The sequence below is a fragment of the Sciurus vulgaris genome (genome assembly GCF_902686455.1).
Source record: "Sciurus vulgaris genome assembly, chromosome: 10".
Classification (NCBI taxonomy): Eukaryota; Metazoa; Chordata; class Mammalia; order Rodentia; family Sciuridae; genus Sciurus; species Sciurus vulgaris.
This window is the reverse complement of record NC_136470.1, coordinates 124942449-125014537: the sequence shown is the minus strand read 5'-3', so window position 1 is coordinate 125014537 and position 72089 is coordinate 124942449. Positions and strand designations below refer to the sequence as shown.

At 37.7% G+C, this 72089-nt stretch overlaps 1 pseudogene across 1 annotated transcript; it reads left to right on the top strand.

Annotated features, from left to right (window-relative positions):
• Positions 1-22248: 22248 nt before the first annotated feature.
• LOC306637688 (poly(rC)-binding protein 2-like) lies at positions 22249-47760 on the top strand (annotated as a pseudogene). The gene is made up of 2 exons: positions 22249-22326; positions 46693-47760. The product of its transcript is annotated as a poly(rC)-binding protein 2-like (transcript).
• The last annotated feature ends 24329 nt before the right edge of the window (positions 47761-72089 follow it).

Sequence of the window (72089 nt, the reverse complement as noted above, 5' to 3'; positions counted from 1 at the left end):
TGTGCAGAAAAAGGAACACTTTTATAGTGTTGTTGGGATTGTAAATTAGTACAATCACTATGAAAGTAAGTATGGAGATTCCTCAAAAGACTAGGCATGGAACCACCATAGACCCAAGTATATCAGTCCTTGCTATTTATTCTAAAGAATTAAAGTAATCTTACTACAGTGATATATACATGCATATCCATGTGTATAGCAGTTTATAGCAGCACAATTCATAACCGCCAAACTGTGGAACCAGCCCAGGTATCTATCAATGGATGGATGGATAAAGAAAATATTATTTATATATGTTTTATTCAGCCATAAAGAAAAATGAAATGTCATTCACAGGGAAATGGATGGAACTGGATACCATTATGTTAAGTGAAATAAGCCAAACTCAGAAGGTCAAGGGGTCATATGTTTTCTCTCATGTGTAGAAGCTAGAGAGGAAAAAGGAAAATAAAGGTGGGGAGAATCTCATGAAAATTAAAGGAAGATCAATAGAGGAAAGGGACCAACGGGTGTGAGTCAGGGAGGAAGGGGCAAGTGTGTGGAGTAATATGGGCTGAATTACATTGCTATATTGTGTCCATGTATGAATATGTGACAACAAATATCATCCTCATGTACAGCTACAATGCACCAATAAAAATGTGGGGAAACAAAGAAACTAAATATCACTAAATATATTAATGAAATACCATTTCACTAATAAATGGTATTGTTTTGCCCCCACCCCAAAAAGAAAAAAATTCCCTTCTTTGATCTCTATATAACTTCAAAAATATTTATAACATAAAAGCATAGATTTCTTTAAAATTTTGAAAATTTTATAAAAAAATGATTAATATTTATTGACTGTCTACACTTGCAGGTGCTTTGCATAGACTATCTCATTGGGTTCTGATAAATCCAGGTGAAGTAGTCTTGTTGCCCTCACTTTACAAGTGAAAAAAATAAAAAGGAAGAAAAAGCACAGAGAAATTTATAAAGCTGCCTCAAATCCTGCAGTTAGAAGCTGAAGTGAAGAAAAGTCGAGTGATGTGCCCAAGATCACGTGGATCTTGAATGTTATCACGTGGACTTGAACCAAGGCCACTTCCAGTTGCACTTCATTGGCCCACTGGAGTCAGGCTGTCCTGCCTGATTTTAGGTGATCCTATGAGAAGGTTGGGCAAATTCCCTTATCTGAAAAGAGGCAATGATAATAACTGCACCTGTATCATCCGGTTGTCTTGAGAAGTAAATGAGTGAATGCATATTAAATACTTTGAATTGTGCCTGGCATGCAGTTAAGCACTTGTTAAATATCAACTGTTAATATTCCCTCTATGTGATGAGCCATCTGACATTTGCAACTATGTGAATTAATTTACCCATTCTTTGAACTTGACCGTGAACCTCCTAAATACCAGAGAATGAACTAGGAGGTGAGGATTATGGAAGTGGGTGATGTAGGTGGCACTGTAAAGTCATAAGTTCTGATTCTAAAGCTTGACTCATGCCAACAGTATTGACTGCACCAGAGAGTATTTAGAATTATTAAGAAGGGCACAGAGTCAACCCTCCAATTTTGTTTATTTTTTTGTTACTAACTTTTAAGGTATTGTCAAGTTTGCGATGACAGTTTTGAGATTTGTTTATTCTGTGCTTTAAGTTAGCAAAATATTTCTCCTAATTCCTTCACTTTTATTAGTTTTCCCTAACAGAATGTGAAAATGAAGCTCGCCTATTACCCAGTTGAGAGACCTAAAAGATTTCCAATCCCGGGGAAGCAATCAGGCCTCCAGCTTTCTTGGTGGAAAACAAATTGTCTTACAACCACGAGAGGGCAGTAGCCACTCATTGATACCATAGGACAAACATCTTGCTTTCCCCAGAAAGGGAGCACTAGAGATGACCTGCTAATACTGGTATTCACTTAACAGACGAGGAAACTGAGTCTCAGGGAGGAGAAATTGTTTTCTCTAGGCCATATAAGGGATGAATGGTAGGTTTGGATCTGAAACCTGACTCGAAGTTTAAGGTCAATAATGTAAAATGCCCCCTTAACTCAGAAAATCAGGCACATTAGGCGTTAGAACGTAAACCACTTATACTAGATAAAAAGAAGAATCATGTCCCTGACAACAAAGAACAGATAAGACTAAATGTCAGATTATTTTTATGTGTGCCCTAAAAGGAAATCCTGGAACTTCCACCACAGGTGAATGTAATGACTTAGAAGACACTGTTGCCAGAGCAACATCAGAAATCCAGGGCATGGTAATGAAAAGGCAGATTCTCAAGGGGAGTTAGGTGGGGAACCCAAAATGACCAAGGTTGAAGGTACCCACACCTGTGTCTCAGGCAGGCATCAATGGACAGCCAACCAAGGTTTGAATTAGTTTGCTTGGGCTTCCATGACAAAATACCACAAATCAATGCTTAAACACAGAAATTCATTTTCTTATAGTTCTGTAGGTTAGAAGTCCAAGATCGAAGTGTCGCCAAGTTTGGTTTCTTCTAAGACCTCCTTGCCTTACAGATTATTATCTTCTTGCTGTGTCCATATATGGTCTTTCCTCTGTGAACATGCATTTTTGTGCCCACCTTATTGGGCTAGGACCCCCTCCCTCATGACCTAATTTTATTTAATTACCTCTTTAAAAAACTTATTTAGAAACATATTCTGAGATTGACTTCAATGTGCTAGTTTTGAGTGGACATTATACAGCTCATAACATCCCCGTAAGAGCTGATTCTCAAGAAGAGAGACAACAGAATCTTTGAGTTGCTGCTCCATAAATATATATGAGAAATGGATTTGAGTATTACAAGGGTTGGACTGTGATAGACATGGACGTGTACTACTCAGATAAATTGTGAGAGGGTGGTCAGCATAAACCTGCTGACTGTGAAATCCTCAATAATTGGCCTCAGCTATAGCAAGCCATATTATCTGAATCATAACTCTATAATATGATTACCCTTATGGGACAGCCCACATCTGGTGAGAGAGCAGAGCAGGGGTATAAAAACCCAATCTGACAGAGACAATTATGACCAACAGAATTTGCTCCAGATCTCCTTGTCAGGTTGCTTCATCAGGTTTTGTCAGGGATGCTTTGCAGTTTTGCTTCTCCCTTTGCCCCATCCTGTTTTCTCCTTTGAATCCCAGAAAACACTGTATACCTCAAGCTCCACGTCAAGGGTCTGCGGCTGAAGAAACCAGCTAGTGCCATTCTGCATCCCATCTTTAGATGTGTTAGCTGTATTTCAATTCTAGGTCTTCCTACCTTTTCAAGAAAAGTGAGTTGAGTGAATGTTGGAATAATTGAAGATTAATGGAAAGTAAAATAAGTATAATGACTTTCTTGCCTTCTTGCTTCTGTCCCTCTTTAAGCCTGGCTCCAGTTATGATTCTGGACTCAGTTTTCCTCAAGCAAGTTCTCAGACTCCAGATCTAAGTAACTAGCTTCTTATGTTATTCATTTTTAACCAAGCTCCACATTTGTAGTTTTTTTCCAGTGACTAGTCTTGTCCCCAGAGAATTGTTCACCCCCCAGTGGTTCCAGGCTGCTCTGTTAAATTACTGAAGTGCAAAAAAGAAAGCAAATGCTTCATTAAGGTCTTTGCTTGCTTTTATCTCATCTCTCTTTACATTAGCACATACTTTTCCATAGTATGATGTTTAATTTAATATAAAAACCTGAAGGTAGTTCTATTTTTCTTTGCATGAACTTTTCCATAATTTCATATTTAGTTTCCTCCATATTCTTCTCCCACCTTCCATTCTTTTAGTGTTCCTCTGCCTCCTCCCTTCCTGCATTTATTGCCTCCTTCACATCAGGAGAACACACTTAGACAAAGAAAGAAAGATATTGTTCCTTCTTTCAGGAAGCTCCTAGTCCTTGGGGGAAGTAGACACAAAATCTCAAAGTGAGTGTCCAGAACAGTTAGTGTGAGCTAACGACTCCTTGAATGTATGTTCTGCACCAGACCTTAAACTATACTAAAGAGCTATAATAACAAAAACAACATAGTACTGGCACCACAGCAGACATGAAGACCAATGGTACAAAATAGAAGACACAGAAACAAACCTGCATAAATACAGTTATCTCATACCAGACAAAGGGGCCATAAATATACAATGGAGAAAAGATAACCTCTTCAACAAATGGTGCTGGGAAAACTGGAAATCCGTATGTAACAAAATAAGATTTAGACCCCTGTCTCTCACCCTGCAAAAAACACAGCTCAAAGTGAATCTAGGACGTAGGCATTAGAGACCCTGTACCTACCAGAAGAAAAAGTAGGCACGAATCTCCATTACATGGCCTTAGGAACCAAATTCCTCAGGAGGACTCCAAAGCACAAGAAGTAAAATCAAGAATCAATAAAGAGGATGGTATCAAACTAAAAAACTTCCTCACAGTGAGGAAGCAAATAAGAACATGAAAACAGAGCCTACAGAATAGAAGAAAAATCTTTGCCACCTGCACCTCAGATAGAGCACTAATGTCCAGGATATATAAAGAACTAAAAAAACTTAAAAGCACACACAAAAAATGCAAACAAAACACAAACAAACACATTAAAAAAAACCATAAATAACCCAGTCAATAAATGGGCAAAGGAACTGAACAGGCACTTCACAGAAGAAGAAATATGATCTGTCAACAAATATATGAGAAAATGTTCAACATCACTAGCATTAGAGAAATGCAAATTAAAACTACACTGATATTTCATCTCACACTGGTCAGAATGGCAATTATCAAAAATACAACTAACAATAAATAGGATGTGGAGAAAAAGGTACACTCATACATTGCTGGTGGGTCTGAAAATTGGTGCCACCCCTCTGCAAAGCAGTATGGAGATTCCTTAGAAAACTTGGCATGGAACCACCATTTGACTCAGCTATCCCACTCCTAGGTTTATACTGAAAGGACTTAAAATCAGCATACTACAGTGATGCAGCCACATCAATGTTCATAGCAGCTCAATTCACAATAAGTAAGCATGGAACCAACCTAGTGTCCTTCAACAGATGAATGGATTAAAAATATGTGATACACACACACACACACACACACACACACATAATAGGATATTAGCAATAAAGAAGAATGAAATGATGGCATTTGCTGGTAAATCGATGGAACTGGAGAATATAAGGCTAAGTGAAATAAACCAATACCCAAAACACAAAGGCCAAATGCTCTCTCTGATGTGTGTATGCTAACACACAATAACTGGGGGGAGCAGGGGGAAGAATAGAAGTACTTTGAATTAGACAAAGGGGAATGAAGGGAAGAGAAAAGTGATGGGAATATAGGAGAGACAGTAGAATTAATTTTGACCTAGCTTTCCTATGTTCATATATGAATACACAACCTGTGTAACCCCATATCACATACAACCAAAGAATGGGAAGTCATACTTCATGTATGTAAAGTATGTCAAAATACATTCTACTGTCACGTATAACTAAAAAGAACAAATGAAAGGTCTTAACAAAAGTATTCTCACCACAAAAATGATTAGTATGTGAGATAATGCACATATTAATTAGCTCGATTTAGTCATTCCACATTGCGTACATATTTCGAGACATGTTGCACACAAATAAACATAAAATTTTTGTCAAAAAATTGTGTCTAGACTTAACACATACAAAATTTTGTTTCTTGTCATTATTACCTGAACAGCAGTATAGTATAGCAATGACTTACACAGCAGTTACACTGTGTTAGGTATTATGAGTAATCTGGTGATGATTTAGTATGTCAGAGGATAGTGTAGGTCATATGCAGATACTATACCATTTTATAAGGGACTTGAGCATTTGAAGGGTTTGATATTTGTGTGTGTTGTGGGGGTGGGGATCTGGAACCAATCTCTCATGGATACTGAGGGTTGACTGAAGTCATGTTTGACTTTGGATTCTCAATTTGTTTTAGGGAGGTTCAACCTCTATATAAGCAATATATAAATATTTGTTTACGATTTCTTTTATATGATGATAATTTCTCATGTATATGAAGAGTACTTGAAAATAATTATTTTAATCTAAAATTTCCACATCAACTTTTATCTCTTTGTGGTTCATTTACCTCATAAACCATTTCATTCCAGATGGCAGAAAAAAAACAACTAAGTTTGGATCATATCATCCCAAAAATATCAATAAGAGATGTGATAATGAAAAAAAGTTTAGTAGTGTGTTGCATGTTTCTACATTTCCTTTGAATTTCTGAGTACATACATGTAAAACCCCACATTTTAAAAGAGTAATAATATTTTTCAGTCAGAGCGCAGCTCTTCACAAGGTGCCATTTTTCAATTCTAAGATTTAATGTCTTGCAGATTATTCTGAGGCTCCCAGTGCCTGCATCCTTTCCTCTCTCTGAGCATTTGTGTGCTCGCAACTTCCAGGCTGTAAGTTGCTAGATACTGCTCTGCCTCTGGGTGATAGTAATGTCAGACTTTTGCCTTGTACCAGATATTTTGCTAATTTTCCCATTTTTTCCCCAGAAGATATAAGAAAGACAACTGTACCAATTGCTAATCTATCCTAACTTTCTTGAAATTGTCAGATACTGTAACACTTGAATGATTTACTTCTTGAGACATTATATTTTAATCACTTTTAAAGCCATATTATTACTTACATATCATTTTCATCAACAGTTTCATTGGCAAAAACTCTTTACTATTTAGAGCTAAGTATAATTTATAGTAGAAATAACACAAGTTCTGTCAATGTATAATGTCTTAGAATTATGTAGCATTTATAATCAAGTTCAATTGGAAAACTCTGAACAAAAATAGAAATCTAGGTAGTAATAAAGAACGAGTTATCCTAATTTAGAAGGGGCCATGAATGATTTAGATTTGTTTTAAGCTTTGCAATCCTCATTTCTCATGAAAATAAGTCAGATTAATATTAGCTTTTAAAAAATAACAAGTCATTTAAAGTCAGGCAGTCCTTCAGAAATTATGGAGCACTGAACTGGTTCTAAGTCCCCTCTCCTCACAGATGAGTTTTAGCCATATTGAATTCTTTGCAAAGAAATGGATGGAGCTCTCAGTCAGCACCTGGACAGAGCCAGGGGCCACTTCTCAGTGTACAATAGAAAGAAGCTACAAAACAACATTCTAAGGTGCTCTTCGCAGCAAGACCATCAGGCCCCGGTTTGCCTGCATTACAGATACACTGAGGTCAAGACAACAGCCCAAAAAGTTGGCTTAGACCATCTCAAGGGTGGCTCAACTGCTACCCACATAGTCAGGGCAAGCCTGAAGGATGTAGAGAAGTCTTCAAAAAGAACACATGCCCACTGGCCCCTTGAAGACCTGGAGTTCCTTGGACAAGCCATTCTCTCCTGTATCTCCATGATGAAGACTGTCTCTTCCAGAAATGCACCAAGACCCTGGTAAATGGCTCTTGAGGTAAATGCTCCTACTTATTAGTTTTACCTAGTCACAAACATAAACCTAAATCCTTGAGAAATGATGCTATTTGCCTACAAAGCCAAAACAAATCAAATACTCATCACATCCTCCGTTAATGCATTTGACATAAATTGCATTTAGCTGAACTAGGGTGCGATCAGATGGCTGTTTGATAGCAGCCATTTGTACACACTGCTCACTTATGCTCTGGGTTTATTACTGATATTATTCTGCACAAAAAATGAATCTTCTCATGTCGAGAAATTAACTTGGTCTTAATGGAGAAAGTCTAGAGGTCACAAAAATGGTACAATTAATTCAGCACTTCCATCTCCCAGTGTCTGTATTGCAACAAATTATGAAGTGCAATTATGTTTATAGAACATCAGAGAATTTGGCAAATTCAGTTAATTCTGTTTGGACAAATCATTTAGAATTGGCTTTGGCTTTAGATTGAATTATTTGTGGTTTCATTTGGTGCTTTGCCATCTTGTATACACATGCGAGGAAGTCTCAGGGGCCAGGATTTTGGTGGGAGTGCCAAGTCCAAGAAGGAAAGCAGAGTGATCACACATACAAGGTCAGTTTCTTGAAATTATCTAAAAACAACTGCCTGAGAGATGACTCTTCTCAAACCCAGTGTATTGCATCTCTGCTTCAGTTTAGAGCACAGATTAACAAGTGTCAGTGCTCTGAGGATCGAGGATGAATAAAATGAAACACTTTTGCCCAAGGGCCACTGTTGTGTGGAGGACCAGGTTCTCCAAGAAGACCTGTCCTGCTCCCTGTATTTGTGGATAAGAATTAGCTTGTCTTCTTTTCTGAAGGGAAAAAGCTGACTTTAGATATCACAAAGCACAATTTATTGGACCAGATAAAATACCATACTTACTTGAAGTGTGTCAAACAATCTACTTTCCTAAGGGCTATGGGTGGGGGGAATGCATGCTGGGAAGTCAGGTGGAATAGATAGGTAGTCCAGTGCAAACTTCTTATTCCTTTTCTTCTCTTTCTTCCATTTTCCCTCCTTTGCAAAAAACTTGTCCTCTTTCTTCCTTCCTTACCCACTCTTCTTTTGTTCTTTTCATCTACTTCCCACCTTTCCTGTACAAATGGTGGGCACAGTTCAAGCAAAGGTGAAGAGGAGGAAAGAAACATCTTTGGATCAGAAGTTCCTCAGGCAATAGATTTAGCTAAAATTAAGAGATGAAGTTGGGAGATAGTTTGGATATGTACACATGGAGATAGCTCTCCACCTTCAGAGACTTCCGCATATCATGTGAACAAGCAAGATGCAGAATGAAGGGATAAGGGTGCAGTTAGTTCCAAAGGACAGTGGAGTCGGATAAATTCTTTTTTTAAAATTTAAAAAAAAATTTTTGATCGGTCTGTTCTTTATTTAATTTTAATTTATTTTTATTGTAAACAAATAGGATACAGTTTTGTTTCTGTTTGTACATGGAGTAACAGTATACCATTTATGTAATCATACATTTACATAGGGTAATGATGTTTGATTCATTCTGTTATTTTTTTCCTTCCTCCCCACCCCTCCCACCCCTCTTTTCCCTCTATACAGTCCCTCCTTCCTCCATTCTTGCCCCCCTCCCACCCCCCCCATTATGTGTCATCATCCACTTATCAGCGAGATCATTCGTCCCTTGGTTTTTTGAGATAGGCTTATCTCACTTAGCATGATATTCCCCAATTTCATGCATTTGCCTGAAAATGCCATAATTTTATCATTATTGCTAATATTCCATTGTACATATATACCACAGTTTCTTTATCCATTCATCAATTGAAGGGTATCTAGGTTGGTTCCACAGTCTGGCTATTGTGAATTGAGCAGCTATGAACATTGATGTGGCTGTATCTCTGTAGTATGCTGATTTTAAGTCGTTTGGGTATAGGCCAAGGAGTGGAATAGCTGGGTCAAATGGTGGTTCCATTCCAAGTTTTCTAAGGAATCTCCACACTGCTTTCCAGAGTGGCTGCACTAATTTGCAACCCCACTAGCAATGTATGAGTGTACCTTTTCCCCCACATCCTCACCAACACCTATTGTTGCTTGTATTCTCGATAATTGCCATTCTAATTGGGGTGAGATGGAATCTTAGTGTAGTTTTGATTTGCACTTCTCTTATTACTAAAGATGTTGAACATTTTTTCATATGTTTGTTGATTGCTTGTAGATCTTCTTCTGTGAAGCTTCTGTTCATATCCTTAGGCCATTTGTTGATTGGGTTATTTGTATTCTTGGTGTAGAGTTTTTGAGTTCTTTATATATTCTGGAAATTAGTGCTCTATCTGAAGTATGAGTGGCAAAGATATTCTCCCACTCTGTAGGTTCTCTCTTTGCATTGCTGACAGTTTCCTTTGCTGAGAGAAAGCTTTTTAGTTTGAATCTATCCCAGTTATTGATTCTTGCTTTTATTTCTTGTGCTATGGGAGTCCTGTTAAGGAAGTCTGATCCTAAGCCAACAAGTTGAAGATTTGGACATACTTTTTCTTCTATAAGATGCAGAGTCTCTGGTCTGATTTCCAGGTCCTGATCCATTTTGAGTTCATTTTTGTGCAGGGTGAGAGATAGGGGTTTAATTTCATTCTGTTGTATATCATTTTCCAGTTTTCCCAGCACCATTTGTTGAAGAGGTTATCTTTTCTCCATGGCATATTTTTGGCCCCTTTGTCTAGTATGAGAAAATTGTATTTATTTGGGTTTGTGTCTGTTTCCTCTATTCTGTACCATTGATCTACCTGTCTATTTTGGTGCCAATACCAGGCTGTTTTTGTTACTATTGCTTTGTAGTATAGTTGAAGTTCTGGTATTGCGATACCCCCTGCTTCATTCTTCCTGCTAAGGATTGCTTTAGCTATTCTGGGTTTCTTACTCTTCCAGATGAATTTCATGGTTGCTTGCTCTATCTATTTTTCTTTTTTTTTTCTTTTTCTTTTTTCTTTTTTTTTTATTGTAAACAAATGGGATACATGTTGTTTCTCTATTTGTACATGGAGTCAAGGCATACCATTTGTGTAATCATAAATTTACATAGGGTAATGTTGTTTGATTCATTCTGTTATTTTTTCCCTTCCCCCCACCCCTCCCAGCCCTCTTTTCCCTCTATACAGTCCTTCCTTCCTCCATTCTTACCACCCTCCTTTACCCTAACCCTAACGCTAACCCCTCCCACCCCTCATTATATGTCCTCATCTGCTTATCAGCGAGATCATTCGTCCTTTAGTTTTTTTGAGATTGGCTTATCTCACTTAGCTTGATATTCTCCAATTTCATCCATTTGCCTGCAAATGCCATAATTTTATCATTCTTCATGGTGGAGTAGTATTCCATTGTATATATATATGCCAGTTTTTTTATCCATTCAGCAATTGAAAGACATCTGGGTTGGTTCCACAATCTGGCTATGGTGAATTGAGCAGCTATGACCATTGATGTGGCTGTATCTCTGTAGTATGTTGATTTTAAGTCCTTTGAGTATAGGCCAAGGAGTGGAATAGCTGGGTCAAATGGTGGGTCCATTCCAAGTTTTTGAGGAATCTCCATACTGCTTTCCAGAGTGGCTGCACTAATTTGCAACCCCACCAGCAATGTATGAGTGTACCTTTTTCCCCACATCCTCTCCAACACCTATTGTTGATTGTGTTCTTGATAATCACCATTCTAATTGGGGTGAGATGGAATCTTAGGGTAGTTTCGATTTGCATTTCTCTTATTACTAGAGATGTTGAACATTTTTTCATATATCTGTTGATTGCTTGTACATCTTCTTCTGTGAAGTGTCTGTTCATTTCCTTAGCCCATTTGTTGATTGGGTTATTTGTATTCTTGGTGTAGAGTTTTTGAGTTCTTTATATATTCTGGAAATTAGCGCTCTATCTGAAGTATGAGTGGCAAAGATATTCTCCCACTCTGTAGGCTCTCTCTTCACATTACTGATAGTTTCCTTTGCTGAGAGAAAGCTTTTTAGTTTGAATCTATCCCAGTTATTGATTCTTGCTTTTATTTCTTGTGCTATGGGAGTCCTGTTAAGGAAATCTGATCCCAAGCCAACAAGTTGAAGGTTTGGACATACTTTTTCTTCTATAAGATGCAGGGTCTCTGGTCTGGTTCCGAGGTCCTTGATCCATTGTAAGTTGATTTTTGTGCAGGGTGAGAGATAGGGGTTTAATTTCATTCTGTTGCATATCGTTTTCCAGTTTTCCCAGCACCATTTGTTGAAGAGGCTATCTTTTCTCCATTGTATATTTTTGGCCCCTTTGTCTAGTATGAGAAAATTGTATTTATTTGGATTTGTGTCCATGTCCTCTATTCTGTACCATTGATCTACCTGTCTATTTTGGTACCAATACCAGGCTGTTTTTGATACTATTGCTTTGTAATAGAGTTGAAGATCTGGTATTGCGATACCCCCTGCTTCGCTCTTTCTACTGAGGATTGCTTTAGCTATTCTGGGTTTTTTATTCTTCCAGATGAATTTCATAATTGCTTGCTCTATTTCTGTAAGGTACATCGTTGGGATTTTAATTGGAATTGCATTGAATCTGTATAGCACTTTTGGTAGTATGCCATTTTGACAGTATTGATTCTGCCTATCCAAGAACATGGGAGATCTTTTCATCTTCTAAGGTCTTCCTCAATTTCTTTCTTCAGGGTTTTGTAGTTTTCATTGTAGAGATCTTTTACCTCTTTGGTTAGATTGATTCCCAATTATTTTATTTTTTTTGAGGCTATCGCAAATGGAGTTGTTTTCCTCATTTCCCTTTCAGCTGTTTCATCACTTGTGTATAAAAATGCTTTAGATTTATGCGTGTTGATTTTATAGCCTGCTATTTTGCTGAATTCATTGATGAGGTCTAGAAGTTTTCCGGAGGAGTTTTTTGGATCCTCTAAATATAGAATCATGTCAGCAGCAAATAGTGACAGCTTAAGTTCCTCTTTTCCTATTTGTATCCCTTTAATTTCTTTAGTCTGCCTAATTGCTCTGCCTAGAGAGGACATCCCTGTCTTTTTCCCATTTTTAAAGGGAATGGTTTCAGTTTTTCTCCATTAAGAATGATGTTGGCCATAGGCTTAGCATAAATAACCCTTACAATGTTCACGTATGTTCCTACTATCCCTATTTTTTCTAGTGTTTTGAGCATGAAGGGGTGTTGCATTTTGTCGAACGCTTTTTCTGCGTCAATTGAAATAACCATATGATTCTTATCCTTAAGTCTATTGACATGATGGATTATGTTTATTGATTTATGGATGTTAAACCATCCTTGCATTCCAGGGATGAACCCCCCTTGATCGTGGTGCATGATTTTCTTAATACGTTTTTGGATATGTTTTGCCAATATTTTGTTAAGGATCTTTGAATCTATATTCATCAAGGATATTGGTCTAAAATTTTCTTTCCTTGATGCGTTTTTTCCTGGTTTGGGTATGAGGGCGATATTAGCTTCATAGAATGAGTTTGGTAGGGTACCCTCCTTTTCTATTTCCTGGAATACTTTGAGAAGTATGGGAATGAGATCTTCTTTGAAGGTCTTGTAGAACTTGGTTGAGAATCCATCTGGTCCTGGGCTTTTCTTGGATGGTAGGTTTTTAATGCCTTCTTCTATTTCATTGCTTGATATTGATCTGTTTAAATTGTCTATGTCCTCCTGGTTCAGTTTTGGAGGAGCATGTGTCTCTAGAAATTTGTCAATGTCTTCGGTAGTTTCTATTTTGTTGGAATACAGATTTTCAAAGTAGCTTCTCATTATGTTCTGTATCTCAGTGGTGTCTGTCATGATATTTCCTTTTTTTTTTTTGTCACGAATTTTAGTAATTTGAGTTTTCTCTCTCCTTTTCTTTGTTAGTGTGGCTAAGGGTTTGTCTATTTTGTTTACTTTCTCAAAGAATCGACTTTTTTTTTGCCAATTTTTTGAATAGTTTCTTTTGTTTCAATTTCATTGATTTCAGCTCTGATTTTAATTATTTCCTGTCTTCTACTACTTTTGCTGTTTTTCTGTCCTTCTTTTCCTAGGGCTTTGAGCTGTAATGTTAGGTCATTTAGTTGTTGACTTTTCATTCTTTTCTGGAATGCGCTCCATGCAATGAATTTTCCTCTTAGTACCACTTTCATAGTGTCCCAGAGATTTTGATATGTTGTATTGTTCTCATTGACCTCTAAGAATTTTTTTATCACCTCCCTGATGTTTTCTGTTATTCATGTTTCATTCAATAGCATATTATTTAGTCTCCAGGTGTTGGAGTAACTTCTGTTTTTCATTTTGTCATTAATTTCTACTCTCAGTCCATTATGATCTGATAGAGCACAAGGCAGTATCTCTATTTTTTTGCATTTCCTAAGGGCTGCTTTGTGGCATAACATATGATCTATTTTTGAGAAGGTTCCGTGTGCTGCTGAGAAGAAAGTGAATCCTCTTGTTGATGGATGGAATATTCTATATATGTCTATTAAGTCAAGGTTATTGATTGTGTTATTGAGTTCTATGGTTTCTTTGTTTGGTTTTTGATTGGAAGATCTATCTAGTGGTGACAGCAGTGCGTTAAAGTTACCTAGAATTATTGTGTTGTGGTCTATGTGATTCCTGAAATCGAGAAGGATTCGTTTGATGTACAGGGATAAATATTACTATCGTTATATCTTCCTGATTTATGGTTCCCTTAAGCAGTATGAAATGTCCTTTATCCCTTATGACTAACTTTGGCTTGAAGTCCACTTTATCTGATATAAGGATGGAAACCCCTGCTTTTTTACTGAGTCCATGTACGTGGTAGGTTTTTTCCCATCCTTTCACCTTTAGTCTGTGGATGTATTTTTCTATGAGATGAGTCTCTTGCAGGCAGCATATTGTTGGGTCTTCCTTTTTAATCCAATCTGCCAGTCTATGTCTTTTGATTGATGAGTTTAGGCCATTAATGTTCAGGGTTATTATTGAGATATGATTTGTATTCCCAGTCATTTGGGCTTATTTTTGGTTTTTAAGTTGGCTTGGTTTCTCCTTTGAGTGGTTTTACTCTAAGGTAGTTCCTCCCTTTGCTGACCTACATTGTTGTTTTTCATTTCCTCCTCATGGAATATTTTGTTGAGAACATTCTGTAGTACAGGCTTTCTATTTGTAAATTCTTTTAACTTTTATTTATCATGGAAGGATTTTATTTCATCTTCAAATCTGAAGGTTAGTTTTGCTGGGTATAGGATTCTTGGTTGGCAACCATGTTCTTTCAGAGCTTGAAATATGTTGGTCCAGGCCCTTCTAGCTTTTAGAGTCTGGGTTGAGAAGTCTGCTGCTATTTGTATTGGTCTCCCCTTATATGTAATCTGATGCTTTTCTCTCGCGGCCTTCAAAATCCTATCTTTATTTTGAATGTTAGGCATTTTCATTATAATGTGCCTTGGTTTGGATCTGTTGTGATTTTGTGCATTTGGTGTTCTGTGAGCCTCTTGTATTTGATTTTCCATTTCATTCTTCAGGTTTGGGAAAGTTTCTGATATTATTTCATTGAATAGGTTGTTCATTCCTTTGGTTTGTATCTCTGTGCCTTCCTCAATCCCAATAATTCTTAAATTTGGTCTTATCATGATGTCCCATAGTTCTTGGAGATTCTGTTCATGATTTCTTACCATCTTCTCTGTTTGGGCAACTTTATTTTCAAGATTAAATATTTTGTCTTCATTGTCTGAGGTTCTGTCTTCCAAGTGGACTAGTCTTTTGGTGATGCTTTCCATTAAGTTTTTTATTTGGTTAATTGTTTCCTTCATTTCAAGCATTTCCATTTGGTTTTTTTTGGGAATCTCTATCTCTTTGTTGAAATGATCTTTTGCTTCCTGCAGTTGCTCTTCCAGCTTATTGGTATTATCATTCATTGCCTGCATTTGCTCTCTTATCTCATCCTTTGCTTTGAGAATCATCTTAATCATGTATAATCTGAAGTCCTTTTCTGACATTTCTTCTAACATACTGTCATTGGATTCTATTACTATAGAATGTAGATTTGTTTAGATCATTTTCTTCCCTTGGGTTTTCATGTTGTTCATGTATCTTCTCCTCTAGCAGTGCAGATCTGGGGTATTGCAGATTTCCGCCTATAGGCTTATAGTGGCCCTACAGGTTTCCAAAACCTTTTCTTTAAGGGAGATTGATATTAGCAGTGCCCAATTCAGACACTATGCAATCCTAGACCAAATAGCCCCTATAAGGACAATAACAAAATTGTCATAATAAACAGAATGAGTTCAAATATTATCTTCATTAAAACAAACAGATTTGCAATAAGGTCTGCAGTTTCTAATGGAAGACAAAGAGGATGCAGAGGGATGTAGAATGTGGCTGTTAATGGGATAAGAAAAGAATATTCAGAAGTTCTAGATAATAGAAAGAATGAGAGTGTAATCAAAAGAAATTGGATGTTAGCATGCAAAAAAGGGAGAAAGAGACTCTGAGGGAACAGGTAAACAAAAGGAAAAGAGAGCAAGAAAAGTAAAGAAATAAAAACAAAATTTTTCAACAAGGAGAAAAAAGAAAGTCTACAGTGTAACAGTCATATAGTAATGAAACCTCCCAGTGTTCAGTAGCCTGATGCATGAGAGGTACCTGACAATGAGCTTCAAGCCTCCAGCAGGTGTCTCAGGATGAGATTTGCCCCACCTAAAGATCGGAGCTACGGCTTCCAGGATTATCCAAGATGGCTGCTCTGGCTTCCAAATGTGTTGGCAAATGGGGAGCTGCAGCTCAGGGTGTGGACGTGGTCAGCTGGAGGTCCTGGAGGCGGGATGCGGTTGGCCAGGTAGGGGTCCTGGAGGTCGGGTGTGTTTGGTGTGGTTGTGGGATCCTGGAGGCCGGGTGCAATCAGTCAGTCGGGGGTCCCAGTGATAGGGCGCAGTCAGTTGGTCTGGGGATCCCGGTGGCAGGGAGCAGTCAGTTGATGTGAGGGTCCCAGAGGCAGGGAGTGATCGGTTGGGCTGAGGGCTCCTGGAGATGAGGCTCAGTCAGTCCGGCCAGGGGTCCTACGGGGCCTGGCTGTTTTCTCAAAATGGTGGCAGCTATGTGTAATCAAACCTGCAGGTACTGTAACAGTGAACTTCCAGGCAACCGGAGTCTGACAAATTCTTGAACAGGAAATTGATGTGGTAAGGATAATCTTAGAAGGACATGCTAATAATGAGTGGTACTAACTGTGTCATAAACTAATTTTTCTTTGTCAAAGTAGAATTGCTCATCTGTCCTGGTTCTAGGTCACAGAATCTTCATGTGTTCTAATCAACCAAAGAGTTTATTAGGGACAGCAGGAATTCACTCAGGAAGACTTGAAAGTGCTTCTCAAATACACATACGGCCATTTCTTGCCTCTATCTGGACGCCTATGTTTTCCTTCAGGGCTCAACTGCAGCAGCTCCTCCTTAGTTCTGGTGTTTTCCTCTGTCACTGTTTGCAGCTGTTTACTGGGATTATCTAGAAGGGTTAAGAGTAGGAGGGAACATGTTACCCCAGTCTTCTCTAAGCCACCCACATGGCCCAATCAAGGCAAGCAGTCTTAACATCAGAAGGAAACAAAACCAAAATAGGCTAAGTAAATTTAAAAAGTAGCCAAGGTGCTGCTCTGCACTATTCCTAACATATCCGGATCTTGTCCAGGAAGGACGTGGCTGCTGATGGACATGATGTCAGGCTGGGTCTAGACAGCTCCTGGGCTCCCCACCTTCAGAGACTTCAGCACGTTATTTGATCAAGATCAAATAGGATACAGAATGGGGGGAGGATGATGGAAAGCTCATTTCTTTATAGTGGTTTTCTTCCTAGGGAAGTTATTCCAGAAGGTGTCCTTTATTTCTCATTGACTGGTTTATATCCAAGGCCCACTTGGTAGAAACAGGGGTTTATGTCTTATAGCTTTCTTTAGTAAATTTCATATAAACCTTGGAACCAACATATTCTTGTGCAAGTGCTTGATGCCCAGTATAAACTTGTTGCTTTTGCTTCCTGTTTACATGCCCACAATCAACAAAACAATCCTGTTCTCTTTCTTTTTTTTTTATTTTTACAGACTGCATTTTGATTCATTGAACACAAATGGGGTACAGCTTTTAATTTCTATGGTTGTACTCGATGTAGATTCACACCATTCTTGTAATCATACATGTACATAGGATAATAATGTCTGTCTCAGTCCACCAGCTCCCCCCCCCCCACCAGCCCCCTCATTTTGTATCATCACTTATCAGAGAAAACATTCAGCCTTTGGTTTTTTGGGATTGACTTATTTCACTTAGCATGATATTCTCCAACTCCATTCATTTACCAGCAAATGCCATCATTTCATCCTTCTTTACGACTGAGTAATAGTCCATTGTGTATATACCACAGTTTCTTTATCCATTCGTCAATTGAAGGGCATTTAGGTTGGTTCCACAATCTAGCTATTGTGAATTGAGCAGCTATGAACATTAATGGACTGCGTCACTGTAGTATGCTGATTTTAAGTCCTTTGGGTATAAATGAAGGAGTGACCTCAGCAAAGGAAACAATCAATAATGTGAAAAGAGAGCCTACAGAGTGGGAAAAATCTTTTCTACTCACGCTTCAGACAGAGCACTCATCTCCAAAATTTATAAAGAACTTATAAAACTTTACATCAAAAATACAAAGAACCCAATCAATAAATGGGCCAAGGAACTGGGCAGATGCTTCACAGAAGAAGACATACAGGTGATCAACAAATATATGAAAAAGTGCTCATCATCTCTAGTAATTACAGAAATGCAAATCAAAACCATCCTAAGATTTCATCTAACTCCAATTAGAATGGCTATTATCAAGAACACAAGCAATAGTAAGTGCTGGCGTGGATGTGGGGAAAAGGCACGCTCATACACTGCTGGTGGAGTTGCAAATTGGTGCAGCCACTCTGGAAAGCAGGATGGAGATTCCTCAGAAAACTTGGAATGGACCTGTTCTCTTTCTTTATCTCAGAAAGTATAACAGTTTCAAGTGATATTTTAATAAACTCATTGTATACTTTGACAAGAAGAAAAACATTTTTGATTTTGACAGCCCAAGGGACTTCATGTGTGATGTGAGAGGCAGGGGGAGGTTTTCAGGTGGCTGGAAGAGCATGGGCAGAGATATGAGTAAAAGCCCAGGACTTCTACAGGAAGCAGGAGGGCACTGTGGATCCCGGGGGTGTTGGCTCGACAGGAGATAAATCTGGAAATGTGGGTTGAAGTTACACTGGGTAGGGTTCTGAACTGGGTGGGCAGTGGCTGGGCCACTGGCTGGCCCACTTGGTGCTGTGGTTTAGATGTTGGTTTGGTGGTGGTGTGTAGATCTGTGTCATCTGTTACCATCCCAGCTCCTACGACAGAATGCTGAGCTCTGATGACTTCTGAGAACTCTTCAGAGAGCACTACAAAGTCACTGTCTTCCACCTCAACTTTCTTCAACCCTGGTTAGCCACCTTTCTGTGTGCCACCAGCCTGCCTGTCTCATGTTCTCCACTGTAAACCATCCGTTTCTTAAGCAAACATCATCAAGGGAATACCTGTGATCTACATCTGAGGAAGTTTACTTAAGGTGAAGAAGGAAGAAGGAATTGGAATAGAGGAGGGCCAGGACTTGGGTCAGGAGGAGGCAAGAGAGAGAAGACATGTCATCCTGCACTGCCAATGGAGGGAACGGGAGGGGGAACACACACACGAGGGGCTTAGAGGCGAGGGTCACAGGACGGAGATAGCAGGCTGGATGTGAAGGTCGAGAGAGCAGGAGCAATCTCTGAGGGTTCTGCTAGTGCCTGGTTGGTGAACGACGGTCCTGTTGGGGAACTCAACAGAGGATATGGTTTGGGAGTAAGATGAGTTATTTCTGGCATTACAGAAAAAATAGAATTGTCTTCAGGTTCTACTTACAAAATTTTTAAAAAATCCTTAGTTCTGAAGACAAAATACTGCAGCTACCAAAGGGTTTTTAAAAAATTTTTTTTTTAAATAAAGTTACTTATTTCATTGCTTGGGAAGAAGAGTTTTGTCTAAACTGTTCTCCAAAGTGAATATTCTTTGACATTGTTATTTTTAAAACTTCTAAATGTACCACCTCCACTGCTGGATTGAGTTTTTTAAAAAATCAGTTTTATACACACACACACACACACACACACACACACATAATTATTGGTTCATACTGAGAGCTGAATGAACAATGGAGGCGATGGAGGCTGTGGAGGTGGGAATTGGTTGAAGGAAGACACACACACTGGGGGTGTGTCTTGGACGAGCATTTCTCATCCCCCACCCCACTCTCTGTCGCTCCCTCTCCGCCCTTCCCCTGCTTCCTGGCTGCCCTGAGCTGAGCAGATCACCTCCGCCACACCCTTCTACCACTCCATTATGTTTCCCCTTCATTTCAGGCCAAAGCAACAGAATCAAGTGACCATAGACTGAAACCTCTGAAACCATAGAGCCAAAAGAAATCTTTTTTCCTTTATGTTGGGTACTTTGGTCATAATGATGAAAAACTGCCTAACACATGTGGATACTGATTTGCAAAATCATGAGCTGCTTCCCTTTCAGGCAGTGTCCTGCTTGTGTTCCATGGCCAGGAAGGACATGTAACTGGTCATCTTGAACCCCTCATAGCCTAAATGTCACTGTCTTGGAGAGAAGAGAACCAAGTGAGATTATGTTACCTTGTCAGCCTGGCTCACACCTGTCTAATTTTGGGGATATTCCTACTTAGTCCCCAGCTCTAAAGTCAGTTTTACGTTATTCTCTGACCAAGGGATTTGGGTGTCTTTTGCTAAAACAATACAATTTGTGGTGCTTAGGTGGATGATTTTCTTGATATGTCTTGCTATTCACTCATTGCCTGCTGAAGCTTGGTCCTCATCCCAGTGAGATTAGCACCCAAGATTTGGGTTCTGCCTTGACTCAGTGAATAATGCTCCTTTCTTTGGACTGACTCTAGTGTTAGTGATTCTTTCTGTATTCAGTGCTCTCTGCCTACAGCAGGATGGATGATCCCTGGCTTCGCTCTTGGGATTAGAAAGCAGGGCTCCCCCTGGACCTAGGTCTCCATAGACGCTTGATTTGGGTCCTCCTTATGACATACTGGCCTAGATTATGGCTAACCGAGGGTGAGCCTCAGTGTCTACTCCATTCTTCAGGCCGTGGAAGGAGACAGTCTGGTACTGAGGAGGAATAAACATGGAATTAATTATCTTGTCTGTAAGTGATAGCACAGAGTTTTAGAACTGGAATAAAGAAGACTTTCTATGAAAGAGGGAATGTTAGGGAAGGGAAAGGCTGACAGGGGAAGGAGGGAAAGAGGGGAGGGAAAGAGAAGGTAGAAGGGAGGGTGGATATGATTGAAACATGATATACACATATAAAAATGTTGCCATTATACCCTTAATTTGTACAATTGATATGTGTTGATTATAGTTTTTCAAAAAAGACAGACTCCCTTGTTACTGGGCACTCACCAGTTCTGTGTTTACCAGCATGGGCCTTCTGTCAGCATTTATAGTCAGTACTCTAGAGTCCAGTGAGGCAAGAGCTCCCAGAGGAGGAGAGGAGACCTTCTGTACAGCGTGACGTGACTAGGGCAGAGGCCCGTGGGAGAAGGTGCACTCACCTGTGCCTGGAGCTGGAAGGTCTGCTGGGGGTCAAAGGTCAGTTGTGAAGGACTGGATAGGAGCTGGATAGGTGAAGAGAGGTCAGGAGGAAGGGATTCCAGGCAGAGGGACAACGTGAGAAAGCAACGGAGCTGTGTGGTTCAGGAAAGGGGGTGGACTGGGGAGTGGGGGGGTCATGAGATGTTTTGCTCTGGACAACTTTAAGAAAACGCCACATTTCAAATCCACAGGCCATGTGTGTAGAGTGGGTGATGCCTCATGTAGTTTCTCCTCCTCACTCTGGACCTCAGGAGTCTGCTGAGCATCTTTCCCCCTGACATCTTAAGTTTTTGAAACACCGTGTGCTGCTCAGAAGGTGAAATGACAAGTCTGACATATCTGCACCGGGTGTTGCCTTTGGCATTTTGGGCAAGCACTGAAATTTCCTCAATGGAAACAAAGCGCTACCTGCTTTCTCATACTTCTCTCTTAAAGGGGAGGGGCCTGTAAACAAATGTCCTGTTTCTTCTTTCACTTATTCAGAGGCAGGAAGCACACTGTACCCCTGCCTGCCATTTCTTATTTTAAAAGACGCCTTTCCTCTTTCCCCACCCTGTGTTGGAGCCCATTAATTAAAATGAGCTCTGGCTAGCTAGTTTAGGCTTCCTTCTTTTCTTCCCCTCTTCTCCAGCTATCCCTCTCTTGGCTTCCGAAAGCAAGGACAGGTCACTTGCTTCTATCATGAGCATTTGGATGAAATGTTCTAATGAATGCATATATGTGTGTACACAAAGGCATGAAAGTCCGTTTCTAATTGGAAGTATTTTGTTTTCCTTGAGTTTTTAATTTTAAATGGCGCTTACGCTCCCCCTCTTAGTGTGGTCTTCCGGTCCCTTTATCTTTCGGTGTCCATGCTTTCATGGTGCAGCATAATAGCCTTTGTTTCAGAAGTGCAGGGCAAGAGGACCTCGAATGACAGAGGTCCGCATTATATCCATAACGGTGGATTGGGACGGCACAGCAGAGGTCAGGGGAAGCTGCGAGCGAGTGTTTTCCATTGGTGAGCCTGAGTCCTAGCAACACCCGCACAATGGGTGCCGTTCTGAGCTCCCAACAGCCTCTGGCAGCAGAAGTGCGGACACACTCTCTGCATCCCACACAATGGGCAATGCACTCCAACCTTGCCCAACACGATGGCGCCCACTTCTTGGTGGCTATTGTTACGGAATGAAAAGAAGTTTGTCCTCTGTGTAGCCATCGAGGTTTATGTGGTAACATTTCTTTCTTTAAAAAAATAAAATTTTGTTTTCCTATCTTTTCTTTATCCCTCTCTCTTTAAATAATAGACGGAAGCAAATTTCAGCTTCCAATGCAGGAAATCCAATGCAGCACTTGAAATGGTTGGTAGGAAAAGAAGTGAGTGGATGGAAGTTACAAATTAGCCACGCTCTCGGTGACTGCCATCTCTTTAGTGATATTACTGAGGGGGAGGGAAATGTAGGTGAGGGGGTCGTCTCGCCCACAAAAAGTGAAGACCAACAAGGGCTTGTGCTTATGGATTAACACTAAGGAGTCCTCAGTAACCTGGGGCAGGACCTGGTGGAAGGAGACGCTCCCCTTCTGGTTGAGAATCTAGGCCTGGAGCTCCTCGCTCTGGCAGGGGGTGTTCCACTACATGAAGAAAATCCGATTCCACAAGCATCAATATTTGTGGCAATTCCAGTGCCACCAGACTTATTTACATGTAATATTTCAAGTCTCAATTGTGTTTTTAAAATTTTTTACTCTCTTGTAAACTGTTTTTTTAGTTTATGTTCACCTGTGCAGCAGTACAAAGCCCCCTGTTTTGTTTTGAGCTAGTTTTTTTTGGGGGGGGTGGGTGGGTAAGTTAAGGTAGTTCTTGGCTCTCTGGGTATAACTGATATATAGTTATGTAACCAGCATCAAGAAAAGCTTTTGCTTTCTTGGCCTCCAGAGCCAAGCTTTGCACCAAGATCTTGGAACAAGGTATTGGTGTTTCTGGATTTTGATGCCAGCATTTTATCTACCATCATCAGAGTTGATTAATGGGTTAGTTCAATAGAAAAATAAGGATCCTGGCTGTTCTCTCCATTGTGCAAACCCTGGCTCACATCCTACCTTCCCTTAGGATACTTCTTTAATTTCTCCAGTCCATGGTGGGCCATCAGCCTCTTGAAGATTATCCTTATAGATAATTAAAAGATGGGACTAGTTTTACCTCAAAGGAAGAAGCATGAAGGAGCAATTTTTTAAAAAGGAGGAGGAGGAGGAGGAGGAGGAGGAGGAATGAATGAAAGTAAAGGCTGTACTGTTGGTTGGGAGGTCCCCATTTTCCTTATTGCCCCAAAATGATTGGTCAAAGCCTCAGACCTCCATTGACAAAACTCTTCTAGATCTAATCTGATTAATTCTGGTCACAGACCAGCCAATAGCTTGGCATAACTGCTTTCTCAAAGGGAGATGACAATTTTTTAAAAATTAAGCTGCTCTAATTCCATTGAATGATATTTTGCATTCTCAAGTTGAAGAGAGCATGGCAAAGCATTCAAGAGTCTATTATTTCCTATTTGCTGGGAAGTGGGGAAGTTATGTGATGGGGCCTTTAATAGAAGCTCCAGGTCTAGAAAGATTGACTTCATAGGTAGCCGTGATTACCTGAGAGATTATAATGGTTTTCTCCTCAATTGCCTTAAAAAACCCATTTATTAAAATAGATAAACACAGCAACAATATACAGTGTGTTGAAGCAGGCTTTCTTCCTGAGGTTAACGTGTGGCTACTGAAGAAGCAATACAATGGTGTATTTGAAGCCCGGCTTCATCTCTCAGCAGCCGTGAGACCGCAGGCAAGTTAGCTGTCTTACCAGGGTCTTATTTTTTGCTACCTGTAAAATGGGAGGAATGAGAGTGTCCTTTTAGGGGGTGATTATGGAATCAAAAGTGGACCTTGAGAGTGCGTGGCACCTCGTAAGCCTTGGCACATGTCAACTTTAGCAAATGCAGGTTCAAAGGGCATCAAAAGCCCACAAAGGAGGTTTCTCAGCATTCCTTATTGCAGTTGATGGTTTTCCTTCCTCAATCACTAGTTAGCTACTTAAAGACAACCTAGTTTGCTCTTGCAGCTTTCCCCTTGTCCCAGAAGTCTGGCTCCACTCTTTTGTTTCCTCTTTATCTCCCACGTGATGATGCAGAGAGACAATTCTAGTCCATCAGTACTTATTCCCATGAGCACTTTCTAAAAAAACAGGGATTTCTCAGTCATTTTACTAACAAGCTGCTTTTTGCATTTCTGATCAATCTAGTATTTTAATGACAAAGCTTATATTTACATGTTAAAAACTTCACTGCAGTCCTTAATCACAGATTTGGCTTAGAAGTTAAAGAAAAGGTCAACCCAAATATCAGACATCACAATGATTTGTGAATGTTTTTATTATGATTCTCACAGCTAATGCAAATAGTCTCTTTTATGGAATCAGTTTGAACATGAGTTCTGTGGTCAAAGATAGAATTCCTGAGGGCTGGGGATATAGCTGGTAGAGTGTTTGCCTCGCAAGCACAAGGCTCTGGGTTCAATCCCCAGTACCGCAAAAAAAAAAAAAAAAAAAAAAAAAAAAAAAAAAGATAGAATTCCTGCCCATCTTCTCTCAAAAGGAATGTGTAATATTAATCTGAAAAAAAAGATAACTGGATATGAATGCCTATTTAAATGATATATAAAAAGCTACACATTAATTTTAATGAAACATCAACACAAAACTTGAATTTTAGCAAAGACTTTATATGAGCAAAAGGGGTGGAGCTGTCAGCAGCAGAAAAGAGGCTGCTTGAATGACAAGCGAAGAGAGAGAACATGCCAAGAAATTGTTCTGGGGTAAAGGCCAAGAGATGTTCCAGTTCTCTCACGCTTCCTGCTGACTTGAGGTTATTGTCACTGAAGTCAGTCACCTGGAAATTCCTGGCTTGTTTCTCTTCCTTACCTATACGATGGAAGGAGAACTAAAAGAATTGGTAGGCATATAAAGGTTGCAGGTGCTTCTAGGAGACCCTGGTGGATTTGAATGGGAAAGCGCTTGGTAGTTACACCTATGACAAAATATTTATAGCTTTGGGCTTCAGTTCCCTCAACTGTAAGCTGAGACTAATAGTAGCAACTATCTTCCAGAATTTTTGAGAGGATGGCTGTAAAGACTAGAGCTCAGGTCTGACATATAGGAAGGGAGTAAATATTCATCCATCATCATCATCATCATCATCATCAGACAGAATGATGGAATGTTCTGTGACCATCTCCATGGCTTAATGCATTTTATATCACTTAGCTTCAATCCATTCTACTTAGACACCCTTGACCCTTCCACATGGTGTTTTCTAATTCCTGGACCCTACCAAGTGAGAATATCCTGCAGCAGATAAATGTTTCTACCTAAAACCTTTCAAAATATTTCCCCCTTTAAAATCAAGGAATTAGGCTCATATTTGAAGCTAACATATTGTCAGATAAATTCCACAAAAAATTTAGGAATTGAGTGTTGGGTCAAGAATGGACCTGAGTGCCACCTCTAGCCATACAAACCATCTTTTATCCAAGAAAGGTTGATTAGTTGATGAGTTATACATCATCTTGGTTTCAACCTCTAGAAGCCATCAAAGGTACCCCGATGTTAAGATATCATGATTTTAATGAATCCTGCTGAAGAGTATTTAAAAAAAAAAAGCTGTGCTTTCAGACCTTAAGACTTATTGCTTGCATTTTCACAGCTTTCTTAAAGTAAAAAGGGGTGTTGTGGAAAATGATAAAATTTATCATTTATAGCGAAATATTAATGTAGCAGCAGGAGATTCGATGAGGCCATCTATCTATGAGCATTCAGACTTCAAAGGAAGCATAAACACGAAATTAATGGTTTGTCTAGTGTAAGAGACAAATAAATGCAAATGTGGGCTCATTAATATCAAGTGGATGACTTCTTGGTTTATGGGGTTTGGATTGATTTTGTCAAAGGCCAATAGATTTATTTTAAAAAGTCTTTGAAATTTAGCATCCATACACCCATTATTGAGAGAAATAAAACTCACACACTCCCGGACAGCCTCTCGTCCTCCTCCTCCTTCCCCCTTCCTAGATGTTGCTTTACTGAGATAAAGTTCTCACATTAGGACTTACTTTCACACTGAAATATGTCCCTTGTAGGAACTGCTATAAACGTCAGCATTTTCCGCAGCATTAGTTTATGGGCAGAGTGAATTTTAATGGCATCATAATCTCATGGCAATCAATTGCAGTGCTTGGGGGAAAAAAAAAAGCTCTGGGGGTGTCCATTAAATGGGCTTTGCATCACTTTTAATGCTCCAAAATCTTAAAGTCTCTCCCTCTCTTCTCTATTTGTCTATAGACAAAATAGTTTTTCTCCCCCTCCCCCATTTTGGGCTGAAGTAACATTAAACACTTTCAGCTACAATTTAATTCTCTGACAAGGAGGAAAAAAATACCTTCTCTCTTTAACTCGAACAAGGGCATGGGTCTGTTGGTTCTGATACAATACAGAAAAAGAAGGCAGGAATTTTAGTGGACTTTTAGCTCTTTCTGGATTTGCAAATGCCTCTACCGTGAAATCTAGCCGTTGTGGTTGTTGAGTTACCTTGAGCAGGGCGGCCCGGATCCTGTAAAGGAACCCAGACACAGCAGCTCCAACTCTTCTTTGAACCTAAGCTGCAAGATGTCTACACCCATCACTACCTCCAGTTCCTACAGGGTCTCCATATCTGTTTCTATATATCACATACATGACTGTGGACCAGAGATAGCATATGGGTTATCATAATTATTTAAAGTGCATTTTCCATTTTCAGTCTTCTCTCTTTTGCTCGTTTTTTTGCCTTCAAGAGATAACATGAATGACACATCTAATACTCTTTTCTGAAATTTTCAGGTTAACTGTATTTGTGTTTCTTCGCCATTTTGTGAGACTTTTTTTTGCTTCAAAACCTCTGACCTCTCCTTAGGTTTCTTATATTCAACAAATTAATTTGGGAAAAGGAAATGTTCAGGGTTGGTTCTGTAGTTTTTTTCCTATGAACTTGAAAGTGAGGAAAATAATATTACCAGCTGAGGGTTCCATTGTAAAGAAAGCTAACACACGATGAATAAGAATAAAGATTAACAAGGTGACCATATAGAGGAGAAGGCTCTGAGGTGAGCAGAATCAACTATGACTTGATTTAGTGCATTCACTAATTAGTGATCAACATGTATCAGTCAGGTAGTTGCTACACAAGTGTAGAAAAAGTGGAGAGAAAGTGGAATATCAGAGAAACAAATGTTAGTGTTCTCCTGCCAGTCCCAGCCTTGGGGAAAGAACCAGAATGTTTCTCTACTGCCAAGGCCACTCCTCTGAGAACCGGTCTCACCCACCCACAGGCCTGGGGTTGGCAGTGTTGATTGCACTATGATTGGGCCTCAAACCTAAGTTCTGCTTTTGGAATTTTGGCTCCTAAAAATTTGGATGGTGATTCTAGAAAGTCTCAACTGACCCCTTCAATTGAGGACATAAAATTTAGCAGCTGTGAGAAAGTCAAGTGGGAGAAAGAGAAATGGAAGCAGAGGAAATGGATTAAGAAGCAGAGATAATAGAGGGAGAGAGGAAGAAATGGGGGAGAGAGACAGGGAGAGAGATGGATGGATGATTGGATGATGGGGCAGGGATGGAGAGCCTGAGGCTTTCTGGTGTTTGGTCTTATTCTTAATGAAACTTAGCTGTACTACCTGCTTTAGGGATGCTCTGATTCCTTGTAAATAACTCTCATCTTATTTTAGTTAGCTCAAGAAGTCTTTGACACCTGGTGAGGGAGAGGTTATTTGATTAGTCTATTTAACTATCTTGTGAGTCCTCCTGATAGCTTTCCATCCAGGGTCCCAGCAGAGCCTGCCTTGAGGAGAGGATGGGCTCTTCTTGCCAACATGAATCTTACCTCCATCAGTGGTATTTCTTGCTAAGACAATAAATTTGTACTCTGGTTTTTTAGATGAGATTAATGCACTTGGTGAAAGCATTTGCACTTGAAAGACTGAGGTATCTTGTAGATGCAGATAGAACCACACTTCTGAGGGCCCAGGGATGGGAACCATAACTCAGAATTTGATTGAATCACACAAGAAGTCACTTGAGTTTAGTTTACTACCCTTTTGTCGCAACCAGGGCGACCAAACTATTGGGTCTGGAGAGGGGCAAAGGGGAATTGGAAAATAAAGATTCACAGACAAAGATCTTGAAGATTAAGCTGCTCTCTGATGGAGATGTAGGTCTAAAGAGTTACACGAGCAATCTTTATTTATGTATGTCTCGTTATCAGGTTAAAGACTATGCAACTATTATTCTTTGTATTCAGAAACATTACAGAAACTAGGACATCTATGTAGCTTTTCCACAGTAGCAATCCACAGTTGCAAAGTGCAATGTTAGGACCTCTGTGTAGCTCTCAAGAAAGTCCATTGTTAAAAGTTGCTCCAGGCAGGAACTGGAGAAGTGGAACTGGTGAAACCTTGTGGTTGTCTAGCATAAGAATTCCTTTCTTCCAGCTGTGTGCCTGAGATCAAGGTTAGAATTGATAGGGCTCTTGCACAAAGCTTCCACATTGCTGCAGTAGCGAGGCATTCTGTGCCCTAGGACAGAAACAGTTCCATGAACTGGGCATGCCACAGCCATGAGGGCATCAGAGACTCCTGATCTCAGTAACTGCTCTCCCATCCTCTGTCACTTCCCTTAACACCCTTTCTTTGTCAGACTCACTCAGTCTCATTGCCTGCTTGATTTGAATGGCTACAAAAATCTTATGGCTGATTTCAGATGAACAACCTTAGCTGGTTTTGTTGTTGTTGTTATATTTTTCTGAACTCAACCAGTTTTCTTTTAAAAAACAAGTCATGCTTTGAAAAATATCATCTTTTAGAAAGATTTAGTATATATGGGTGAAATGATAACATGTAGAATTTTCTTTAAAAGTCCAGGAAATTAAGTGAGAATGAGAACAAAGAAACAAAGCTCACAAAACATTTTCACTTGGTTTGAGCTGGGCCTGGGTACTCTGCATCCACGACGTGTGGAAATTTTTATGGTAAGAAGTGACTGCTCATAGTGGGTTTGTGCTTCTGTAGAACTAAATGGAGTCAACCCTGCTCTCTCATTCCTCCCCCACCCCCATTTCTTACCAAAGGCAATTTGGTCCAATTGCCTTTTGTTTCCCAAGCATCATTTAAATTTTTTCTTCATGCCATATAGAGGAACATAGAATCAAAGAGCTAGAGAAAGATAAGACATGTCTTGTTTTTGACAAGCTTAGAGACCCATAGAAGGCATATGCATATGCATACATTTATGCCTAACCTGTACGTAGGTCACTTAGGGATTTGCAACCTTTTTTTTTTTTTTTTTCAGTGCTGGGGATCAAACCCAGGGCCTGTGCTTGGTAGGCAAGCATTCTACCAACTGAGCTATATCCCCAGCCCGAATTTGCAGCCTTGTAAAACAGTTTTAACCAGAAGAAAATTTCTGAGCCTCTACATGTTTGACCTTCAGGACTGGTGAGACAGGAGAGCACAGCCAGGTTATCACACTAAAAGCTTGTCCAAAATGAGTGACTTGAAGTCTCCATGAAACACTCAGCCTAAGCAATGCCATTTTAATGCAGTAATAAATGGCATCTTTTGGTTTATTTTCTCCTCCTAGGAAAGGAATTTTGTAGCCTTAAATATCTTCCATTTAGGCCATGCCATGTTCAGAGCTGTTCAGTGATCATGACTTACTGCTCTTTCAGGGACTCTTCCTGCCCAACTTTTTTAGTAAATATTTTATCGTAAAATATACATAACATAAAATTTCCCTCCTTGACCATTTTTAAGTATGCAGGTCAGTGGCATGGGAGACCAAGAGAAGAGGAAGGGGATCCAGAGGGAGGGAGGAGAGGAGGGAATGGGGGAAGTGCTGGGGAAAATAATTACTAAATTATGCTATATTCTTGTGCAAATAAATCATAATAAACCCCACTTTCATATATAATTATAATGCACTACTTAAAATAACTGTAGTAACAATAGAAGGGGGATCAGTAGAATCAAGCAAGCAGATGAGAGAGGGAGGAGGGGAGAAAAATGGAAGACAGTGGGGAATGAGATCCATCAAACTGTTATGTGCATGTGTAAATATGATGTAACGAACCTACTATTATGTATAATTGTAATGCACCAATGAAAATGACCTACTTAGCAATTTTTAAGAATACAGTTCAGTGGCATTAAGTAAATTCACATTGTTGTTTCATTGTCACCACCCTCCTCCCAAACTTCCTCATTTGAAACTTAGTATCCATTAAACACTAAGTCCCCTCTCCCCTCGCCTACCTCTACTATCATTACACTTTCTGTTTCTATGAAATGGACTATGCTAGGTATCTCATATTAGTGAGATCATACAGAATTTGTTCTTTTGTGACTGATTTATATCACTAATTATCCACCTTGTAGCATATATAAAAATTTCAAGACTGAATAGTTTTTCATTGCACATATACATAGCACATTTTATTTATCTAGTCATCCACAGATGAATACTTGGTTTGCTTCCACGCAGTGCCTATTGTGAACAATGTTGTTGTGAACTTGAGTGCAAATATCTGTTCAAGCCCCTGCTTTCAATTCTTTTAGATAAATACCCAATCTTTCTGGGATTTCTTGATCCCAGAATCAAACAGCATCATATTATTAAGCAATAGTATCATGATAGCACTGTCTCATTTTGCATCAAGACTGCCTTTGAGCCCTACTTTCCTCCCCAAACCTGTATTGTACTAGTGGAGAGCACATGAAGAAGGTCCTGTGTTGACTTGGTGCCTTCACTTGATCAGTCTCCTGTCATTTCCTAACTAACCTGATAGAAGAAAGCAGGAAGCAGAGAGAAAATTCTCCCTCATCACCTTTAAGCTATTGCAGAACACTGTGCTGAGCGAATGTCAAGTTAAGTAAATGTAAAGATAATATTATATGATTTTAATTAAATAGGAAGTTATGGTTGAAGATGTTATTAACAATGGAAGCATAAGTGAACAAGGAAATGGATGAGCCCACTCTTCCTGTTTCCTTGGGTGAATGCTTCATCAGCAACCACGTGAGGCAAAAAGAATGAAGATCTAATCAAGTATGAAAGGAAGAGAAGCAAATACAAGTTCTAAATTATAAAGACTACTAGAAATATGAATGACATCCACTGTCATTAACAAAAGGATCTTTACCCATGTTACAAATTGACCTTGAGATATTAACCAGAATTAAAAATCAGCAAGCCATAAAATCTAGGTATTTAGAGCATGAGGACAAAACTCTACATTTTTTCCCCCAAAAATGCTTAGAATGTTTTTTATCAGTATTTAAAGATTGCAATATTTAATTCACTCCTTAAAATTTAAAAATTAAACTTAATAATAGAAATAATTGAGAAGCATCTGTTAATTCTGTACTTAGGAGTGAGTACAAAAAACAGACACTATTGGGAAGACACTTATTCTCTCTGCCATGGTGAAACAACAACATGGTTAATACCATGTGGTGTCAAACTAAAACATATTCTGTTCCTTTGTCAACACATACTTTAGCAGAAAGCATTGCTGAAGATGTGACTAAGTGGGTGTTGGAAAAATCACACTGTGTAGGCACATTTTCTATACGGTATAGTTACGGTACAGATGTTTCATGTATGACTCAGCTGATGGCATTTGTGGCAGGTGGCAGGTGCAGGAATGTTTGTAGCATTTATCAAAATGGTCCCAAAATACAACTAAATCACAGAATAAATTATAAAGTATTTTCATATATAGGAATGCTATAAGTCAGTAAAAATGAATGAACCACCATTATATATTGGCAATCGACTTTGTAAAACTTTAAAAATGTCTTCTAATTTATGTAGAACATGAAACTGTTGGTTGAATTTGGTTGGCTAACCAGACAGTGGGATGTTACAAGTGCTTTAATCTGAAAACAAGCTTCAAAGAATTTGCAAGATGTACACGATTTAAATTAGCTATACTGTCAATGTATAGTCACGGGTGCTTTTATCTACTGATAGAAGGATAAATGAGTTAAAGATACCTTATATTAAGAATAATAATTATATTTTTAAAATCAAAAGAATGATGGCAAGAAAACTTTATTTTGAGGAAAACTGTATTTGTTTCTTAATGATATAGTTAACAGGTAAATAACTTTAAAAGTAAACTTAATTTGAAATTTGTAATTCCAAGAGCATCTCTGTATTTTTCTCTCTTCTTCATACTTTTCATGAGACCACTGAACTTCAACTATATGCTTCATGATGAATTTTAAATGTATTTATATAGGCTATAAATCTCCTTTGCTTATGGGAAAAACTAGGTGTTTTTCTGTGGGGTCAAGAACAAGACCAAGATTCCCTTTGTACTCACTGTTATCTAATGTCTTGTTAGAAGTGCTAGCCAATGTACTTGGGTAGGAGAAATCCAATGGAGATATAAGAATTGGAAAGGGTGGCATAGAATTTTTTTTGAAGATGGCATGACCACATATTGGTAAAGCTATTACAATTAATGAAAACAGAAAACAGCAAGATACAAAATTTATAAATTGATATCCAGTCTCTACATATACAAATACAAACTAATTAGAAGGGGTAATTAAAAGCTAGGTGTGTTGGCACACACTAGTAATCCCGTTACGAGGCAGGAGGATTGCAAGTTTGAGGCTAGCCAGGGTAATTTAGCAAGACCCTGTCTCAAAAATTTTTAAAAAATGGGGATGTGGCTTAGCAGTAGAGTGCTTACTTACCATGTGCAGGACCCTGGTTCAATCCCCACTACCACAAAAAACAAAACAAGAAAAAAAAAAAAAAAAACCCAAAGGTAACTAGAGCAAAGATAATAGACACTGAAAATTTAAAATACTTTACAAATATAAATTTAAGAAGAAATGTAAAAACCTTTTGACAAAAAGCTTTAAATGCATCCAAAATTCATATAGGTAGATTTGAACAAATAGACATGCCATGTTCTTAGGAAACTTCAGCAGCATAATCTGAGGATTAAGGCATGAACATCTTCTGTCTACCATAATGTCTCTAAAGCTTATATAAAATGAAAAATAAAAGGTAGAAAACCTCTGAAAAAGGAGAGTCATTAGTAAGAAACATAATTAAAACCTCAAATGTTAAAGTGGTGGTATTAGTACACAAATAGGCAGACAGATGAAACAACAGATAATCCAGAAGTAGACCGAAATTATATGGAATTTGATGTATTAATAAATTAAACTTCTCAAATTGGTCAGGTAAAGAATGGGATAACCATTTGGTTTTGTAATAAATCCATATTTCACAGCAAACCTTGGCCATATCTTGAAGAAGTTCACTGTGGAGAGCAGACAGTGATCTCGGTAAATAACTTCGATGAGTGTAATAACTGCACTGATAGAGATGTAGGTTAGGTACAATGTAGCACAAAGGAATTTGTGATCAACCATGATCTTGGACCTAGTGTGGTCAGAAAGTAGGTTATTGTTAGAAGGATGGACTTTAATGGAATCCCGTCCAAGTCTGAATAAGAGAGTTAATCTCAGAACATTAATCAGTGAAAACCAAGCGCTGTCAGTCCTTCTCATTTAATCTAAAAATCCAAAATAAACCCCAAACAATCTGATCTGAATTTTATCTAGAAAGTCAATTATTATAGTTTAGATGTGAGGTGGCCCCCAAAATCTCATGCGTGGGACAATGCAAGAAAGTTCAGAGGTGAGATGATTGGGTTATGAGACCCGTAGCATAATCAGTGCATTAATCTCCTGATACCAATTAACTGGGTTGTGACTGTAGGCAGATGGGGTGTGGCTAGAGGAGGGGAGTCATTGGGGGCTGGCTTTGGAGTTTAAATCTGTTTCCTGGTACAATGTTTCCAGCTGCTTTCCCCTGTCACACACTTCCACCATGATGTCCTGCCTCACCTCAGGCCCCAAGGAATGGAGTTCACTATCTATGGACCTCTGAAACTGTGAGCACCAAATAAAATTTTCCTCCTTTAAAATTGTTCTTGTCAGATCTTTTGGTCCCAGCAGTAAAAATACTGACTAAAACATCAGTGTATAAAAATAGTCAAAATATTTTCTTAAGTAAAATGGATAGACTTGCTTTACTAGATATCACAACAGTATACAATGTATACATTGCTGAAAGAGTAGACAAAAAGACAGAAACAAAATTCCATGTTTGTCTCCAAGCCCATACAAAAGCAAGTCCTAATTGGATGATATAGTTAAGTATAAACCCCAAAATATAAACTACATTAGTAGAAGTAAGCATAGGAAAATATTTTTATCATTATGGGAGTAGAAATGGCAATACATAAAACTTAGAAGTTATAAAGATAAATTATGGACAGATTTGACTAAATAAAAATTAAAGTTTTATATGGCTAAATATACCTGAATTAAGACAGTATAAAATGTGATACAAATTACTGTTATCTAAGGACTGGACAGAGGGCAAAGGGGAGAGAGGAAGAACATCAAGAAAAATGGGCAAAGATTATGAACAATTCATAGTTCAAAAATGAATAGCGAACATGAAAAAGGTATTAGTGAGGAAACAAGGGAATTTAGATTATAAGAAATATGAAATAACAGCCTTCGAACATCAGACTGGCAAAATGTAAAAATTTATAGTATCTCATTGTGGCAAATGTTTAGGGAAAGAAGCACTCTCCAATAAAGTTGATAATTCTAAATGGGGAGATAGCCTTTTCAAAAGGACATTCAGCAAAATCTTAATGCAATTTTTAAAATCATATTCTATTATTGGGAACTTATTCTGTAGGAATGCCCACATATAATACAGATGAAGTTAAAAGTATGCTCATTACAGCATTGTCAGTAATAGGAAACATTTATAAATACTCTGCATGTGCATCTAGTTACATAAATTATAGGACATCATACAATGAAGTGATCCACAGCCATAAATGAGGCAAATCAATGTTATCACATGGAGACACCTCTCAGAAAACATTGTTAATTGAAAAAAAAATTAATTGAAAAAGCCAGAAAATTCATGTTCACTCATTTTGTAATATTTTTTATTCAAAAGCAAAATTATATGACACATGTACAACATAGTATTACATAAAATGTATAGTATTATATTTATATATAATGTATATACATAGCATCATTCAATTTTGCATATTCAAAGATATGTAAAATTTTTAAAATATATTTTTATTTATTTAATTTTATTGTTCTAATTAGTTGTACATGACAGTAGAATGCATTTATACATTTTGATAGATCATACATAAATGGAGTTTAATCTCTCATATTACATATTGCCAGATCACATTGTTCATGCAGTCATAGGTGTACATGAGGTAATAATGTCTGTTTCACTCTACTATCATTCCTTCCCCCATGCTTTCCAGTCATAGGTGTACATGAGGTAATAATGTCTGTTTCACTCTACTATCATTCCTTCCCCCATGCTTTCCCTCCCTCCACTCCCCTCTACCTAATATAAAGTAACTCTGTTCTTCCCTATCCACCCACCCCCCTAATTGTGAATTAGCATCCACATAGCAGAGAAAACATTTGGCTTTTGGTTTTTTGGGATTGGCTTTTTTCACTTAGCATGATAGTTCTAATTCCATCCATTTACCTGCAAATGCCAGAATTTCATTCTTCTTTAAAGCTGAGTAATATTCCATCATATATATATATCATATATATATATGTATATACACACACACACACACACACACACACACACACACACACACACACACATATATATATATATATATATATATATATATATATATATATATACACCACATTTTCTTTATCCATTCATCTGTTGAAGAGCATCTAGGTTGGTTCCCATAGTTTAGCTACTGTGAATTGAGCTGCTATAAACATTGATATGACTGCATCACTGTAGTATGTTGACTTTAAGTCCTTTGGATAAACCAAGGAGTGGGATAAATGGGTCAAATGGTGGTTCCTTTCCAAGTTTTCTGAGGAATCTGCATACTGCTTTCCATAATGGTTGCACCAACTAGCACCCCCACCAGAAATGTATGAGTGTACCTTTTTCCCCACATCCTCAACAACATTTGTTTTTGCTTGTATTCTTGATAATTGCTATTCTGATTGGAGAGAGATGAAATCTTAGGTTCGATTTGCATTTCTCTAATTGCTAGAGATGTTGAACATTTTTTCATATATTTGTTGATTGATTGTATATCTTTTCTGTGAAGTGTTTGTTCAGATCCTGAGCCCATTTATTGATTGGGTTATTTGTTTTTTTGGTGTTAAGTTTTTTGAGTTCTTCATATATCCTAGAGATTAATGCTTTATCTGAGGTGCATGTTGTAAAAATTTTCTCCCAATCTGTAGGCTCTCTCTTCACATTATTGATTGTTTCATTTGCTGAAAAGAAGCTTTTTAGTTTGAGTCCATACAATTTATTGATTATTGATTTAACTTCTTGCACTCTAGGGGTCTCGTTAAGGAAATCAGATTCTAGGCCAATATGGTGAATATTTGGGCCTACTTTTTCTTCTAGTAGTCGCAGGATCTCTGTTCTAAGTCTTTGATCCACAGTGAGTTGAGTTTCATGCAGGTTCAGTGACAAGGGTTTAATTTTATTTTGTTACATGTGGCTTTCCATTTTTCCCAGCACCATTTGTTGAATAAGCTGTCTTTTCTCCAGTAAATGTTTTTGACACCTTTGTCTAGTCTGAGATACCTGTACTAATGTGCTTTCTGTGTCTTCTATTCTGTATCATTTGTCTACATGTCTGTTTTGGTGCCAGTACCATGCTGTTTTTATTACTATAGTTCTGTAGTATAGTTTGAGGTCTGGTATTGTGATACCACCTGCTTCACTCTTCCTGCCCAGGATTGCTTTGGCTATTCTGGGTCTCTTATTTTTCCAAATGAATTTCATGATTGCTTTTTCTAGTTCTATGAAGAATGCCATTGGATTTTAAAAGGAATTGCATTAAATTTGTGTGACACTTTGGTAGTATGGCCATTTTGACAATATTAATTCTGCCTATCTACGAGCATTTCCATCGTCTAAGGTCTTCTTCAATTTCTTTTTTAGTGTTCTGTAGTTTTCATTGTAGAGGTCTTTCACCTCTTTTGTTAGATTGATTCCCAAGTATATTATTTTATTTTTTTGAAGCAATTGTGAATGGGGTAGTGTTCTTTATTTATCTTTCAGTGGATTCATTACTGATGTATAGCAATGTGTTTGATTTATAGGTATTGATTTTATATCCTGCTACTTCGCTGAATTCATTTATTAGTTCTAGAAGTTTTCTGGTGGAAGTTTTTGGGTCTTCCAAATATAGAATTATGTCATTGGCAAATAGTGATAGTTTGGGTTCTTCTTTACCTATTTGTATACCTTTAATTTCTTCTGTTTAATTGCTGTGGCTAGTAAAATTTTCAATTATTGATGTGGATGATTAGACAAAGGTCAGGAAGATTATAAAACAAACTATGCAAAGTGATTATCTGTAGGAAGAGGAGAGGGATTGGGCTGGGGCACAGAGTCAGCTATCAAAGATGGTGCTTCAGTCCTGTGCCTGCTTAATTTCCTGTCCTTTCCTCACTCTGCTCTCTACTGTGCTTTAGAGTCAAGGGTAGTTAACCCCAGCACGTTGTGTTTCCTAGGCTTCCATGTGATTGGCATCTGCCTGGGTACCAGCAGGAGAGAAAAGAACAGGAGGCAGAAGAAAGCCATTCTCAGTACTTCTCCCCTCCTTTCTCTCAGAGGATTCTTGGGGGCACTCATCTATGAGTCAGCTTCTACTTCACAGACTCACCATCGTTTTGACTTTAGTACAGTGACCCTGGTCCCTGGCTTCTGGCAATGTACCTACTCTGACCCATAGCCTAAGGACAGTATGGGCCCCCTGGCACTGTTAGTCTTTAAGTTGTCTGTCATTTAAATCTTCCATCACTGGTATGGCCAATTCCTGGTATTAAATGCCTTCATCTTGGTTCTGGTTTCCAGCATGAACTCTTGGTCAATTAGGAGTATTTGCTTTTTAAAATCTGTATACATCATTGGTAATTTTTTTTTCTGGGATGTTGTGATTGAATTAATTGGATTAACCATAATTTTTGGTCATAGAGTCTCATCATTGTTTTATCCATGGTCTCTGTTAATTTATTCATAACACTGCAATATGCTCTGGTGAATCCACTAACACAAATCTTCCAGCTCCAACAATAATTTGTACCTACTTAGGTGCTCATCCTGCAACCCACTCCATTACTTCTGGACCTGTACCTCTCCCCTCGATGTAATGACATTGGTGGTTTTTAATATAGTTTATTTTAAATATAATTTTATATGACAAAATACTTATTACAAAATACACATTTTAAACTGTTTACTCCTTTAGTAAATAGTATTATACTATATGTGATCTTGTGGGACTTATTACTTTCGCTTAGTAGTATATTGCTGAGATTGATCCCTATTGTGGCTACTTTTGCAGTCATCTTTATTTCTATTTGTATATTTGCATGATGGAATGATAGAGAATGTCAGAAGATCTGATGAGACTGTTGCTTAGTTTTCTCTTTATTATAATTTTTCTTTATTTGTGTACCTACATACCTCTTATTTATTAACTTTTGGGGTACTACACAACTAAACTGTATAGTTAACAAAATGAGAAGACCTCACATTGACAGTATTGGGTCTAGAAATAGACAAGGTGGTGAAGGATTTCATTCAGCTTAAAACACATATCTTTCAACATTAAATGTCTCTGAAATGAGGATGGCATTGTAGTCTACAGAAAGTGGAATTTGTCCAAAAAGCATCTATCTATCATCCAGGGGCACTGCCAACCTGAGGTCATGTTAAATTCTCTGCTTATGGTGGTTGGGCTTATACCAATTAAGGAGAATCCAGACTACAAATTAGCTTGAGCTCCAGTTTATGGTTTAAAATCCCTAGGGATTTTTTCCTTCCTTCCTTTGCCCAGTGCTAAGATTGAGAAAGGTAAATATACCTGTTGGTTATACCTGCGTCAAGTGAACAACCCTTTTCTATTACAGGTTTAGGCACCATCTGAGGTATTTTTCCTCTCCTTATTAACAGAAGAAAAAGTAATGGTGTATGTGTTAGAAATTGTGAGCCCACAATAGATGGTGACAGAAATGTGGGCATATCCTTGAAAGTGAGTCAACTAATACTGTCTTTCTCACATAGGTGATTTTATGATTCTAAGAGTGATTTTAATGAGCCACTTCATGGATAAGAGTTTTTTCCCTGTGGTTCCTTCACCATGAACCTGGCATCTGAAAGAAAGTAAGAGAACCAGAACTTCTAGTTTCTTGGGATGTCAAAAGAAACAAATTTGATTTTGGAGACATAGTGATTTTAGTCTTTAAAGAAGCCTGACATTTTTTTTTCTGGGATTGACTATTTTATGAATATATTACTTCATTTAATTATATTCAGAAACTAATGGTCATCGACTCTCAATTTATTAGTGCATTAACAGGTTTAATTGTTTGGGCTTGGATAACAGAACTTTCAGTTCCTGACTGAATGACAGCTAATAGTAATGGAAGTAGATTGGTTGGACTTCAGATGGAGAAGTGGAGAGAAGTGGGCAGACTCAGGATGGAGCTAACAGGCTTTGATGGTAGATTTGGTGGGAGATGGGAGAGAAAGTGAGCAGTGGAAGATGTCATTAAGAGTTTGGGATGGGTAGCGGTGGAGACAAAGTCTTCAGAGGCGGGGATCAGGATCAAGGGTTCTGTCTGAGTCAGTATCACTAATTACCATTACATTTTGGAAAAAAATTAAATCACCCAAAAAAGATTCGTGAAATGTTGAGGCACCCTCCAGCAGTGTGATAGCCAGGGTTTTTCAGACAGAACATGCCTCCCGAGTCACTGTAAATAACTGAAGAGCTAAATAGAAGCGCAGTCTCATTAGGTCTATCAATGGGACACTGGTCTTTTTGATCTCTGTCTGCATGCTAAGGGAAAGGGTAAGTGAGTTTCCTTTTCATCTTTTCCATCACACTTTAAAGGGCTGCTGTAATGTTCCCACCAACTAAATCATTTTCATTTCCAACCCTAATCAATTTGTGAATAAATATCCTTTGGAGATGTGAGCTGCTTTAAATGATGGCTGCCTGTCCACCTTTAATCTATGACACTACAGTTCTCTTGAGAGAAAATAGCTTCTTGTGTCTTTATTCTGTCTCTGAGCTCATATAGGCAGCACACCTCCTTTTTATTATTACATAATAATGGCTTTATAGGTGCATAAAAGGTTGCACAAGTTTTGCAAAAATGAGGGGGCTATTCGCCCTTGCTACCTTTAATCTCCTGCATTCTCCTGTTGATGAGTATAAATTATCAAAGCTATTTCTCAGTGTCTTTATTTAGTACAATACCAGTGGCAGATCATTCTCAGGAAGGGCTTTTTGTAAATATTATAATTGGTGGCATTATCTTTAATCTTTTGTGGTGTGAAAATCAAGGACAACATGAGCCTTGATACAAAGTAAGAAAATGCCTCCTTTGTTAAGTTTTCAGTGATGAAAATGAAGGTTTGAATCAAGTCATCTTCCTTTAGAAAGTTCTTAAAGTTTCTAAAACTATGATAAGTATAGATAAACTTCTTCAATATTACTTTTTCTACACATTGTTTAACTGCTTTGATCAGATGAGATTCAATTTCATCTATTGCCCCAAGTTCAAAAGGACCAAGAGCCAAGCATTTTCTGGGAAGATCTCAATACATCAAACTAATTGCTCCTAATGAAGCATTTGCTTTTGGGGGCCTTTTAGATTTAGTTTTTGAAATCTATTCATTTCAAATTTCCAAGATGAAGTTGATAAGTTAAATCAACAAAGTTACTCCTCTTCTCTATCCAAATTCTGAAAGTAGGTTAAAACTCAAACACCAAAACAAGCAAAAATGCCTGTAACAGCTTTGGAAAATGGTATGTAAAACTATACGGAGATGGAAAACTTTGAAGAACTTCTGAAAAATCGAAAAAAAAAAAAAAAAAAGTTGGACAAAGCTAGTAGAAAAGTCAATCAATGCTTTAAAAGTCCATGTATCATCACCAAAGAGAAGTCAATTGACTGATTTCCCCGAGTACAAGAAAAGCAGAGAACTTTGGAGGGATTACTAAGAGAACTGTTAGCACTCAGATCCCTGCCCCAACCCCAAAGACTGGCAGACTGTATGTTCCAAATCCTGGTCTCACTTGATAGGAGTCTTGCTAAGCAAAATGGAGTATTTTCCTTAAAGTCAACTTAACATTGGCAATAAGGTCCAAAGAAAGAAGGAGTAGGGACATGGTTTAATTTGGATGTTACAATAATGGCAAAACCAACCAATCAAACCAAATCTGACAGAGCAGTGAAATTCCCCAAGACCATTTTACTCCATGTATCACCTTTTAGGCTTCCTATTGACAATTATGTCTTTAATAAGACCAGGCATATTTTAGATGCCACCAGGAGAAGCTAGAGGAATTTTCAAGAAGGGGAGCATGGTAGAAGATCCTGGAACTGCACCAAATCCTGAACATAAGATGCTGGCTACCACTAGAATGCAGCCTTTTTTAAAGGTTTAATGGCACCTAGGGAGTTGGGGCTTTTTAATCAGGTGAATCTGCACAACCAGTGGCCATGCTTGAGGGTGGACCTTGGACTTAGTCTGCTCAAGAACTTAGAATCATAAAAGGAAGCTTGTCTGAATGCTTGCGTTCCCCTTTCCCTCACAATGATAGCAAGCCCTTCAGAATGATTTATGATGATAGAAATTCAAAAATTTGTTTTATCCCAGAAGGTGGTAAAACCAAACCCCTACTGTCTGGAAAGGCTTGATTTTTTGGAATGATGGGAACATTATTTATCTTGATATGGATTTTTAGCTATATGATTATATACATACAGAAACAATTATTGAGCTCTACCCTTAAAATGTGTTCCTTTTATGAAAATAAAAAATACATATAATACAGAATCTCATATTAGGTAAAGTGAATTAAAAAATTACCAAAATTTGCCCGAGAAAATCAAATACCTCAAAAGAATACAAAAAATAGAAAAAATTAAATAGAAATAAAAGATTTACTAGTATAGGCTGGGGTGTAGCTCAGTGGCTGAGAGTTTGTTCATGTATGAGGCCCTGACATTAATCCCCAGCACCATTAAAAAAAATTACCAGCAAGTATCTAGTGCTGATTTGTTATTATCTCAGTTTGAATAAAACATCAAAATTCAGATTACCCCTACATTTTAAAAATTCTTGTCATGCATAGAAAAATTAGAAATGCTCTCAATCTCTTCTTTCAAATTCCAGAATATCATAAGAATGTACTCTCAACATTATAGATTAGTTCACTTTTTATCTAACTTCATGATATAAATGTAGAAATCCAAGTAAAGAGAGACTAGATAAAATTCTAATGGTGTGTTAACAATTTAATATTGCCAAATAGCTTTATGCAGAAAATACAAGAATCATTTAAAATTAGAGAATTTAATAATATAACCCAGGATATTAATATAACTTAGTATTGAGAAGCAATGTTAAGAAATCCAATGCATATTCCTTTTTATAAGAAACAAAATGATATGTTACAAATAGGAAGAAATGTTATATTTTATTTCATGATTTTTAATTTTTAAAGACATAATATTTGATCATCATTCAAAATTCTAAAGGTGTGAATTTTTTCACTTGTTAACCCACCACATTAGCTAGTTCCTCAGCTTACACAGTATGTAGCTTCCTGATCACATTATTCTGCAACTCCCTGCTACCACCTAACAATATATCTTGGTAAAACTATCAGTATGTATTGAATGATCTCATTTTGAAAATTAGAGCCTTATAATGATACATAGTATTTGGGTTCATTTTGACAAAATCATACATCCAAGGAATTTGATTTCAATCCCCCTCCCCACTTTTTGCTTTTCTTCTCCCTCTCCCTTCTCCCTCCTCTACTCTACTGATCTTCATTTCACTTCATTACTTACATATTTTTCTTGGTATTTTCCACATATACACAGAGGTGAAATTCCCTTGGTATATTTATATATGCATATTAAATATATTCCACAGTCCCTTCCCTTTCCCTTCCTTTCTCCCTACCTCTCTTTCTCCTTCTTCTCTTCCATTTATCTTCCCTTTATCTTACTGATATCCTATCTCTGCCCTCACCATCTTCTGCCCTTTATTTTGATTGAGCTTCTACATTTGAGAAAAAACATTTGACTTGATTTTCTGAGTCTGGTTTATTTCACTTAGCATGATTTTTTTCCCATTTCCATCCATTTAGCTGCAAATGCCATTATTTTATTCTGACTGAGTAAAACTCCATTGTGTATATATACCACATTTTCTTCATCTATTCATCTATTGATGGGCCTCTGGGTTGACTCCACAATTTTGCTATTGTGGATTATGCTGCTATAAACATCAAAGTAGCTATATTGCTACAGCATGCAGATGTTAGATCTTTTTGGTAAACACCTAGGAGTGGGATAGTTGGGTCATATGGTGGTTCCATCCCCAGTTTATTGAGAAATCTCCATACTGTTTTCCAGAATGGACGTACTAATTTGCAGTCCTACCAATAATGTGTGAATGTGCCTTTCCCCCCAAATCCTCCCCAGCATTTATTATTTGTGTTCTTGATAATGACCACTCTAACCCCCCGAATAGCATCCACATATGAGAGAAAACATATGACCCCTGAACTTCTGAGTTTGGCTTATTTTGCTTGACATGGTCTCTAGTTCCATCCATTTTACTGTGAATGACATAATTTCATTTTTCTTTATAGCTGAATAAAACTCCATTGTGCATATATACCATAATTTCTTTATCTGTTCATTAATTGATGAACAGCTAGGCTGGTTCCATAAATCAGCTATTGTGAACTGTGTTGCTATAAACATGGGTATGCACGTATCACTGTAGTACGATGACTTTAATTCTTTAGGATAAATACCAAGGAGTGGTATAGCTGGGTCTATGGTGGTTCCATGCCTAGTCTTCTGAGGAATCTCCATACTGATTTCCATAGTGGTCGTACTAATTACAATCCCCGAAACACTGTAAAAGGGTTTCTTTTCCTCCACACCCTCTCCGCCATTTATTATTATTTATATTCCTGATGACTACCATTCTGACTGATATGAGAGGAAATCTCAGTGTAGTCTCAATCTGCAATTCCCTAATGATTAATGTTGTTGAACATTTTTCACATATTTGTTGACCACTTTTATTTCTTTTTTTGAAAAGTATCTTTTAAATTCATTTGCCTATTTATTAGTTGGGCTATTTGATTTTTTTGTAGTAAAGTTTTTTGAGTTCTTTATATATTCTACAAATTAATCCTCTCAGAAGAGTAGCTAGCAAAGATTTTCTCCCATACTGTAGGTTCTCTCTTCACATTCCTAATTGTTTCCTTCGCTGTACAGAAGTTTTAATTCGAGTCAACCCCATTTATTAACTTGGCATTATTTCCTGTCCTTTAGGGGTCCTATTGAGAAAGTTGTTGCCTGTATTTATATGCCAGAGTGTTGACCCTACATTTTTTTTTCTAGGAGTTGCATAGTTTCTGGTCTAATTCCGAGGTCTTTCATTCATTTTGAGTTAACTTTTGTGCATGATGAGAGATAAGGGTCTAATTTTATTCTTCTACATATGGCTAACCAGTTTTCCCAGCACCATTCATTAAAAAGGCTGTCTTTTATCCAGTGTATGCTTTTGACACCTTTTCCATGGATCAGGTGACTATAGATGTGTGGATTTGTCTCTTTGTCTTCTATTCTGAACCACACAGAATGACCTCATGTTTAAATGACTGCCTGCCTAATAGTCCAGTTCTTGGAACTGCAATAATTTATTCAATTAGTCTTCTAAAAATAGTTTTCCCCTATAATCTTTTATTAGTTCAAACAGTATTTAAGTATCTTTGAAATGAATATTTGTATACTTAGATAAATAGATCCATAAAAATATTTTTAAATATGGAATTGGTAATCCAAAATCCAGGTGCAGTTTCTAATTTTGAGAGATTTTACCAAATATACCTTCTTGTTATATTCATACTAATTTGTAATTCTTCTACCAATATGAATTAGTAAAAATACCAGGTGTAGGACTTTTTCAGCCCTATTATAATCTGTATATGCAGCCTATCATTGACTGAAACATAATATGGTACATGACTGTAGCATGGAAATGAGGGGGAAATATCTCCTTGAGAATATATAAACATAAATTTTGGCTGAAATTCAAATGACCCAGGTGGCTTAAAATATCTCAAGCTTAGAGTTGGTTTTAAAGTAACCATGGGTAGACAAGTCCTGCTGGATACTTAAAAGAAGGCAAAAACAAGTCTTGGCAAGAAAAAAGAGACCTGCAGGGAAGAAAATAAGGAATATAAAGCAAAAATACAAGTTGTGAGAGGAAATCAGTGCCTATCACACTTATAAGACTGGTTCCATAAAACAAGACTACAAATCAGAATCTTATATAAATATAACATTGATGTACAAGTTATAAGTGAAGTGAGTAGACAAAATTCTAACAAAATAATGTTTAATTTAATGATGATTTTAAATAATGTGCTATTATTATTTTATTCTGCCTTCAGGGCAATTCATGGAAAAAATAATTAAACCTGCAAGGAAATAATAAACATGAAGGAGAACAAGCAGAAACACATGACATCTTAATTGCACTCCCAAAGCTTCAGATTTTGAAATTAATAGAGACAGAAAATAAAATAGCTATATGAATTACATTAAAAGAGATAAAAGATAAGCCTGGAAACATTAGCACAAAATAAGAACTTGTAAGGAATGATCAGAAAGGATACCAATTTAACTTATAAATATGAACAATATTATTGCTGGAATTAAAATCATAATGGACAAACTTTAATATTGATTCAAATTTTTTTCATCAATGTAGATTCATCTGTAACACTCAGGTGAGGGATGTTGCTAATGGGGGGAACTATACACGTGGGGAATGTGTGAGAGATGGTTATATACTACTCTTTTTATTTATTTTTTATTTTTTTGGTGGTGCTAGGGATTTGAACCCAGGGCCTTGTGCCTTGTGCTTGCGAGGCAAGCACTCTACCAACTGAGCTATCTCCCCAGCCCCATACACTACTCTTTTTAAATAATTGGTTCTTTCTAGTCATATAGGACAGTATAATCCATTTTGACATAATTATACAGGCATAGAATATGTCTTGTTCTAATTCAGTCCCCAGTACCCTCTACTCCCCCTTTCCTCCCTCCACCCCCTGCTACCTTCCCTCTATTGATCTTTCTGCCATTTATCCATAGTTATTTTTTAAAATTAATTTCTTGTGGCTGTACATGATGGTGAGATTCACTGTGGTGTATTCATATTATGTACAGTTGTGAAAAGTTATGTCAGATTCATTTCACTGTGAACCTAAAACTGTTCTGTAAAAGCAAAGTCTTTTAAAAATAATTGGACCCTGAACCAGCAGAGGCAGCCCAGCAGCTGCAGCCTGTGCCCTGTCCGCCCGCCGGGGTCTCCCTCCTCAAGACAATTCAGAGGGAATTGTCTTGAGAGAATGATCACTTTGGCTGGAACCACTAATGCCATCTTCAAAGCCTTTGCTATGATCACTGACAAACTAGAAGAGGACATCAGCTGCTCTGTGACCAATAGCACAGCTGCCAGTAGATCCCCCGGTCACTCTGAGACTGGTGGTCCCTGCTAGTCAGTGTGGCTCTGTCACTGGAAAAGATTAGGGTTAGGGTTAGGAAATAGGAGGGAGTACAGGGGCTCAAGTCCAGGTGGCAGGGAATATACTCCCCAATTCAACTGAGCGGGCCATTGCTATTGCAATCTGTCATTGAGTGTGTCACACAGATCTGCGTGGTCCTGTTGGAGTCCCCCACGAAGGGCGTGACCATCCCGAACCGGCCCAAGCCGCCAAGTTCTCCAGTCTTCTTTGCAGGTGGTCAGGACAGGTACAGCACAGGCAGCGACAGTGCGAGCTTTCCCCACACCACCCGGTTCATGCGTCTCGACCCTGACCTGGAAGGACGACCTCTAGAGGCCTTACCATTCAAGGACTGTATGCCATTCCACCACCAGATTTGACCAAGCTGCGCCAGTTGGCAACCAAGCCTCATTTTCCTATGACGCACGGCAACACCGGATTCAATGGTATTGGACCCAGCTCTCCAGAGGTGAAAGGATATTGGGGTTTGGATGCATCTGCTCAGACTACTTCTCATGAGCCCACTATTCCAAACGACTTGATTGGCTGCATAATCGGGCGTCAAGGCACCAAAATCAATGATATCTGTCAGATGTCTGGGGTGCAGATCAAAATTGCCATCCCAGTTGAAGGATCTACTGATGGGCAGGTTAACATCACTGGATCTGCTGCCAGCGTTGGCCTGGCTCGGTATCAAATCAGCCTCTGGCTTTCCTCCGAGATGGTGGCACCGGGAGCAGCTAGCAGTGCAGATTCACCCATAGTCCCTTTCGGCAGTTCACCACCACCCATGATCCATCTGTGTAGTCTCTGAACAGTCAGCAATTCCAGGTTTACATAGTTTGTAAATATTCAGTTTCTACACTCTGTATCGTCCACTCGTGATATTTTAATTCCTTTCTCTGTTCAGCTGTTAATGCTGAGATCCATATTTAGTTTCATAGGCTTCTCCTCCCCTATTTTTGCCCATGAATTTTTCTGTTTGTCCTGGAAATTTAAGACTGGACTCTTTTTTTTTTATTGTAAACAAATGGGATACATGTTGTTTCTGTGTTTGTACATGGCATAAAGTCATACCATTTGTGTAATCATAAATTTACAGAGGGTAATGTTGTTTGATTCATTCTGTTATTCTTTCCCTTCCCCCCACCCCTCCCACCCCTCTTTTCCCTCTATACAGTCCTTCCTTCCTCCATTCTTGCCCCCCTCCCTAACCCTAACTCTAACCCTAACACTAACCCCTCCCACCCCCCATTATGTGTCATCATCCACTTATTAGCGATAACATTCGTCCTTTGGTTTTTTTGAGATAGGCTTATCTCACTTAGCATGATATTCTCCAATTTCATCCATTTGCCTGCAAATGCCATAATTTTATCATTCTTTATGGCTGAGTAATATTTCATTGTATATATATATATACACCACAGTTTCTTTATCCATTCATCAATTGAAGGACATCTAGGTTGGTTCCACAATCTGGCTATTGTGAATTGAGCAGCTATGAACATTGATGTGGCTGTATCTCTGTAGTATGCTGATTTTAAGTTGTTTGGGTATAGGCCAAGGAGTGGGATAGCTGGGTCAAATGGTGGTTCCATTCCAAGTTTTCTAAGGAATCTCACACTGCTTTCCAGAGTGGCTGCACTAATTTGCAGCCCCACCGGCAATGTTTGAGTGTACCTTTCTCCCCACATCCTCTCCAACACCTATTGTTGCTTGTATTCTTGATAATCACCATTCTAATTGGGGTGAGATGGAATCTTAGGGTGATTTTGATTTGCATTTCTCTTATTACTAGAGATGTGGAACATTTTTCCATGTTTGTTGATTGCTTGTAGATCTTCTTCTGTGAAGTGTCTATTCATTTCCTTAGCCCATTTGTCGATTGGATTATTTGTATTCTTGGTGTAGAGTTTTTTGAGTTCTTTATAGATTCTGGAGATTAGTGCTCTATCTGAAGTATGATTGGCAAAGATTTTCTCCCACTCTGTAGGCTCTCTCTTTGCATTGCTGATAGTTTTCTTTGCTGAGAGAAAGCTTTTTAGTTTGAATCTATCCCAGTTATTGATTCTTGCTTTTATTTCTTGTGCTATGGGAGTCCTGTGGAGGAAGTCTGGTCCTAAGCTGACATGTTGAAGATCTGGACCTACTTTTTCTTCTATAATCTGCAGGGTCTCTGGTCTGATTCCGAGGTCCTTAATCCATTTTGAGTTTAGTTTTGTGCATGGTGAGAGATATGGGTTTAGTTTCATTCTGTTGCACATGGATTTCCAATTCTCCCAGCACCATTTGTTGAAGAGGCTATCTTTTCTCCATTGCATATTTCTGGCCCCTTTGTCTCGTATGAGAAAATTGTATTTATTTGGGTTTGTGTCCGTGTCCTCTATTCTGTACCATTGATGTACCTGTCTATTTTGGTACCAATACCATGCCATTTTTGTTACTATTGCTTTCTAGTAGAGTTGAAGATCTGGTATTGCGATACCCCCTGCTTCACTCCTTCTGCTCAGGATTGCTTTAGCTATTCTGGGCTTCTATTCTTCCAGATGAATTTCATAATTGATTGCTCTATTTCTGTAAGGTACGTCATTGGGATTTTAATTGGAATTGCATTGAATCTGAATAGCACTTTTGGTAGTATGGCCATTTTGACAATATTAATTCTTCCTATCCAAGAATATGGGAGATATTTCCATCTTCTAAGGTTATCTTTAATTTCTTTCTTTAGTGTTCTGTAGTTCTCATTGTAGAGGTCTTTCACCTCTTTTGTGAGATTGATTCCCACGTATTTTATTTATTTTTTGATGCTATTGTGAATGGGGTAGATTTCCTAATTATTCTTTCCAAGGATTCATCAGTTATGTATAAAAATGCATTAGGTTTATGTGCATTGATCTTATATCCCGCTACTTTAACTGAATTCACTTATGAGTTCTAAAAGTTTTCTGGTGGAATTTCCTGTTTCCTCTAAGTATAAAATCATATCATCAGCAAATAGGGATACTTTGAGTTCTTCTTTTCCTATTCGTATCCCTTTAATTTCTTTGGTCTGTCTAATTGCTCTGGCTAGAGTTTCAAGGACAATATTGAATAGAAGTGGTGAAAGAGGGCATCCCTGCCTGGTTCCAGTTTTTAGGGGGAATGCTTTCAGTTTTTCTCCATTTAGAATGATATTAGCCATGGGCTTAGCATAGATGGCCTTTACAATGTTAAGGAATATTCCCAATATCCCTATTTTTTCTAGTGTTTTAAGCATGAAGGGGTGCTGTATTTTATCAAATGCTTTTTGTGCATCTATTGAAATAATCATGTGATTCTTGACTTTAAGTCTATTGATATGGTGAATTACATTTATTGATTTCCTGATGTTGAACCAACCTTGCATCCCTGGGATGAAACCCACTTGATCATGGTGCACTATCTTTTTAATATATTTTTGTATGTGATTTGTTAAAATTTTGTGGAGAATTTTTGTGTCAATGTTCATTGAGGATATTGGTCTGAAATTTTCTTTCCTCGATTTGTCTCTGTCTGGTTTAGGTATCAGTGTGATATTGGCTTCATAGAATGAGTTTGGGAGGGTTCCCTCCTCTTCTATTTTATGGAATACTTTGAGAAGTATTGGAATGAGCTCTTCCTTAAAGGTTTTGTAGAACTCGGCTGAGAACCCATCTGGTCCCGGACTTTTCTTTGTTGGTAGGCTTTTGATGACTTCTTCTATTTCAGTACTTGAAATTGGTCTATTTAAATTGTTTATGTCCTCCTCATTCAGTTTAGGCAATTCATATGTCTCTAGAAACCTGTTGATGTCTTCGAAATTTTCTATTTTGTTGGAGTATAGATTTTCAAAATAGCTTCTAATTATGTTTTGTATTTCAATCGTGTCTGTTGTGATATTTCCTTGTTCATTCCGAATTTTAGTGATTTGGGTTTTCTCTCGTCTTTGTTAGTGTGGCTAAAGGTTTATCAATTTTGTTAATTTTTTAGAAGAACCAACTATTTATTTTGTCAATTTTTTGTATTGTTTCTTTTGTTTCGATTTCATTGATTTCAGCTCTGAGTTTAACTATTTCCTGTCTTCTACTACTTTTGGTGTTGGTCTGTTCTTCTTTTTCTAGGGCTTTGAGCTGTAATGTTCTGTCATTTATTTGTGAGTTTTACTTCTTTTATTGAATGCGCTCCATGAAATAAATTTCCCTCTATGTACTGCTTTCATAGTGTCCCAGAGATTTTGATATGATGTTTCTTTGTTCTCATTTACCTCTAAGAATTTTTTAATTTCCTTCCTAATATCTTCTGTTATCCATTCATCATATAATAGCATATTGTTTAATCTCCAGGTGTTGGAGTAGCTTCTGTTTTTTACTCTTTCATTTATTTCTAACTTCAATCCATTATGATCTGATAGAATACATGGTAGTGTCTCTATCTTCTTGTATTTGCTAACATTAGCTTTGTGGCATAATATATGGTCTATTTTAGAGAAGGATCCATGTGCTGCTGAGAAGAAAGTGTATTCGTTCTTTGTTGGATGGTATATTCTATATAAGTCGGTTAAGTCTAAATTATTGATTGTGTTATTGAGATCTATGGTTTCTTTGTTCAATTTTTGTTTGGAAGATCTGTCCAGTGGTGAGAGAGGCATGTTAAAATCACCTAGTATTAATGTGTTATGGTCTATTTGATTTCTGAAAATAAGAAGGATTTGTTTGACATACATGGATGAGCCACTTTGGGGCATAGATATTTATGATTGTTATATCTTGCTGATTTATGCTTCCCTTAAGCAGTATGTAATGTCCTTCTTTGTCCCTTCTGAATAACTTTGGCTTGAAGTCCACATTATCTGAAATGAGGATGGATACTCCAGCTTTTTTGCTGTGTCCGTGTGCATGGTATGTTTTTCCCCATCCTTTCACCTTTAGTCTATGGGCATCTCTTTCTATGAGGTGAGTCTCTTGCAGGCAGCATATTGTTGGATCTTTCTTTTTAATCCAATCTGCCAGTCTATGTCTTTTGATTGATGAGTTCAGGCCATTAACATTCAGGGTTATTATTGAGATATGATTTGTAGTCCCAGTCATTTGGCTCATTTTATTTATTTATTTATTTTTGACATGACTTGGTTCCTCCTTTATTTGACAATTCTTTTAGGATAATTCCTCCCTTTGCTGATTTGCTTCTTTGTTTTTCATCTCTTCCTCATGAAATATTTTGCTGAGAATGTTCTGTAATGCTGGCTTTCTTTTTGTAAATTCTTTTAGCTTTTGTTTATCATGGAAGGATTTTATTTCATCATCAAATTTGAAGGTAAGTTTTGCTGGGTATAAGATTCTTGGTTGGCATCCATTTTCTTTCAGGGCTTGAAAAATGTTGTTCCAGGCCCTTCTAGCTTTTAGGGTCTGGATTGAAAAATCTGCTGATAATCCGTATTGGTTTCCCCCTGAATGTAATTTGGTTCTTTTCTCTCACAGCCTTTAAAATTCTGTCTTTATTTTGTATGTTAGGTATTTTCATTATAATGTGCCTTGGTGGGGGTCTGTTGTAATTTTGTATATTTGGAGTCCTATAAGCCTCTTGAACTTGATTTTCCATTTCATTCTTCAGATTTGGGAAAATTTCTGATATTATTTCATTGAATAGATTGTTCATTCCTTTGGTTTGTTTCTCTAAGCCTTCCTCAATCCCAATAATTCTTAAATTTGGCCTTTTCATGATATCCCGTAGTTCTTGGAGATTCTGTTCATGATTTCTTACCATCTTCTCTGTTTTTTTCAACTTTGTTTTCAAGGTTAAATATTTTGTCTTCAATATCTGAGGTTCTGTCTTCCAGGTGTTCTAGCCTGTTGGTTACGCTTTCTGTGGAGTTCTTAATTTGGTTTATTGTTTCCTTCATTTCAAGGATTTCTGTTTTTTTTTTCAATATCTCTAACTCTTTATTGAAATGATCTTTTGCTTCCTGTATTTGCTCTTTTAACTGTCGATTGGTGCGATCATTCAATGCCTGCATTTGCTCTTTCATCTCATCATTCAATGCCTGCATTTGCTCTTTCATCTCATCATTTGCTTCCCTGATCATTTTAATTATGTACATTCTGAACTCCCTTTCTGTCATTTCTTCTGCCATGCTGTCATTGGATTTTATTGATGTAACATCTAGATTTGTTTGGGGCATTTTCTTCCCTTGTTTTCTCATATTGTTCAGGTATCAGTGGACCGGTAAGATATTGCAGATTTCCTCTATTGACTTATAATGTCCCTGAAGATTTCTAGTATATCCCCTCTTAGCCTTCAGTAGCCTGAAGTCTTGGAGGAAGTTGATAATGTGGTGCTCCACAAGGAAGTTGCCTCTCTAGGGGTGGTGGCCTTTAGGTGGGGTATATTCCCTGATAGTGGGCAGAGGTGCCTCCACTTGTTGACCAATGGTCATCCAAAGGGGAACTAGGCTGCGGGCTGAGGCAAGGTCTGTTTGGGCCTGTGTCACTCAGTGGTGAGGTCTTGCTGGTCAGTTCCCCTCCTAGAGGTTACTCTCAATCTACAACTACCACCCGGGCTGGGCTGCCTTCCTCTGCAACATTCCCAGGGGCCTGGACCTACCTCCTGGGCCTGGTAGCCTCACCCTTTGCAAACGAGTCTCCTTAGGCTGCCTCTCCTCAGAGAATCTGCCTGCAGTCCTGGAATCTTCGCTTCTCCCCTAAGCGTGTCTCTGTGCAGCTCTTCCACCCAGAAGCCTCCTAGGTCCTGGGACCCTGCTCTGCACCTAATCGCCTGGCTATGTGGCCCCTCCTCTGAGCAGCCACCTGGAGCCCCATACAATTGCTCTGAGTCCCAGCGACCTGCCACACGCCTCTTCCTCCGGACAGCTGCCTGGTGTTCCGGAGCGGTCACTAGGAGTCCAAGTAACTCACTGCATGCCTCCTCCTCCTCCCGCCAACCGCCCGTAGCCCTGGGCAGTCACTCCGAGTCCAAGTGACCTGCCCCGTTCCTTCTCTTCCTTCTCCGGGCAGCCCCCCAGGTGTTCAGGAGCGGTCGCTCTGAGTCCAAGCGACCTGCTGCCCGCCTCCTCCGGGCAGCTGCCCGGAGCTCTGGTGTGGCTGCTCTGAGACCAAGTGACCCACCGCGCTCCTCTTCTGGGCAGCCCCCCAGTGTTCAGGAGTGGTTGCTTTGAGTCCAAACAACTCACCACTCACCTCCTCCTCTGAGCAGCCGCCTGGAGCTCTGATGCAGTCACTTCGAGTCCAAGCAACCGGCCGCGCTCCTCCTCCTCCTCCTCCAGGCATCCCCCACTGGTGTTCAGGAGCGGTCGCTCTGAGTCTAAACAGCTTGCAGCGCAGCTCCTCCTCTGGCAACCGCCTGTAGCTCTGGTGCAGTCACTCCGAGAAGACTGGACTCTTAATACATTTCAGTTTAGTTCCGTAATGTCAGGAATTTTTTAAAAAAAATTAAAAGATGGACTGGAGCTTTATCTTTGTGAATAGAAACAATGTCACAGTAATTCATGTGGGTTTAAAACAAATAAAAATAAATAAAAACAATTGGAGACCTTTACTTATCCTGTTTTCTTGTGTTTAATATACGATTTATGTGTTAAAGCAAAAATTGATGAATGTAGGGTTGTAGGTTATGTAGACTTTAAAATGTATAGATACTCTTGCACAAAGGATGGGGGAGATCTGGAAGAGACTGTGATAAGGTTCCTATATAATACACAAACTGAAGGGGAGGTGTGAGCAATTAATGATACAATTTATAAACCCTAGAACAGCCTCTAAAAATTATTATTATATCTAATAAACCAATAGTGAGGGGAGAGGAACGTAAAACTGAAAATGTTCATTTAATTCAACAGAAAGCAGGAAAGGGGGAGAAATGTAGAAAAGAAGAGCCAGAACAAAAGGAAAGCAAATATCAAAGTCATAACTCAAACCAAATGATATTGAAAACTATATTAACTACAAATGATTCAAACACTTAAAACACAAGGGTTGCTGAATTGGACTTTAAAGAAAGCAAAATCCATATATTTGCTGTCTATAGGAAACCTACTTTAAATGTAATGATACAGATAGGTTAACAGTGAAAGGTTAGGAAACTATACTATGCAACAATGGATCTATTCCACCATCCAAGTAGATTTCAAACAAAAACTGAGATAAAGAGCACCATTTCAAAATAATACAGGGTTCAAAACTCTATGAAACTATGTAATGATTCTACATGTAACTGAGAGAAAAAAGTAGAAAAATTGACAAACCGTGATTAAAGTTTGATGTTTCCAATATCAGTAATTGATCAAACAAGTAGAGAGAAAATAAATAAGTATATAGAAGACTCAAATAACACTAAGAGTTACCTCAATCCAATGAACATTCATAAACACTCGACAGCAGCAGAATATACATTCCTCATCAGTTAGCATTGAACATACAACAGGATAGATCATATGCTGGGCTTTAATACTACTCTCAATGAAATAAATTCAAATCATATATAATAAATTCTCTTACAGAAAAGAAATGAAGCTAATTGGTTGGTTCTATGGTGTCAGTGGAATCAGGGTGGTCACTGGACATCCCTTTCCAGCTCCTCCAAGGTACTATAACGAGGTGGCTCCCATTCCGTCAGTGTCAATGGCAGGCACTTGGGGTGAAGCACTGAAGCACTCCACCTCACAGCCAGGGTCATGAGAGTGACGGCCTTTTTGAGAATGAAATTGCATCCCCTGAGCAGTAGCGAGGCACTGCTCTCTCTCCCCTGTGGTGTCACACGAAGGTAATGGGGTAGCTCCACTTCCAATCCCACCTAGCAGTAAGTAGGAAGTATCTCTGTTCTCCCACTGGTGTGGAGTCACAAGAGGCCTGTAAAAACAGAAGACTTACATAATACTCAGTCTTTTAACATAATACCCAAACCATCTATGATGCAATAAAAAAAATCATTTGTGATACCAAGAACCAGGAAAATCTTACCTTGACTGAGAAAGGACAGTTGTCAGAAGGTGACACCAATATGGCACAGATGTTGAAATTGTTTGATGAATGTTTTAAGGAGCTATCATAAAAATACTTCAGTGAGCAATTCCAAACACACTGGAAATACTTGAAAAGCAAGAACGTATCAACAAATAAATAGAAAGTATGAAGAAAGAGCACATGGAAATCTTAGAACTTAAAAATGAAATAACAAATAAAATCCAATGGATGAATACCCATTCAATGCATCTTTGGAAAAAGAAAGAAATTGTGTATACCAGAAACTGAGCAAATCTCAAGTAAAATAAGCCCAAAGAACCCCAAATTCACTGTAGATCATGAACAAACTTTGGAAAGCTAAGGACAAATAAGACATCTTTAAAAAGATTTTTTATCTGTCTGTTTTATTTATTTTTATTTTTTAGGACATTTTTAATTTTTAAAATTTTATTTGTTCTCTTTAGATATACATGACAGTAGAGTATATTTTGACATATTTATACAAACATGGAGTATATCTTATTCTAATTAGGACTCGAGTCTTGTGGTTGTACACCATGTGAGAATCATTGTGGTGTATTCAAGAGAAGCTCCATCTTAGCTAATTGAGAAAAAGAATTAATTTCAAAATTTTCCTCTGATGCCATGGGAGTCAGAAGGAGCTGGCAAAACTTATCAAGTGTCAAAAGAAAGGAAAACTCTGTCAGTGTTGAATTCCACGTATGTGGAAATTATCCTTCAGGAACAATTAGGAAACAAATACATTGCCAAATAAGGAAAATGGAGAGGATTAGTTGGCAAGGCAAGGATGTAGGCTCTCTCCATTCTGATCCAGCAGTGCTGGGGGACTTTGTGATAAGCAAGAGCAGGAGATAGGTCCAACTGCAAGAAAAAAAAAAAAAAAACAAAAAAAACCTGCCTCTTTCTGAGATATGATAATCTATGTAGAAAATTCCAGGTAGTTAAAAAAACTCTACTATAACCTACAGGTAGGTTCCTCAAATCTTCAGAATACCTAATATATATAACAATAATAATTGCATTTCCATATTCTAGATATAAACATCTGGAAACCAAAATTTAAAATACAACATCATTAACAGTGGCTAAAAGAGAAAGAGCAAGAGACACTTAAATATAAACCCAGTAAAACATGTATAGGACTTGTATGCTGAACACTATACAATGCTGATGAAATAAGTCACAGAAGTGCTAAATGAAGGGAGAGACATACTGTATTCATGAATTGAAAGACTCAATGTAATAAAGATGTCCATTCTACCCAACTTGATGGAGGGATTTGACATAATTATTACCTAAGTTCCAGCAAGAGTTTTTTTGTAGGTAGATACAATATTGTTCTAAAATTTATGGGAAGACAAAGAAGCTAGAAGAGCTCAGAAGAATAAAGTAGGAAGAATAATTCTACTAGTTTTTAAGACACCGTAGCTACACTAATCAAGACTGTGCAATATTGGTGGAGGAACCGACACACAGCTCAAAGGAACAGAAGACACAACCTGGGTGTGGACCCACACAAGTACCGCCAGCTGAGGTCCCAAAGGCGGGAAGGAGTTCGTCAGGGGGATGAAAGTCTCTCAACTAATGATGCTGGCGCAACTGGGAAAAAACAGAGAACTTAAGGCTTTGTAGAAATATTATCTCAAACTGGACCATAGGTGTCAATGTAAAACAAAAGATTGTGCTTTTAGAGGAAAAACTGGGGAAAACTCTTGGGGCATAGAACTAGAAGAGTTCTTAGATGTGATATGAAAAGTATAGTCCATGCCTTTCTGCCGTGGAACCCAAGAAACAACAGAAAAATGTTGGCAAGTTCTTTAGCTCTTGATTGTCTTTTTAAAAAAATTAAGGGGGAGGGGATAGGAAAGAATAGAGTTACTTATATTAGGTAGAGGGGAGTGGAGGCAGGGGAAGGATAGTAGAGTGAAACAAACATTATTACCTCATGTGCATATATGACTGCATGACCAATGTGATCCTACAATGTGTATAATCAGAAAAATGAGAGGTTACACTCCATTGATGTAAGATCTATCAAAATGTATACATGCATTCTACTGTCAGGTACAACTAATTAGAACAAATAAAAAAATTACAAAAGGGTTAGAAGTTAACAAGATGATTTAAAATTTATAGTTAACATTCAAGGTCAAGTACAGTCAAAACATTCCAGGCAGAGAACCCCACTACTTTCAAAGTAGGAAGAGTTATACTACCAAATATGACTTGTGATAAAATTATAGCCATCAAGCAGGGTGGTACAATAGTCAAATAAATAGTGGCATCTATAATGAACTCCAGAATATGTATGTAGGAATACTTGATTTACAATAAAAGTGGCACTGTTAAAATAAATAAGTAAATAAAGCTAGAAATTTTTAAAAAATAAATTTTCATGAAAGTAGAAGAGAGACCAGTAGACTGGAGGAAAGGGGTCAGGGAATGAGAAGGGGAGGGAAAGGGAGAGCGCAGGGGAATAAAACAGGCCAAGTCATGCACGTGCAGATATGAATATATCTCAATGAACCCTATTATTTTGTAAAATTATAATGCACTGATTGTATAATGCAAAATACCATTAATTAATTCTTTGAAATGAAAAAAGCACAGTCCACAAAAGAAAAAAAGTTGAATTTCATCAAAATTAAAATGAAAAATTTTAACTTGAAAAATTAAAAACCCTTCATCTGATAAAAGCCTTGTGATGAGAATGAAAAGACAAGTTATAGACTGGGAGAGATCCTGTGCCAACCAAGTCTGACAGGGGACTTGTTTCTAGAGCTCTCAAAATTTAATAGCTAAAAAAAACCCCAGAGCATTCAATGGGAATTCTGGGAGAAAACATGAACATATATTTTACAGAAGAGTATACACAAATGTCAAATAAGCACATGAATATATGCTCAACACCATTAGGCCTAAGGAAAATGCAAATTAGGATTACAGTGAGCTATCAGGACACACCTGTTGGGACGGCAGAAGTTAGAAAACACCTACAATTCGAGTCCTGGTGAGGGTGTAGGAAACTGGATTTCCCGGTCAGTAATAGTGAGATTAAAACAAACAGCATCCTGGAAAAGAGTTTGGTGGTTTCTTAAAATTAAACATACTCTTACCATCTAACCCAACAATCAGACTTAGTCATTTACCGCAGGGAAAAGGAAACTTATGTCTACGACAAAACCTGTGTGCTTATGAAGCTCTATTTGTATTAGTCCCAAGCTGAAAAGAACCAAAACGCTATTCAGTAAATGGGTGGTTAATCAATTCGTGGCATATCCAAACCATAGAAAACTATTCAGCAATAAAAACAACAACAAAAAATGACACATGCAATAAATTGGATGAGTGGAAAAGCCAATATCCAAAGGTCATATACTGTATGCTTCCATTTATATGACGTTCTTAAATGACAATGGTGTAAGACATGAGGGACAGATTAGTGGTTACTAGGGATTAGGGGTGGAGGGTGGAGTGGGAGCGGGGAAAGGATGCCTTGGACTATAAAGGGGTCATGTGAGGGGGAGTTTTCATCCATACACCTGATAAAATCGTATAAAGCTAAACACACATTGTACTGTGGTCCATTTTCTGGTTTTGATATTATACTAGTGTACTATAGGCACACAAGATAAAAACATCAGGTAAACAGAAAAAAGGCTATAAGAGACCTCTGTGTAACATTTTTATAAATATCAAAAAAAATCTATCATTTTAAATCAAGAAGTTAAAAAGTAAATAATCCAAAAAATATAATAATCTGTGGGAGTATCCAAGAAAGGTAGATGCAAAAAAGCTTTGGTGACTTCAGTTTCAGAAGATGAGCCTTTTTTAGAAGTTGAGGGAGCTTCCAGACCTGGGGCCAAGTAGCTGATCTGAATGTGGGCAGGTGGAGGAGCTGGCCTGTTATGGAGCTGGGGACTTGGAATGGCCAAAGATTGGCCAACTCTTTGATGCCAGGAAGAACCAGAAAGCTCTAAACCGAGAAATAAATAACTTGATAGTCCCCTGGTATGGCTGAATTGTGTCTTCTTCCAAAATCAGGTGAATATCCTAAACCTCAGTACCTCAGAATGTGACTGTCTGTGGAGCTAGGTCTTTAAAGAGGTAATTTAAAGTAAATTAAAGAGATAATTAAATTAAAATGAGTTCATTAAGGAGGACCTTATTCCAAAATAATTAGCATCCTTAAAAGAGGAAATCAGGAAACAAACACACACAAGAAAAGACTATGTGAAGACACAGGGAGAGGGTAACCACCTCCTATAAGCCAAGGAGAAAGAAACTAACCATGTCTGCCCCTGAATCTCAGACTTCTATCCTCCAGAACTATTGTTTAAGTTAACCAATCTGTGGTACTTTGTTGTCGCAGCCCTAGCAAACAAATGTACCCTACACCTAAATTTTGACTGAGAAAGTGGCAGAGGGAAGAACAGGTAGGTTAAATATATTTCACACTAATGTATTCTTTTGGTGCTTGGATTTCTAGTTTCTGCTGAAGAGGAATCCAAAGGTGAACTGAAATGACCCCATTCCTGCCTCAAACATGGAAATGATCAAAATGCTCAGTATTTCTGCAGCAGTAGTGTGGGAGGCTGGAGGGAGGACCAGCTGGAGGTCAGCCTGTGTCTAAATATTGTAGCGGTCCATGTAGAAGCTCACTTGAATCTTGAGAGAATCCAAATCAACCTTTCTCTCTAATTGCCACAGAGGGGAAGCATTCACATTTTCTTGAATATGATGAGACAAAGTAAAACAAAATGTACACTTCATTCTCCATTTTTAATGTCATTTCTAGATCACAATAAAAAAATCATAGCATGCAAATGAGTAGGAAGTTGTTTCCCATTATAAAGGGAAAAATCAATAAAAATAGAAACAAATATTGAAGATATTAAAATTAGCCAATGAGGATACATAAAATAACTATGATAAATATGCTGGAAAATTTACAGAAGACAGATAAAACAGATCATAATTTGGGAAGCATTGAGAGAAACAAACTCTCAAAAAGGATCACCTTAAAATTTTAAATATGAAAGAATGTGAAATAAAACTCCTTGAATGGATTTAATAACAGATAGTATACTGTGAGAAGAAAGGAATGATGTGCTTGAATACAGGTCAATATAATTTATCCATATGAATTTGCATATGTGTCCCAATAAAACTTCATCTGCATTCATAGAATTTTGAATTTCACATAATTTTCACTTGTCATGAAATATTCTTCTTTTGGTTTTTTTTTTCCTTCATCCATTAAAAAGTGCAAAATTTCTTAGCTCATGGGCCATACAAAAACAGGCAGTAGGACAGACTTGGCCTGTGGGCCATAGTTGGTCGAGCCTGTTCTAGCCCACCGCTATTGCTTGTGCTATGATCTTGGAACCAAGGTATTGCTGTATGGGCTTCTCGTGTGTTCATAAACATTTTTTATTTAGTCTCATCATATGTCATTCATCAGGAAAGATCTATCACTAAATGTTTTATTTCACTTTTTTAGTGACATTCCCATGCTTAATGGACTTTTCCAAATGCAATTTCTTGACATGCTTTAGTAATTCTGATTTATCTACCTTTAAGAAGAGGGATTAGAGCAGTATGGAGAGCACAGAAATAAATCCATGCATTTATGGTCAGTCTTATCTTCAACAAAGGTGCCAAGAACACACAATGGAGAAAGGACAGTCTCTTCAATAATTGGTGCTGGAAAAGCTGGAAATCCACATGAAGAAGAATGAAATTGGACACTTACTTAACACAAAAATCAACTCAAAATAGATTAAAGACTTAAACATAAGACATGAAACTATAAAACTACTAGAGGGAAATGATTTCTTGAATATGACCCCAAGGGCCCAGACAAAAAGGCAAAGATAAACAGATGGGACTATGTAAAACCTAAAAGCTTCTGTATAGAAAAGTAAACAATCAAGAGTGAAGACATGAACATTATTGCCTCATGTACATATATGACTGCTTGACCAATGTGATCCTATGATAGGAATGATCAGAAAAATGAGAGATTATGCTCTGTTTATGTATGATCTATCAAAATGTATAAATTATAGTGTTACTGTAGTTTGATAATTTTAAGTCCTTTGGGTATAAACCGAGGAATGGGATAATTGGGTCAAAAGGTGGGTCCATTCCAAGTTTTCTGAGAATTCTCCACACTGCTTTCCAGAGGGGCTGCACCAATTTGCAACTCCATCAGCAATGTAAAAGTGTACCTTTTCCCCCACATCCACACCAACATCTATTATTGTTCGTGTTCTTAATAATAGCCATTCTAATTGGAGTGAGTTTATACCCAAAGGACTTAAGATCAGCATACTAGAGTAATGCAACCACATCAGTGTTTACAGCAGCTCAATTCACAATAACTAGATTGTGGAACCAACCTAGATGCCCTTCAGCAGATGAATGGATAAAGAAACTGTGGTATATATACACAATGGAATATTATTCAGCCATAAAGAAGAATAATATTATGGCATTTGCAAGTTAAATGGAAGGAAATGGAGAATATCATGCTAAGTGAAATAAGCCAATCCCAAAAAACCAAAGGCCAAATGTTTTCCCTGATAAGTGGATGACGATATATAATGGGGGTGGGAGAGGGGTGGGGAGTGAGAGAAGAATGGAGGAACTTTATGTAGAAGGCAATGAGAGGGAGGGGGAGTATGAAAAATCATGGAATGAGACAGGCATCATTACCCTATGTACATGTATGATTACACGAATGGTATGAATCTACATCATGCACAACCACAGAAATGAAATGATGGACCCCATTTGTGTACAATGAATCAAAATGCAGTCTGTAAAAAATAAAAAAATAAATGTTATACATGTATTCTACTGTCATGTACAACAAATTAGAATGAACAAAAAATTTTTAAAAAGAGTGAAGACACAACTTATAGAATTCAAGAAAATATTTGCAAACTGTAAAGCCAATAGGGGATTAATATTCAAAATACATAAAGAATTCAAACAACTTAATAACTATAAAACAAAGAGCATAATTAAAAAATGGTCAAAGGTCCTGAAGAGGCATTTCTCAAAAGAAGTCAAACAAATGGCCAACAGGTACAAGAAAAGGTGTTCAATATCACAAATCATCAGAGAAATGCAGATCAATACCACAACCAGATGTCATCTCACACCTGTTAGCATGGTTATTACCAAAAAGACAAAAGATAGCCAGTAATGGCAAGGATATGAAGAAAAAAGAACCTGTGTACACTATGTTGGCAGGAATATAAATTAGTACAGCCATTATGGAAAACAGTATGTAGGTTTCTCAAACAATTAAAAATAGAATTACAATATGATTCAGCAAGACCACTACTAGGTATATATCCAAAGGAAGTGAAATCTGTAGGTTAAAGAGAAATCTTCACTCCCGGGTTTATTGCAGCATTATTTACAATAGCCAAGGTATTAATTAGCCTAAGTGTCCATCAATGGATGAATGTAGAAATAAAAGGTGATATATATACACGTATGCACACAATGAAATGCTGTTCAGCCTTAAAAAGAAGGAAATCCAATCATTTGCAACAGCATGGATGAATGATATTATGCTAAGTGAAATAAGCCAGGCACAGAAAGACAAAAACTGTAAGATCCTACTTATATGTGGGATATTAAAAAGTCAAACTTATAAAAGCAAAGAATAGAACAGTAGTTACCAGGAACTAGGGGTGGGGTGGCGATGGGGAAAGGGTGGTCTAGGAGTACAAAGTTGTAGTTAGACAAGATGTATAAGTTCTACAGATCTATCGTACAGTATGACAATTCTAGTTAATAATAATGTGTTTTATACTTGAAAATTACTAAAAGAGTGGATCTCAAATGTTTTCACTAAAAAATGTCAAGTATGTAAAGTGATGAATATGCTAATTAGCTTGATTCAATCACTTAGTAATGTACACCAAAACATCACGTGTTGTTCAATGTGTTGGCCACTGTGAAATTGCATCATAGGGTCAGAGACTGGGTCTGGAAGGGATCCTTTCAAGGTGACCTAGTCAGTCTTTCCCCAGTGTCTGGATCTCTCTGCAACAGCCCTGTCAAGTCACCTGTGTTCCCCAGTCTGTAACATAAAGCATTTTAAGAGACAGAAAAAAGTGAAGTGGGAGACCACTGAATGAAAACCCAGAGTGTGGGAAAAGGGGGCAGGATGGTTCCTCAAAGGGAAGGGGAGGACCCCAAAGCATGGCAGAGCATACTGAAGGAAGTGGGCAGGCAGGGTAGACAGAAATGATAAAAGTTCACCGTAGTTTTCCAAACTATATTTGAATAGAAGCCTACAAAAGTCAACATCCCCCCATGTCATTTATTTTCTCACCCTTAAAAATCCTACAATATATCGCGATCAATTGCTTTTACCTGAAAATTTCTATCATTAATATTTCAAAGTCTCTGAAAGGCAGAATATCAGGGTGTTTTTGTTTTAAGGAGCAAACAACTCTTCATCTTGTTGGTGCAGCCAGATGTGCTTTGGCTTTTGTGTTTGCATATTCATTAGACTTCATTGTTCAGAGGGATCATGTGAGAATCTGGCCAAGCTTTGCAAGAGGATGTCAAACTGGCCTCACTCCAAGGAAATTAATAATCTTATTTCAAGCTGCTCTCCCTTCTCTTAGCTGTGGGCTTCTAGGCAAGGCCACTGGTATATCCCCTCTCCATGAATCACAAGGTGGTTCAGGCCTCCAATATTTCTATTATGGAGCATTCTGTCTTTCATTTGAAAATTGCCTCTTATGAGTATTATTCTCTGTTCTAAAAAGACTTCATTGTTTCACTCCTATTCTACACTCCTTCTGTGTTCAAGGTCGCTAGTTACTCTATTATTCAGGCAGACAATCTTTTCATAATTTTTTTTTCCCAATCAGTCTCAGTTCAAGGACTTACATTCTCAGTGTCCCCCATAAGTTTTGCCATTTCTTCTCATGAAAACATTCTCCATGGCTTCCCTTTCTTTAGCAGCTTCCATGTATTCAATTCCTCATAATGCATTGCTGTGTGGAATGCAGGCAAACCTTGTTTGTGGTGGGTTTTGTTTGGGGAAAAAGACATTTTTCTTAGTGTTTTCTTAGAATCAGTCACGATTAACTAAGGTTTATTAACTGATTTTGGAAAACTCATGGCCCTCATCTAACTCACACGACCAGAATTCTTATCTTCCCAGGAGCAATCAAAACAGGTTTTGAGGGCAGCAGAAACAAAGTAGGGATCAAAGAATAAGGTTAACTGAAGCTGGGGTTTTGTGGAAAATGTTCAGAAAGCAAAAGGATCTTTAGGATCAATATTCCAAAATAAAATTCAAGTTGGTCAGAAATCTTGCATAGTCTAAAAGTGTATGTGTTATGCTGTTTTATTGAGGGACCATCCCATTAATGTGTATAGTAACTACTAATTAACGGAAGGCTATCATGTACTGTTTTTAACCATGAAAAACTGCAATTAAAATCTTCATTTTATAAAACCCAAGATGAGCCAGCTGGTAAGGACCAGATCCATTTAATTTCAAAGTCAGTCATCTTTCTGTACTCTGCCTTGTAATACAGCATGCAATGCTGTTGTATGTGCAAAACTGGGTTTTAGATTCAAGTAATCTTCATAAGAGGAGCTATTTTTAATGAAATAAACTGAGTGTTCTATAAAAGAAATATTGGAGGCTTGAACCTCCTTGCTATGTCCTTAAGAACTGTGTCTAATTTTTCTTGGACTAAAAATCCAGATAGACCCTATACAGATAGTCCCCTTCTTCCCATGGTTCTACTTACAAATTTTTTTTTTTTAAAATAGCTATTGTTATTTTTAATTACTCGTTTATGGGAGTTAGTATAATATTTGATACATGTATACACTATGTAATGATCAATTCAGAGTTTGCTTATGATGTTTTGACTTCATGGTCATATGAAAGAGACATACATTCAGTAGAAACTATACTTTGAACTTTGAATTTTTTCCCATTTTTATTGGTGCATTAAATTTTTACATAATGGTGGGATTTACTGCTATATATTCATCTGTGTACACAATATAACAATATAATTGGATCAATACCATTCTCCAGTACTTCCAATTTCCCTCCCTTCCACCCTCTACTGGTCCCTTTCATTTTTATGATCACATATACACACACCTTACTTTCCATTTTTTTCTCTTTAGCTTCCACATATGAAAGAAAACATATGAACCTCTACTTTCTGTGTTTGGCTTGTTTTGCTTAATATGATGTTCTCAAGTTCTATCCACTTTTTTGCAAACGACATACTTTCATTCTTCTTTGTGGCTGAAAAAAACTCCATGATGTATATATATCACATTTTCTTTATCCATTCATCCATTATTGAACACGTGGGTGTGTTCCATAGTTTGACTACTGTGAATTGTGCTGCTATGTACCTGAGTATGCATGCATCACTGTACTATGATGACTCTAGTACTTTAGGATAAATACCAAGGACGGGTACAGCTGGGTCATATGGTGCTTTCATTTCTACTCTTTTGAGGAGCCTCCATACTGATTTCCATAGTAGTCGTACTCATATATAATCCCACCAACAGTTTAAATATGCTCCTTTTCTTCCACATCCTCTCCAGCATTTATGATTATTTGTATTCTTTTGACTACCATGCTGACCGGAGTGAGATGAAATCTCAGTGTGATTTTGACTTGCATTTTTCTAGTTGCTAGAGATGTTGAATAGTTTTTCATGTATTTGTTGACCACTTGTATTTCTTCTTTTGAGAAGTATCTGTTTAGTTCATTGGCCCATTTATTATTTGGGTTATTTGACTTTTTGGTGATAGTTTTTTTGAGTTTGTTATGTATTCTGGATATGAATTCTTTGTCAGAAGAGTAGCTAGCAAACATTTTCTCCCATTCTGTAGGTTCTCTCTTCACATTCTTGTTTCCTTTGCTCTGAAGAAGCTTTTTAATTTGAGGCCATCCCATTTATTAACTCTAGGTATTATTTCCTGAACTTTAGGGGTCCTATTGAGAAAGTCGCTGCCTGTGCCTATATGTTGGAGTGTGGACCCTCTGTTTTCTTCTAAGTGTTGCATAGTTTCTGGCCTAATTCCTAGATCTTTGATACATTTTAAGTTGATTTTTGTGCAGGGTGATAGAGAAGGATCTAGTCTCATTCTTCTACACATGGATAACCAGTTTTCTCAAGCACGATTTATTTTAAAAGGTTGTCTTTTCTCCAATGTATGTTTTTGGCACCATTGTAAAGGATCGGATGACTCTATCTGTGTGGGTTTGTCTCTGTGTCTTCTATTCTGTTCCATTGTTCTATATGTCCATTTTTAAGCTACTACTATAAAGTTTTTGTTACTATAACTCTGTAGTTTTTATCTTTTATCTTTTTTTGATGAGTCCTAGCTTTTTATTTTTATTTTTTATTTATTCTAGTTCATTATACATGATAGTAGAATGTATTTTGATATATTATACATATATGGAGTATAACTTCTCATTCTGATTGTATATGATGGAGAATTACATTGATCATATAATACATACATACATGCATATAGGATAATAATGTGCAATTAATTCTACTGTGTTTCCTATTCCCATTTGTCCTCCCTTCCCTCCCCTTTGTCTAATTCAAAGTACTTCTGTCTTCCCTGACCCCCTCTCCCTTACTGTGAATTATCATCTGCATATCAGAGAAAACATTCAACCTTTGGTTTTTTCAGATTGGTTTATTTCACTTAGTGATAGTCTCAGTTCCATCCATTTACTGGCAAATGCCATAATCTTGTTCTTCTTTATGGCTGAGTAATATTCCACTGTGTATGTATACCACATTTTCTTTATCCATTCATCTTTTGAAGGGCACCTATGTTGGTTTCATATCTATTGTGAATTGAGCTGCTATAAACATTGCTATAAACAGCATCACTGTAGTGTGCTGATTTTAAGACATTTGGGTATAAACTGAGGAGTGGGATAACTGGATCAAATGGTGGTTCCATTCCAAATTTTCTGAGGAATCTGCATACTCCTTTCCATAGCAGTTGCACCAATTTGCAGTTCCACCAGCAGTGTATGAGTGTACATTTTTTCCACATCCTCACCAACACTGTTGCTTGTATTCTTGATAATTGCCATTCTGAGGCATGTAGACCAATGGTACTGAATACAAGACACAGAGACAAACCCACATAAATATATTTATCTCATACTAGACAAAGGTGCCATAAATATACATTGGAGAAAACATAGCCTCTTCAACAAATGGTGCTGGGAAAACTGGAAATCCATATGCAGCAAAGTGAAATTAAATTCCTATCTCTCACCTTGTGCAAAACTCAACTCAAAGTGGATCAAAGACTTAGACACAGGCTGGGGAGATAGCTCAGTCAGTAGAGTGCTTGACTTGCAAGCAAAAGCCCTGGGTTCGAACCCCAGCACCGCAGAAAAAAAAAAAAAAAAAAAAAAAAAAAAAAAAAAAAAAAAAAAAACCTTAGGCGCTGGAACAGAGACCCTGCACCCAAAAGAAGAAAGTAGGCCCAAATCTACATCATGACAGCTTAGCAACTCACTTCCTTAACAAGACTCCTAAAGCACAAGAAGTAAAATCAAGAATCAATAAATGGAGTGGAATCAAAGTAAAAAACTTCTTTATAGCAAAGGAAACAAACAGGAACATAGAACATAGAGATCCTACAGAATGGAAGAAAATCTTTGCTACCTGCAACTCAGATAGAGCATTAATCTCCAGGATATAAAAGAACTCAAGAAATACAACACCCAAAACACAAATGACCCAATCAATAAGTGGGCTAAGGAAGTGAATAGACACATCACAGAAGAAGAAATATGATCCATCAAAAAATATGTGAAAAAATGTTCAACATCTCTAGCATTAGAGAAATGCAAATTAAAACTACATTGAGATATTATCATCTTTTCTTGGGCCAGCAATAGATGGTATGGTACCTTCTTGTGATGCTGGGCAGTGGCAGCAAACTACAGTTTATGACCAGCCAGGCTATCACAGGGGTAAACAACTGATAGGCTGTAGTATATATGATTAGGTATATTAAATGTAGTTTTGACTTATGGTATTTTTGAGTTATGATGGGTTTATCGGGATGTAACCCCATGGTAATTTGAGGAGCAGCCATAGCTTGAAGTTAAGGAGGACTTGAGAATAAATACATAAAATGAAGACTTCTCATTGGTCTGTGCTACCCTCAGTATCATGCCAATCCCGGGGCATACTCATTATCAGCATGATACACATCTGTTCTGCTGTATGTACTTCCTAGCTGTGTGAACCTGCAAACTTACTTAGCTTCTTTGAGACTCATTTTCTACAATTATAAAATGGAAAGAAAGATTGGATCAATAGGCCACACTACACACGTCATTCAACCTCCTTTTCTAACTCTGAAATCTTAGAAATGACTGAAAAATATTTTGACTATTGACATGATCCTATATTTACAAGACCCAAGAAACTCCACCAGAAGACTTTTAGAGCTGATAAACAAATTTAGTGAAGTAGCAGGATACAAGAACTACATACATACATTAATCGCCTTCCTCTACTCCAATAATGAATCTGTTGAAAAAGAAATTAGGAAAACTATACCATTCATAATCACCTCAAAAAAATACTTGGGAATTAATCTACTGAAGGAGGTGAAGACCTTTACAATGAAAATGATAGAACACTGAAGAAAGAAATTGAAGAAAACCTTAGAAGGTGGAAAGACCTCCTATGTTCTTATGGGCGAATTAATTGTGTCAAAATGACTATCTAGAGAGCTATACAGATTCGTTGCAATTCCCCTCAAAATTCCAATGATATTCTTCACAGAACTAGAAAAAAGCAGTTCTAAAATTCATTTGAAAGACTCAGAGACCTAGAATAGGCAAAGCAATTGTGATCAAAAAGAGCAATGTGGGAGGCATCCCAATACCAGACATGAAGTTTTACAACAGAGCTATAATAACAAAATAGCATACTCCTGGCACCAAAACAGACATGAAGCCCAATGTAGTAGAAGAGAAGACACAGAGACAAACCCACATAAATACAGTTATCTCGCACTAGACAAAGGTGCCAAAAGCATTCATTGGAGAAAATATAGCCTTTTTAACAAATGGTGGTGGGAAAACTGGATATTCATGTGCAAAAGAATGAAAGTTGACCGCTGTCTCTCATCCTGTTAACTCAAAGTGGATCAAAGACTAGGAATTAGACCAGAAACTCTGCAACTATTAGAAGACAATATAGGTTAAACACTCCAACATGTTGGCACAGAAACTGACTTCCTTAACAAGACTCCTAAAGTGCAAGAAACAAAACCAAAAAATTAAAAAAAAATTTTTAAAACCCCAATAGAACTAAAAAACACCCCCCAAAAATTCACAAATAACTCAATGAGTAAATGAACTAAAGAAACAGGCACTTCTTAAAAGAAGAAATACAAATGACCAACAAATATATTTAAGAAGTTCAACATTTCTAGCAATTAGGAAAATGCAAATCAAAAGTACATTGAGAATTCATCTCACTCCAGTCAGAATGGCAATTATCAAGAACACAAAGAATAGTAAGCATTGGTGAGGATATGGAGGAACAGATAGGACTGCAAATTAGTGGAACCATTCTGGAAAGCAATATGGAGATTCCTTAAAAAAACAAGGAATAGAACCACCATATGACCCAGCTATCCCACTCTTTGGTATATATCAAAAAGATCTCTAATTAGCACAGTATAGGGATGCAGTCATATCAGTTTTTATGGCAGCACAATTAACATTAGCCAAGCAATGGAAGAAACCTAGATGCTGCCCTTCAACGGATGAAAGGATCAAGAAAATGAGGTATATAAACCCAATGGAGTATTACTCAGCCATAAAGAAGAATGACATTATAGCATTTGCTGGATGGATCTGGAAACTATCATGCTAAGTGAAATAAAGTCCATAAAGTCAAAGGTTGAATGTTTTCTCTGATATGCAGAAGTTAGTAAAAATAAGGAAAAAAAATAAAGAAAAATGAGAAAGGGGGAATTCCATCAAAATAGAAGAGAGATTAGTAGAGTAGAGGAAGGGGATTAAGAGGGAGGGAGGATGTACAGAATAATGGAAGAACAGTAGAATGAATCCGATCTAACTCTCCTGTGTACATGTAGGACTATAACACAGTGAATCTCACTATTTTAATATACATGAGACACTAATTTAAAAAAGAAACCAGGACTGAGATTTGGCTCAGTGGTAGAGTACTTGCCTAGTATGTGCAAGGTTCTGAGTTTATTCCCCAGCACTGCAAAATAAATAAATAAATAAATAAACAAAAACAAACAAGGAAAAAAAAAAACTATAAGTAAATGGCAGAAAGTTTGGTTTGGTAGAATAGAGGGAAGGAAACAGGTGAAGACCTGGGGACTAAATTAGAGAAAATTATACTTCACACTTTTATAATTATATAAAAATGAACCCTAATGTTATGCATGACTAAAAAGAACTGATAAAAATAAAATTAACCAAAAAGAAAAAATATTTTGAATACTCACAATATTTCCAAAAGGGCAATGTTAATAGATCATAAACTATAAGGAACATTTGAAGTCACTAAGCTGATGAGAACTTGAAAGAGAAACCACAGACCACCAAAACACTCAGGAAAGTATGGTCATAGGAGGTGGGTGGCTTCAAGGGGCTCCAGGGAAGCAGACACTATATTCAAGTGTAAAGATGGAAATAATCAGGGTGAAAAAATTGGAAACACGTTGGGATGAGAGGTTACTCTAGGCTGGGAGATCAAAAAGGGGCTCTCTGAGGAGTCCTGAAGCCTGAAGGATAAGGAAGAGCCAGCAAGGGGAAGGTCAGAGAATAACTTATTTCAGGCAGGAGAATGGCAAGCTTGAAGGCAGAGAAATAGGAAGGAAGGTATGTGCTCAGCTGGGAATGGGCCCAAGGTAGGTAGAGCAGGTGCATGAACTGAGTTTAGAGATGGTATTGGGATTAGGAACCCTGCACTTGTGTCTCCGAAGGACATGGTTTTGTTGCAAGGACTTCAGGGGCATGAAGATTATTATGATTTGAATGTGAGATGTCCTGCCAAAGCACATGCGTGGGACAATGTAAGAAGGTTTAGA